The sequence below is a fragment of the Nicotiana sylvestris genome, chromosome 3 (assembly GCF_000393655.2).
Source record: "Nicotiana sylvestris chromosome 3, ASM39365v2, whole genome shotgun sequence".
NCBI classification, from domain to species: domain Eukaryota; kingdom Viridiplantae; phylum Streptophyta; class Magnoliopsida; order Solanales; family Solanaceae; genus Nicotiana; species Nicotiana sylvestris.
This window is the reverse complement of record NC_091059.1, coordinates 214,519,421-214,591,509: the sequence shown is the minus strand read 5'-3', so window position 1 is coordinate 214,591,509 and position 72,089 is coordinate 214,519,421. Positions and strand designations below refer to the sequence as shown.

Genomic DNA, 72,089 nt, shown 5'->3' with positions numbered 1-72,089 from the left:
CTCCAAAACCCATTCTGATCACGCTTCTAAGTCCCGAATCACCTCCCAAAGCTATCTGAACCATCGGAATTCACATCTGAGCCCTTTTTCACATAAGTCAACATCCAACTGACTTTTCCAACTTAAGCTTCCTCAAAAGAGACTAAGTGTCTCAAACCTTACCAAAACATCTCCAAACCCGAACGAACCAGCCCGATAACACATAATACAGCTGAACAAGGTAATAAGAAGCATAAATAGGGGAAACGGAGCGGTAACTCAAGAAACGACCGGCCGGGTCGTTACAACGCCCTTTTGAAGACTCAAATTGATGCACAACATTCTAAAACTAGCCAATAATGATGTAAACTCATTAATACATGTTCAATTACTCATAATAATCCAATTTATAGTAATCCCTAACCCCGATCGAAAAGTTGACAAAAATGTTGTTGGGGACACGTGCCCGGATTCAATTTACCCATGACCTCACAAACTCAAATATATAATTTATTCTCAATTCCATGCCCGAAATCGTGGTCAAAATCTAAAAATCTAAATTTCTAGGGTTTTCTTCAAAATCCCTAAATTTCCACAATTTTACATGTTTAAATCCATGTATAATACTTGCATTTAACCCATAACTGGAAGAAATCACTTACCTCTTTGATGATGATGGAACTCCTTCTCAAATGCTCTCAAAAATCGCCTAAGACCAAGTGGGAGATGGGCTACGTCTCAGAATAAAAAGCCATTGCACCAGACGCAGAAGTCGCATTTGCGACCTCTGGCTTGCAATTGCGATGGTCGCATTTGCGACAAAGGCATCGCAAATGCAAAACCCAGCTTTCCCTTGCCATGGTCGCATTTGCGACAAAAATCCTCGCAAATGCGAAGAGGACAACATCGCAAAAGCGCTGACTCCCTCTCAAATGCGATATCCTCCTCAGCAGCCCCAGGTTCGCAAATGCGAGCCTTGTGAGCACGTGATTTTTGTTTACACGACAATTACTCGAAAAGAAATCAAAATAATAACAAATGGCTTTGCCGTACAATTTTTGGAATTTACGTGACATTTTTTGTTAGCTATTTGTGGTTTTGTCCGTGTCTATTTAGTCTTATCCAACAAAAATACAAAATATAGGTCGCATGTGAGTTTAGGATGTCATTTTTACTATTAGGAGTTAATCAACTACAATTCGGTTTTAAAAGGAAAATCATAAAAATACACGTCTTTATTCTATTTGTTGTCATTAAATGATTTTATTTTAATTAAATGTTTAATGTGAGTGATATTTGTTGTTTGAATACTAATTAGTATTGGTGTGATTTCTATTTTTGATTTTACATTTTTTGTAGGAATTTCATTTAAATCAAAAATTAAAAGAAGAAAAATGGGTTTGAAATTGGATTTGGGCCGTTCCAATTGGACCAACTCGAGCCCAAGACATGTGCCTTGCCCGGTCCAGATCAGCTGACCTCAGGGGCGTCCAGACGACGTCGTTTTGATCTGACTTGATCTGGGCCGTTGATCTCAGAATGATCAACGGCCAAGATCACAAACCCTAACCCATCTCAGCCAACCCGACCCGTTCGACCCCGGACCAACCCAACCCCCTTTAATTGAAACGACCCCGTTTTATATAGTTAAGGTAATCCAAACCGTTGATCTCATCAGATCCAACGGCTTGGACTCACTTACCTACCCTGTATATAAGCCCGGCCCTTTTACCCCACTCCCCCAAGCCAGACCCCCCATCCCTTGAGTCGTCTCTTTCACCAGACCCAAACCCCCACGGAACCCTAGCGCCGCCCCCTTTCCCCTCACCATAAACCCGGCGGCAAGGATGCCGGTGACCACCACCTTAACACCCTAGGACCACCTTAACCCCCTGAACACAGATCCACTAACCGTGGGTCTCGAATCCTCCCCCACCATCTCGAATCTTCATTTGAAGATTCGAGCCGGACCTCGACCTACACCAAACCACCCCAGATTCACACTAGACACTCCCCTGACCTCCCTCATGACCAAACCAGGTTTGGTTTGGTCCGAATCCAACCAGGACAACCTGAATCCCAAATCTGCCCTTAGGAACCCTAGAAGTCCTGAGTCCGATCTGTGTCCGTTTGAACCAGAAGATTAGGGTCTAATAGACCTTAATCGAAGTGTTCTCAGTTGAGAACACTTCGATTAAAGTCCGTTCGACCCCAAGAAAGGTCGATTCAAATCCGAGCTAGGGTTTTCTGATTTTTCAAGACTTTAAGGTATTTTTGTTTTTCCTTTTTCTTTATCAGTTCATTTTGTTTGTTGTAGTTAAATGTCTGTTCACATGTCCAAATGTTTAGTTGATTTATTTTTGAATTCTTGTCGACTGTTCTGTCCACCTTGCCCGGACCCCTGTATTTGGTCAAGTCTTTCTTCATTTACTGATAACGTGTATGTGTGTAAACTATACAATCGACTGAAATTGAATTTGGTCGATTAATTAGTTTCCAAGGCAATTTTGTTTGGTCAGTACAATTTGAACTACATGTTAATACTGTTGGATTCTGATCATTGGCTTCAATTGTATGTGTTATAATTAGTATAGTCGAGTCGATATACGTCGTCAATTAGTTTCAGTTGGAATGATAGCAATTCGACTCAGGCTGTTTTGATTTACTGAAGCATTGGGGTTCAGTTTAGCTGTTTATTGTCACTGGGTATTAGTCTTGTTTAGCTAAATCAGAAAACATTTAAGGATTGATTCATAGCTGCAGTCTAGGATAGGTCTCAAATTTTAGTTTAATTGATGGTATTGTTTACTCATTTTCAACCTTGGGCAGCATGTGCATTGCAGTATAATGGACAGCATGTGCTGTCAAGACATAATCCTGCTGCCCATACCTGTTCAAAATAATAAGAGATAAGTCCTTATAATAAGGAGAAAGGGCCTGTCAGGGGAATATCATGGGAGGGGGCTTTTATTTTATCTGGGAGTGGAAAAACAGCAGAAAAAATGAGGGAGTTTGAATGGTTTTACAGGCTGTAGATGGTCTGAGGAAGGTTATAAATAGAGGGGGGTTCCATTAGTTAGGGGGGGATACACACATAGACTGAAAAGAGAGAGGAGGGAGATATACAAATACACACATACAGAGAGAAGCTAAAGATTAGACAGAAAACAGTTTTGAATTAGAAAGAGAGGGTTCAGAAATCAGAGAGCAGAGAGTTTAAAAAGGGAGAGAGTTCTGAAAATCAAAGAGAGTTCAGAAATCAGGGGAAGATAGAAAAGAAATTTCTGTTTGTTTGATTGAAACTGAAAACACTGTTTTCTTTCTCTTTTTCTGTTTGGACACTAGCTCTAATCTGCTACTGGTTCAGTCAGACTAAGGGTCTTTGTTTTGAAGTATTTGAAAATCAGCAACTGTGTTCTTTTATTGTATCGGATCCATCTGTTACCTGTTTGGAATGACATTGGAGTTTCCTGGGTCTCAACTGGGCTTTATTCTTTTACTTGGACATTGGGTATTGTATCATTGAGTTACTGTTTGGTTTATCCTGCCTGGGTTTGTCATTGCTGCTGTATTTGTTGTTTGCTGCTGCCATTCTTGTTGCTGCTGCTGCTGACTTGCCTGCATTCTGTTTCTTCTGTTGTATTCAACATTTAGGTACACATTTGAATCTCACATTGATGTAACGGTTAAAATCATGAAATGAAAGATGCACAGGAGTTTAGTCAGTCGCTGCTTTACTATAGCTTTGTAAATGTGGTTAAATCTGTGTAAATTTCAGTTTGTAGCTTAATAGAGAATACATTAGTGAGCTTGTACTTAATTGAAGCTTATGCTGGTCTAAAACTGCGACATATGATTCGTTTAGTGGTATACATGATGTAACTATATAATTCATGGAATGTGCAATCACTTAGTGTAATTGTTAATTCGAACTTTTCTCCAGTTGTTTTGAGCATGTAGGGTGGATGGCTTTTAAATCTTGCCAAATACAATACAGTTTTAAATTTTTGAGTTTCAACTTCATTAGGCAGTTTATAGGACCAGTTCCGAATACCATTAGTAGCATCCTCTAATAAGTAATTCTATTAATTCTGTTTAAATGGGTTAGTTTAAATTTAGCTTGAGGAGTGTTTGGAGTAAGTGTAGCGTTTCATCAATCTTGTATGTAATTCTTTTTTTATTAAAAATATGTTCCATGAGGTACAACATTCTTCACCTTGTAAACAATTAATCAGATGATTAACAAGAATCCGGAGTTGGCCAAAGCATGCAATTTAATTAGCATGTATCTTCTTTCTTCTATTTTTAGAAACAAACATAATAGAAATGTAGTCACTGTAGGTTTATCCTTTCAAACAATGAGACGAGCCTCGCCAAATAAAAATGCAAATTACGGGGCCCTCAATAATCGGTCATAATAAATACTTAGAATTTGGGATGGACTGTTTAGTAAATTTCACTGCCTTCCCCAAAGATAATAACGCGTTAGACTCTTTAGGCGCGACTTAATTAAATTACATTCTTAAATTCGGGTGCGCATTTATGTGACCCAAATTCAAATCTCAACGGAGTCGAAATGTGTTAACAACTACGGGTGCATTGATTGTGACGTGGTTCGAGATGCATTTTCACGACGTTGCAATTCTATAAAAAATAAATGATAATAATAAAAGCGGTTTAAACTTAATAAAAGCACATAAGTCACAACATGTATTTAAATCAGATATTTAGCCATTATAACAATTTAAGCGACCGTGCTAGAACCACGGGATTCGAGGGTGCCTAACACCTTCCCTCGGGTCAACAGAATTCCTTACTTAGAATTTCTGGTTCGCAGACTTCATTTGGAAAGTCGAAAATTTCCTCGATTTGGGATTCAAGATAAACTGGTGACTTGGGACACCAAAAGCCAAACCTTTCCCAAGTGGCGACTCTGAATTAAATAAATAATCTCATTTCGAATATTGTCACTTAAATTGGAAAAACTCCCTCACGCATTTAACCCTTCGGGGCGGGCGCGCAAAAAGGAGGTGTGACAAGCCTACCTTCGCAAATACGGTGATCGCATTTACAACCAATTCCTCACATATGCGATCATACCAGAACCAGAAATTCCAACTCCTTCACAAAACACTCCGAATCTACTCTGAAACTCACCCGAGCCCCCAGGGCTCCAAACCAAACACCGGCACAAGTCTAAAAACATAATACGGACTTGCTCGAAGCCTCAAATAACACCAAACAATGCTAAAATCATGAATTACACTCCAATTCAAGCCTAATGAACTTTAAAATTTTAAACTTCTACTTTCGATGTTTAAACCTATCAAATCACGTCCGATTGACCTCAAATTTTGCACACAAGTCATATTCGATATTACGGACCTACTCCAACTTCCGGAATAGAAATTTGACCCCGATATCAAAAAGTCTACTTCCGGTCAAACTTCTCAAAAACCTTCAAATTTCCAACTTTAGCCAAATGACTCCAAAATGACCCACGGACCTCTGAATTCACTTCCGATCGCGCTCCCAACACCAAAATTACCATACGGAGCTATTCCCAGACTCAAAATCTCAAACGGACATCGATAACACTGAAATGCACTTCAACCCAAACTTATGAAATTCTTCCAAAAATGCTAACTTCCACAATAGGTGCTGAAATATTCCCGGATCTTCCAAAACCCGATCCGGAGATACGCACAAGTTCAAAATCATCATACGAACCTGCCGGAACCTTCGAATCCCGATTTCGAGGTCGTTTACTGAAAAATCCAATCTTAGTCAATTCTTTCAACTTAAAGCTTCCGAAATGAGAATTCTCTCTCCAAATCAGCTCCGAACTTCCCGGAATTCAATTCCGACTATGCACACAAGTCATAATACCTGAAGTGAAGCTACTCAGAGCTTCAAACTGCAGAACAACGCACTAGAGCTCAAAACCACCGATCGGGTAATTACAAAAATAATTATTCCTTAAGGAAAACTGAATATGGCATACTATTGGCTTATTCATGCAACAAATAGTTATTCGTTCTTTGCATCAGAATTAATATGGATTAAATCATGGAATGGAAAGGCACGATAAAATTATAAAGTAGCTTCTTTTGTTCAATTGAATATAATTTAGATACATTATGTTTATTGACTACATAAAGCTCCAATCTACTTGTTATATTACAACTCAAAGATTAAAGAAGAATTATCTCTACAAAATAGTTAATCGGCCTCGATGTTCCATTGACAATGGTGACAATCATATTTGCAAACAATGTCTATATAATCTATAGATTTATAGACTATATTAAAAGCACAAAAACTCTTAGGGAAATGTGTTCTTTTTTTTTTGACTTCTTAAAAATAAAGTTCACATTGAGCACAATTATAATTTAGGTTATTTTCCTAAAAATGTGAATAGCTCAAATAAAAAAAGAAAATGACTACTGACTTTATTTCTATAGTTTTCTATGTATTCATTCTCTTTCAATTAATTCTTTTACATAACAAATTAATGGTTATATTATGGTTATATTTGGATAAAAACTTCTAAACGTCATGGATAAAAACTTTTTTCAATTGATTTCAAATTCCTAAATATTAGGAAAGTAATTTAAATTACAATTGTTTCCAATGTGAAATATATCTTTAAAGAGTAAAATTTCATTAAGGGTCGTCGTGCCTTTAATATATAAATAAATAGATATAGATATATAGAATATAAATATAGATTGATACTACAGTCAAACCTCTCTATAACAGCCTCGTTTGTTCTGAATATTTTCTGATGTTATAGCGAAGTGTTGTTGTAGAGTACATATATTATAATATAACATAAATATTGGTTCTGAAAAAATTTGGCTTTTGTAGTGAAGTGTTGTTATATAAGAATGCTGTTATAGAGACGTCTGACTGTATATGATGTATGTATATTAGGCCTATTAATAACGATTTATGTATTTTAGTCCTATTAATAATGATTTATGTAGGTGAAATCGTAATCGATCTTACATTTGTAAATGCTAAGTTGCTATATAATATAAATAAGTAAAGATTTAATAGTTAATTTTTATTAATATTTGAAAAGGAATTAAATGAGAATTTTATAGACCACGTGGGATTTGTTCAAACTCAAAATTCCACTTGTAATTTGACAACAATTTTAAAAGAATTTTCTAAATGTTATAAAATATAACCCAAAATAACAATATAGAACAAGCAAAACAAACTAAGAGATATAGATAGAAAGAGAGGAAGATAAATTCTTATTTCTTCTTCAATTGTGTGTATTTTCCTATCTATTACAAGGCCTTTATATAGGCATAAAAAGTGAAGAAAATATGTCATGGAATATGTCATTGAACATACAAAATATGTCATTGAATATGTCATTAAGCATTTGAGATGAAGATCATGGAAGAAGAGTAGACATCCACCATAATGTGATATTTATCATAACACTCCCCCTTGGATGTCCAAAGATAATGTGTCTCGTTAAAACCTTATTAGAAAAAAAAAACTCTATGAAAAAAAAAATCCTAGTGAAGGAAAAAGAGTACACATGTTTAGAAATACGCCTTTTGGTTGCCTCGTTAAAAACCTTGCAAGGAAAACCCAGTGGTACAAAACCTTGTAAGAGAAAAAGAGTACAACGCATATTAACTCCCCCTGATGAGAGCATCAACTCACATCCTTGAGTGTTCGCATCCCAATTTTGTACACTAGTTTCTTGAAGGTTGATGTTGGTAGAGATTTGGTGAACAAATCAGCCATATTATCACTTGAACGAATTTGTTGCACATTGATATCACCATTCTTTTGAAGATCATGTGTAAAAAATAACTTTGGGGAAATGTGCTTTGTCCTATCTCCTTTTATGAATCCTCCCTTCAATTGGGCTATGCATGCTGCATTGTCTTCATACAAAATTGTGGGTAGTTTTTCACACTTCAAACCACATTTGTCTAGGATAAGATGTATTATAGACCTCAACCAAATACATTCTCTATTTGCTTCATGAATAGCAATTATCTCAGCATGATTAGAAGAAGTAGCCACGATTGATTGCTTAGTCAATCTCCAAGATATGGCAGTGCTGCCACATGTAAACACCTAACCTGTTTGAGATCGAGCCTTATGCGGGTCAGATAAATACCCAGCATCGGCATAACCAACAAGATCGGGATTGTAATCATTGCCATAAAATAAGCCCATATCGGTAGTCCCTTTTAGATATCGCAATATGTGTTTGATCCCATTCCAGTGTCTCCTTGTAGGAGCAGAGCTATATCTTGCTAAGACATTAACCGAAAAAGTTATGTCAGGCCTTGTAGTGTTAGCAAGATACATTAGTGCACCAATTGCACTAAGATATGGTACTTCAGGACCAAGAAGCTCTTCATTCTTTTCTTGAGGTCGAAACGGGTCCTTATTCACATCAAGTGATCGAACAATCATCGGAGTACTTAATGGATGTGCTCCATCCATGTAAAACCGTTTCAATACCTTTTTAATGTAGGCAGATTGATGAACAAAAATCCCATTTGTCAAATGTTCAATTTGCAAACCGAGACATAATTTTGTCTTTCCGAGATCTTTCATCTCGAATTCCTTCTTTAAATAATCAGTTGCCTTTTGGAGTTCTGTAGGAGTTCCAATAAGGTTTATGTTATCAACATATACGGCAAGTACAACAAATTCCAATGTTGTTTTCTTTATAAAAACACATGGACAAATGACATCATTTATATAACCCTCCTTTAATAAATACTCACTAAGACGGTTATACCACATTCTTCCTGATTGCTTTAAATCATACAAAGATCTTTGCAATTTGATTGAAAATGTTTCCCGAATTTGAATTCTGTGCGTTAGGCATTTTAAATCCCTCGGGAATTTTCATGTATATCTCATTATCAAGTGAGTCGTAAAGGTAGGGTATAACTACATCCATTAAATGCATGTCAAGCTTTTCATGGACAGCAAAACTAATGAGATAACGGAATGTTATAGCATCCATAACAGGAGAATATGTCTCTTCATAATCGACCCCACACCTTTGTGAAAATCCTTGTGCAACAAGGCGTGCCTTATATCTTTGTACCTCATTTTTCTCATTCCTTTTGCGTACAAAGACCCATTTGTACCCAACAGGCTTAACACCATTAGGTGTTTGGACTACAGGCCCAAAAACTTCACGTTTTGCAAGTGAACTTAACTCTAATTGGATTGCTTCTTGCCATTTTGGCCAATCAAGTCTTTGTCGACATTCTCCAACAGATTGAGGTTCAAGATCCTCACTTTCTTGCATAATGCTAGATGCAACATTATATGCAAAGATGTAATCTGCCACTATATCCATTCGATTCAAATTTGTCTCAATATCGATTGGATTTATTGATAGTTCCTTATTTTCTTGAGTCTCAGGCTCATTGATTTCCTCATGAATCTCAGGATTGGTTAAATCGTGAATTTCTTTATGAGACTCTTTCGTAGTGTCATCTTGATCATTTGTTTTTCTTTTTCTAGGATTTCGATCCTTAGAACCTAATGGTCTGCCATGTTTTAGGCGTGCTTTTGACTCATTAGCTATGATACTAGAAGATTGTCCAATAGGGACATCAATACGAATTGGAACATTCTCTGCAGGGATATGTGATTTTGTTATCCTTTTCAAATTCGTAAATGCATCTGGCATTTGATTTGCTATTTTATGCAAATGGATAATTTTTTGCACCTCTGTGTCACAAATAGATGCACGTGGATCAAGATGAGACAATGATGTATTTTTCCACAAAATTTCACGTTTTGTTTCACTAATTTCTCCCCCTAATTTTGGGGAAAATGCCTCATCGAATCGACAATCTGCAAAACGAGCAGTGAACAAATCTCCCGTTAATGTTTCAAGGTAACGAATAATGGAGGGTGATTCAAACCCAACATATATTCCTAACCTTTTTTGGGGACCCATCTTGGTGCGATATGGGGGTGCTACAGGCACATATACAACGCATCCAAAAATTCTTAGATGAGATATATTAGGTTCATGACCCAAAACTAATTGCAACAGGGAATATTTGTGATAATTTGTCGGTCTGAGATGAATTAGCATTGCTGCATGTAAAATGGCGTGACCCCAAACAGAAGTGGGCAACTTCATTTTCATGAGTAACGGTCTTGCTATCAATTGCACATGTTTAATTAAAGACTCTGCAAGGCCATTTTGAGTGTGAACATGAGTTACAGGATGTTGCACTTTTATCCCAATTGATAAGCAATAATCATTAAATGCTTGGGATGAAAACTCAGCAACATTATCAAGTCTAATAAACTTAATTGGATTATCGGGAAATTGTGCCCGTAATCGGATTATTTGTGCCATTAATTTTGCAAACGCGAGGTTGCGAGATGACAATAGGCATACATGAGACCATCTAGAGGATGCATCTATTAAGACCATAAAATATCTAAACGACCCACTAGGTGGGTGAATAGGTCCACAAATGTCCCCTTGTATACGTTCTAAAAACGCAGGGGACTCAATCCCAACCTTTGTTGGTGATGGTCTTATAATTAACTTGCCTTGATAACAAGAAGTGCAAGAAAATTCATTATTTAAAAGAATTTTCAAATTCTTTAATGGATGCCCATTTGAGTTTTCTATGATTCGTCTCATCATAATTGATCCAGGATGGCCCAATCGATCATGCCAAAGTACAAAAGTATTGTAAGCAGTAACTTTTTGGTTTAAGGTAGAATGTGCCGTAATTGCACTAATTTTTGTCCAATACAGGCCACAAGATAAAGATGGGAACTTCTCAATAATTCTTTTCTGACCATAGACATTCTTGGTAACGATGAGTTATTCCATATTATTCTCATCTATTGTCTCAATATGAAATCCATTTTTGCGGATATCTTTAAAACTCAACAAGTTCCTCTTGGACTTGGAGGAGAACATTGCATTCTCAATGATAATTATTGTTCCCATAGGCAGAGTTATAGTAGCTCTTCCAGAGCCTTCAATTAGATTACTACTACCAGAAATTGTAGTAATATCTGCCTTACACATACTTAAATGAGAGAAATATTTCTTCTCTTTGAATATTGTATGTGTCGTACATGAATCAATTAAGCAAATATTTTTATAATTGAACTTTGATCCAAGTTTGCTTTGAAAGATATCCATATTTGCTTCCCATAGTTTGACATACAAAAGAAGTATATGAATAAATATTAGTATTTTTAGAGAAAAATGGAAAAGAAATAAAGTTAAACCAATAATTCAATAGTAGCCTTTAATGCATTTTCTGGCAAATTCTAATTATTATACAAATAATTACGCAAAAAATAATACAAGTACACATATGACTAATACAACTACAACAAATTTATGTACAAGTATAAATTATTTGCATTTTCCTACACATTGTATGAAACATAATTGATCCGTGTAAGAAAAGAACATACTCATAAAAAAATTTGAGGGTGAAGTAACAAAAGTTGTTTTAGGGTGCTTGTAAACCTTTTCTTAAAGAGAATTAAAGCAATGTATAGGAAAGTTAAAATCGTTAAAAGATCACTGAGACTAGAATACTAATTAATAGGATATTACTCATTGTTTGTGAAATTTATAAAATTTCGGAAATAAAAATATTCTTAAGAACTACATAAGAAGAATTATAGAGTGCAATAAAAATTACGAAATGTTTATTCATTACATACTACGAATAGAAAACATAAAAATTAAATTGCTCAATCATCTCTAACCACAGATCCATCACCGATCAAGTGGTTTATTTTTTCATCAGGGTGCTAAAAAAAATCTGTCACATCCAAGTGGGTGATGTCAAATTCATTATCATAGACAAGATTGGCTTCAGAGCCTTTATTCTTCAGAGATGCTTGATAAAGCTCAACCAAATGTTTGGTATGCGACAAATTTTTGCCAAATGCCCTTTTCCACCGCAATGATAGCATTTAGTTTCTAAACCCTCTGCATTTCGCTTCTCATCTTTACCTTTCCATTTTTGGAAGTTATTTTTCGGTGGAGGATGATTAACACCAGGAAAATTTCTTCCTTGGACATGGCCACGACCACGACCACGACCACGAATATGGCCACGACCTTTTCCACGATTAGCATAATGGGAATACACCTCATCCTCTTTAGGCAATGGTGTAGACCCAGTGGGTCGATTTTCATGATTTCTCATAAGCAATTCATTGTTTCGTTCAGCCACAAGTAGAAGAGAAATCAACTGAGAGTACTTTGTGAAGCCTTTCTCTCGGTACTGCTGTTGTAAGACCATATTGGAAGCATGAAATGTTGTAAATGTTTTTTCAAGCATATCATAGTCACTGATATTATCTCCACAGAGTTTCAATTTGGAAGTAATTCTAAACATAGCAGAATTATATTCAGAAATAGACTTAAAGTCTTGGAGCCTAAGATAAGCCCAATCATATCATGCTTGTGGAAGAGTGACCAACTTTAAGTTGTCATATCTTTCCTTTAAACCATTCCACAAAACAAATGGATCTTTCACTGTGAGATATTCAATTTTCAACCCTTCATCAAGGTGATGGCGTTAGAAAATCAAGGCCTTAGCACAGTCTTGTGTAGATGCTTTATCTTTATCTTTAATGGTGTCTCCAAGACCCATTACATCTAAATGGATTTCAGCATCCAATACCCATGTCATATAGTTCTTGCCCGAAATTTCAAGGGCAACGAACTTTCTTTTCATAATATCAGACATTTAAAAAAAATACAAATTTGAGAAAAATTATACCTTAATTTTCTCAAAGATATTCTTGAGATGGTAGAGCCTCGTGCTGATAACGTGTTATAAAATATAACCCAAAATAACAATATAGAACAAGCAAAACAAACTAAGAGATATAGATAGAAAGAGAGGAAGAGAGATTCTTATTTCTTCTTCAATTGTGTGTATTTTCCTATTTATTACAAGGCCTTTATATAGGCATAAAAAGTGAAGAAAATATGTCATGGAATATGTCATTGAACATACAAAATATGTCATTGAATATGTCATTAAGCATTTGAGATGAAGATCATGGAAGAAAAGTAGACATTCACCGTAATGTGATATTTATCATAACACTAAAAGTGAAGTTTGCTGCATTCTATTCTTTTTTGAATTGGGTTAGACTACTTAATAGGTGTATCGGGTAAAAGAAGGTTAGTTTCGTTCTGGTCAATCTCTTTATTTATGTTAGAATTAATATAATATAGATATTAGAAAATATTAACATAAAAAGTATTGTCTTATGTTATGTAGATCCAGTAAAAATTATACAACAACAACAACAACCCAGTATAATCCCACTTAGTGGGGTCTGGGGAGAGTAGTGTGTACGCAGACCTTACCCCTACCCTAGGGTAGAGAGACTGTTTCCAAATAGACCCCCGGCATCCTTCCCTCCAAGAACTTCCCACCTTGCTCTTGGGGAGACTCGAACGCACAACCTCTCGGTTGGAAGTGGGGGTTGCTTACCATCAGAGCAATGGTAAAAACTTAATAATCTTTGAAGTCCTAAATAATCGGACTTCCTGTTGGACTTTAAGCCATTGAGCTTTAAAGTAGAAGAAGTGTGAATTGGAAATGGAGGAAAATAAAATGGAGGGAAAATGAAAAATTTGAAGAAGTGAACTTTTGTCTTGCACTTTGTCCCTCATTGGTGTGGGACAACCATATTTGTGTGTTTATATATAGAATCACTTCTTAAAGCTCTTAAAAGGAGTGGAAGAGAATAAACCCTCGCGCCGTTGTCGTCGTCGCTCGGCTCGGCTTGATTCAGAGGGGTTCTCTGGCCGCGGTTCTACCGCGGCAGACAGCGTATTCTTCTGAAAAGTCACCTTTTCCAGACACCTCTTCTGATAATTGCCTATAAATTCTGAGGTAAGGCTCCATTTTCTACACATGAAAAACACTCCAGAACTTTTGAATATACTGCATCCTAATTCGCAGTCTCTCTCTCTCAAATTCGTAAGTGTGATTTTGCTCTGTTCTTTGAGTTCGTTGGTATCCTGCAGTTTGTATTGCCACTGTTGCAGGATTTATTCCGTTTTATCCTGGAAGGATTTAATTCATTACCTTGGCAACGTGTGAGGGGGTTAAAATTCCTTAAGGACGCACAAGAAAATTGTGGACTCGGAATATTTCTGATTCTTTATTGTTTTCTAGATTTCTTTATTTTTCTAACAGTTTATTTTTCTCTGATTCTTGTTTTAACTTCTACCATTCACAAGCTTAAGGAATTTTAACAATTACTAACGTTTCTGTGTTGATTATTAAATTGTTTTCTATATACTTTGTTGGAGACTAAAGCCTTGTTGCTTTCTACTCCAATAATTGTTTCTGTCCGGTTTAAAGTACATAAAAACTTTGCCGGAATAATAAATATACGGGTTTGAAGTATATAAAAACTTCACCATTGTTACGTGTTGTATGTTTGGTTTGGTATTCAGTTGAAGATATCAAAACTTCACTGATTTAACAAGTTCTATATTGTTTTCAACTTTACAGAAATATGACGAATGAAAACCAAACTAATGGAGGTGTTGCGGGAATGGGTGCTACTGTTACGAGTGTTGCTGCCTCGTCAAGCCGTTCTACTCCTGCTCATGCTATGGCACCGGCAGAAAAACCCGGAAAGTTTTCCGGTATTGACTTCAAACGCTGGTAAATGAAGATGCTCTTCTATCTTACTACGTTGAGTTTGCAACGTTTCATCAAGGAGGATCCTCCGGTCATGGCTGAAAATACTCCGGATGATGAACTACTTGTTGTAACTGAAGCATGGAAACATTCTGATTTCTTGTGCAAAAACTACATATTGAGTTGTTTGGAAGATGGCTTGTACAATGTCTATAGTGTCATGGAAACTTCAAAAGTGTTATGGAATGCGCTTGAAAAGAAGTACAAGACTGAGGATGTCGGACTTAAGAAGTTCGTGGCTGCAAGGTTTTTGGATTTCAAGATGATTGACACTAGGTCAGACATAACTCAAGTCCAAGAATTACAAGTTATTGTGCATGACCTCCTTGTTGAAGGTATGACCCGAATCAATAATTTTATTAATAAGATTTATCTTATTATTTATTCTGAATTTGTTATTGAATGTATGGTCATAAATGAGGCCTTTCAAGTTGCTGCTTTCATTGAGAAGTTACCTCCGTTGTGGAAGGATTTTAAGAACTATCTTAAACACAAGCGGAAGGATATGACACTAGAAGACTTGATTGTTCATTTGAGGATAGAAGAAGACAACAAAAATGCTGAAAAGAAATCACGTGGAAACTCGACAATAATGGGGGCAAACGTTGTTGAGGAGGCGCCACAAAATAAGAAGAGGAAGAAGGCTTCTGGACCAAAGAATTACCCAAGCAAGAAAAAGTTCAAGGGTAATTGCCACAACTGTGGAAAATCTGGGCATAAGGCCGTGGATTGTCGTGCGCCAAAGAATGATAAGAAGAAAAAGAATCAAGCTAACATGGTTGAAGATGAAATGGAGGACTTATGTGCCATGTTGTCTGAATGCAACTTGGTAGGAAATCCAAAAGAATGGTGGATAGATTCTGGAGCCACCCGCCATGTTTGTGCTAACAAGGAGTTATTTTCTTCTTATGCCCCCGCAGGACCCGACGAGACAATCTTTATGGGAAATTCATCTATGGCCAAAATTGAAGGAGTTGGCAAGATTGCGTTGAAGATGACGTCGGGAAATATAGTGACTCTAAACCAAGTCCTCCATGTTCCAGAAATTTGCAAGAATCTTGTGTCTACCTCACTTCTTGTCAAGAATGGATTCAAATGTATTTTTGTTTCTAATAGTGTTGTACTAAGTAAGAACGATGTATATGTAGGAAAAGGTTACCTAAATGAGGGCCTTTTTAAGCTAAATGTAATAGCAGTTCCTATCAATAAAGTGAATGTTTCTTCTTACTTACTTGAGTCAAACACTTTATGGCATTCGCGTTTAGGTCACGTAAACTTCAAAACATTGCGGAAGATGATAAATCTAGAAGTATTGCCAAAATTTGATTGCATTAATTCCAAATGTCAAATATGTGTGGAATCAAAGTATGCTAAGCATCCTTATAAGTCCGTTGAAAGGAATTCAAGTCCTTTAGACTTAATTCACATAGATATTTGCGACATGAAGTCAACACCATCTCGCGGTGGGAAAAAGTATTTTATTACTTTTATTGACGATAGCACGAGATACTGCTATGTTTATTTACTTAATAGTAAAGATGAGGCAATTGATGCTTTCAAGCAATACAAGAGTGAAGTTGAAACGCAACTAAACAAAAAGATCAAAATGATAAGAAGTGATAGGGGTGGCGAATATGAATCTCCTTTTGAAGAAATTTGTTTGGAAAATGGCATTATTCAGCAAACAATTGCCCCTTACTCTCCACAATCTAATGGAATTGCGGAGAGGAAGAATCGAATGTTGAAGGAGATGATGAATGCATTGCTAATAAGTTCTGGCTTACCACAGAACTTGTGGGGGGAAGCTATACTTACAGCTAACCGAATAATCAACCGTGTACCTCATAGTAAAACACAATCCATTCCTTATGAAAAGTGGAAAGGAAGGAAGCCTAGCTTGAAATACTTCTGAGTGTGGGGGTGTTTAGCTAAGGTACAAGTTCCTAAACCTAAAAGGGTTAAGATAGGTCCAAAAATGGTTGATTGTGTGTTTATTGGATATGTAACCGATAGCAAGGCATATCGTTTTCTGGTTCATATATCAGAAAATCATGAGATTCACATTAATACGATAATAGAATCAGATAATGTTGAATTCTTTGAAACTATTTATCCGTATAAAAAGGAAAGTGAAGTGACCTGCCAAAAGTTAAAACGACCTCAGGAGGAAATAACAGATGGTATGCCTAATAAAGAAAATCCAAGAAGAAGTAAACGTCAAAGGATATCTACTTCATTCGGTCCAGATTTTATGACTTTTCTGTTAGAAAATGAGCCTCGTACCTTCAAGGAAGCAATGTCTTCCTCAAAAGCATAATATTGGAAAGAAGCTGTCAATAGTGAAATAGAATCCATATTGAGCAACCATACCTGGGAATTGGTTGATCTTCCTCCAGGTAACAAAATGTTGGGTTCTAAATGGATTTTCAAGAATAAAATGAAGGACAATGGTACTATTGACAAATACAAGGCAAGACTTGTTGTCAAAAGATTTAGACAACGAGAAGGTCTTGACTATTTTGACACATACTCGTCGGTAACAAGAATTACATCCATTCGGATGCTAATAGCATTAGCCGCCTTGTATGGTCTTCAAATCCATCAAATGGATGTAAAAACAGCATTCTTAAATGGTGATCTTGAGGAAGAAATTTACATGAACCAACCTGAAGGGTTTGTGGTTCCGGAAAAAGAAAAGAAGGTGTATAGACTTGTCAAGTCCCTTTATGGACTAAAACAAGCACCCAAGCAATGGCATGCGAAATTTGACCAAACAATATTGTCAAATAGTTTTAAGATTAATGAATGTGATAAATGTGTTTACATTAAGAACGTTCCAAATTATATAGTCATTGTTTGCTTATATGTTGATGATATGCTAATAATGAGCAAAGACAATGCTGACATTCAAGCTACTAAACGTATGCTTGCTAGTAAGTTTGATATGAAAGACTTAGGAGTTACCGATGTAATTCTAGGAATTAAAATCCAGAGGACTCCTCAAGGTCTAGCTTTGTCTCAGTCACATTACGTGAAAATGGTACTGGAAAAATTCAAACACTTGGAATTTAGAAGTGCAAGAACTCCAATTGACTTAAACCATCATCTTATAAAGAATAAAGGTGAAAGTACGTCTCAATTGGAGTATGCTCGTGTGTTGGGAAGCTTAATGTACATCATGAACTGTACACGACCTGATATAGCTTGTGCAATAAGTAAACTTAGTCGATTCACAAGTAATCCCAACAAACATCACTGGGTGGCAATGAAACGAGTTCTAGGATACTTGGAGTATACCCAAGACTACGCTTTGCACAACAATAAATATCCTGCGGTTATCGAAGGATATAGTGATGCAAATTGGATAACCGGCTCAACAGAAACAAAGTCCACAAGTGGATATGTTTTTACTGTTGGTGGAGGAGCAATATCTTGGAAATCTTCCAAACAGACGTGTATCGCTCGTTCTACAATGGAATAAGAGTTTATAGCTTTGGATAAAGCCGGTGAAGAAGCTGAATGGCTTTAAAATTTCTTAGAAGACATTCCGTTCTGGCCAAATCCTTTGGCTCCTATTTGCATACATTGTGATAGTGAGGCTGCCATAGGACGGGCAGGGAGCGTTATGTACAACGGGAAGTCTCGTCATATACGACGAAGACATAACACCGTTAGACAACTACTTTCTAGTGGAATTATCACTATTGATTATGTAAGATCAAAGGATAATGTGGCAGATCCGCTTACAAAAGGCTTAACTAGAGAGGGAGTTGAGAAATCATCTAAGGGAATGGGACTATGGCTGAGGACAAGTCAACATAGCGGTAACTCTACCTAGAATTTTGGATGTTCCGAGATCTAGGTTCAAGGAGCTCAAACAAAGTTGTGATTGACCGGTTCAACATTGTCAAAATAAAATCTTTGGTCCATTCTCGTGATGAAGACAATGTTCAGTAACAAGGATAGAACTTTACACGTTCTTGATTACCAAAGTTTGATAAGGTATCTATCAAATAGTGTCAATCTAAAGGATTACACGTTTAGGAATCACCTACGTAAGTGTGACGTGTAAGCCGCTTCAAGGAGAATTCTGTAAGGCCAATTCTCTACGCACTTATGAGACCAGGCGGTGTTCATGGATAAAACGAACACAACAATGAGAACCAAAAGACGGTTAAGGGTTGGTTGTGTGACATATGGTTGTCTAGGTATACATTAAAGTTTGACGGTTCAAAGATATCAAATCTACCGATTGAACGAGTATATCCGGCATATGTTCACTACGGAAAGTTCAAAGAGAAACCTACTTATCCAGATGCAATTAATCCTTACTTGCAAAATCACATAGCTTTCATCTATGATCTTTCTTGATACAACCATTCTCATTCATGTGGGGGATTGTTGGACTTTAAGCCATTGGGCTTTAAAGTAGAAGAAGTGTGAATTGGAAATGGAGGGAAATAAAATGGAGGGAAAATGAAAAATTTGAAGAAGTGAACTTTTGTCTTGCACTTTGTCCCTCATTGGTGAGGGACAACCACATTTGTGTGCTTATATATAGAATCACTTCTTAAAGCTCTTAAAAGGAGTTGAAGAGAATGAACCCTCGCACCATCGTCGTCGTCGCTCGCTCGGCTCGGCTTTGGATTTGGATCGATCGATAAGATTATTTTTTTGGACAAAATTTATTTAATTATTTAATAATTAATTAAATGCCAAATCACTGCTGGAAATACGCCAGAATCCTGCTGAAGATTCAGAGGGGCTCTCTGGCCGCGGTTCTACCGTGACCACGGTGGAACCGCGACAGGCAGATTCAGAAAGCCTCTCTGACCGCGGTTCTTCCGCGGTCGCGGTAGAACCGCGGCAGGCAGCGTATTCTTCTGAAAAGTCACCTTTTCCAGACACCTCTTCTGATAATTGCCTATAAATTCTGAGGCAAGGCTCCATTTTCTACACATGAAAAACATTCTAGAACTTTCTTTCTGAATATACTGCATCCTAATTCACAGTCTCTCTCTCTCAAATTCGTAAGTATGATTTTGCTCCGTTCTTTGAGTTCGTTGGTATCCTGCAGTTTGTATTGCCACTGTTGCAGGAAGGTTTATTCCGTTTTATCCTGGGAGGATTTAATCCATTACCTTGGCAACGTGTGAGGGGGTTAAAATTCCTTAAGGACGCACAAGAAAATTGTGGACTCGGAATATTTCTGATTCTTTATTGTTTTCTAGATTTCTTTGTTTTTCTAACAGTTTATTTTTCTCTGATTCTTGTTTTAACTTCTACCATTCACACTTCCTTCACAAACCAAATAGGACAAAAAAAATCTAATAATCAAAATTTTAGCTAATTTTAAACTCCTAAATATTATAAAAGTAATGAAATGACTATTTTGTTCAGTGTGAACTCTATTTTAGAAGGGTAAAAAAGGCGAACGATATTTCGCTAAGGGTGTTCGTGCTTTTAATATAGCATACTAGTATTAGTGTACGCGCTTTCATGGGCGTATACAGAACTTTTCATAAGCGGTCGATATTTAAAAAGTGAATAAGTAAATAAATCTCTCTATAACGACATCATATTAACAAAACATATTATAATAATAAAATACAATTCAAGTATATTACTATAAGTCTATTGAGAGTATTCACTTTTTGAAATTTATTTATAATAACTTCATTAGAAATAATATTAATATAAGGCACCAAATAACCATTCAAAAAAGTCAACAACCATTTGATTCAGTAAATTAGTTCTATTACTCAACTTTATCGTCGAGAAAGAAAAAAGTATCAAGGTGACTTATAATAGAAACACAAGCAGCATGCCCAATTTTCAGAAATTGCAAATGTAGAGAATGAGTAGTTTTTTCAAAATAGGGTTTTAAGTTGGCTAAAATATATTTTAGCCGAACTTTTTGCCATGGTGCTCAAAATTTTATAACATTCAAGCTGCTAGAGATTCGAACTCACGACCTCTATAAAAAGTAAGCGGCACTTAATCAGGCAGGCTGAAGAGCAAATTGTTTCTAGTGTTATCCTTTTACGCATTTTGTATCATATCTTGTATTTATATAATAATTAAATACATATATTTATTAAAAAATATATTTATTAAATACACCAAGGAGCATCCGCCCCTGCGCGCTTTGCGCGTGTAATTTTGCATCTACTAATAATGTGTTTAGAATATTCATGTAATTATAAATAATATCTATCGGTCTTGTTAATAGAAAAGAACTATTAAGAATGGCGAGATTTTACCGAATAATATTATAGTTTAATATTTTTTTGCAAAAATATTGTACAAATATTTACAATAATTATTACAGGATATCTGTAGTGCACCACAATGAAACTACATAAAGCAAACACTAAAACTTGAACTTTCGGAAAGATAAAAATCAAACAAAAGAATATGGAATTTTCTCCGTGCGTTTAGGCACATGATCTCGATTAAAGCAATATATATCCTTTTGTAATTAACTTTTAGTAACTAATTGAAAGTCCTAAGTATTAACAAAATTATTAAATGACACTTTTGTCCGGTGTTAAATTAATATTTAAAAGATAATAAAGGCGAACGGCATTTTATTTAGGGTCTACATGCTTGTAATAGACTATAGATATAGATATTGATATAGACGCGTGTACCATTATCTAAATGAGTAAACAAATTATATAAATATTTTATTTAAAATTATGTTGAATTATAAAATAAATGCGTGAGCCCTGAAAATGAAGAATATTAATTTTATATAACTAACTCAACAAGGGAAAAAGTTATCACATAGATGAAAAATAAAGAATCATTAATAAATATACAAAAACTAAACTATATTAATTTACCATGATTAAATGATAATTAAAGTGAGAATATGTATTGATTAGTTATGATTTACTAATAATATTAAATATAAAGACATGTGCGTAATAATACAAATCATATTATTTTTATGTTTATTACCAAATGTATATAGATAGGTAAAAATATGAAGTTCTTGTGTATATACGCGAAACTGGTTGCCTATTATATTTATGTTATATATTTTATCTGTATTATAGAGTTATTTGTCTTGTGCCGAGGATGATTTAGTTATATTACATTAATGATAAAATCATGATTACAACTATACTGTTGTCTAAAAGAAAAAGAAAAAAGTTATTTTATCATAAAGGAACCTTGGGTATAGATCTTTTAGAGTTCATAGAATAATATGAAATAGTACTATTTTAAAATAAAGGGATCCTTTCTTTATCTTTATTTGATGTAAAATCTCAATTGAATTAAACTCCTAATTATTATGACCAAATTCAATAAGGAAAAATTTAATAGCCAAAGTTTAGTTGATTTTTAAATCCTAAATATTAGGAAAATAACTTAAATTACTATTTTATCTATTCCGAAATCTATTTTTAAATGGTAAAAAAAGCAAACGACATTTCGCTAAGGACTTTCGTGCTTTTAATATAGTATAGATATGAATAGATAGTCTATTAACATTCTTTTCCTATGTATTTCAACCAACTTATTCAAAGGCTACATTGTAAAGTCTGGTTACGTTGCCTCAGTGTAGTCCTTTTATTACACTATCATAGCATTGAGTTAAGGGAAAATTAAGATCCAAATTTGTCTGCACTATAGAAATTATTCAATTTTATCATGTATTATATTTGGGGTTGATTCATACCCTTGTCGTCAGAAAATTGTCTCATATTTGCCCTTATCACTAACGGACTCTCAGCATATATTAATTAGAAAAGCCTAAAATTCAGTTAATCACAAGCTACAGGTAAAAGTAAGAAGTGTAAACTTGGAAAGTGAAATTCCAACATTTCAGCAAGTACCCTGGCAATACTAAAAGGTCTCACAATTCTAGAAGCTATATTTTAGAAAATCAATTTATTGAACGTCGTTTGGAGGACTTTAATATTGTTTGGAATGTGCTCAGTCAATTATCACCATCCTTTGAAAATAAATCAAATCTAAAAGAGCTTTACTCTGATTTTTTTTGTTGGTATGTTTTAATATAGTTGAGGAACTTACCTATCAGCTATATATAAACTTCGTAAATAGTATAGCAAAAATAGTACTCCCACGTATCGTAATAGGAAAGGCTCAAGTCAAGTGTCCATATATATTGACTTGCTTCATTTGATTGTGTTTGGGAGTTGAATTAGCCGCGTTCTACTTTTCTATTTTGGGTCCTTATTTCTAGCTCATTCATTTTTTATTATGTCCCAATTGTCCAACAAGCATTAAATTCCTGCTTTGATTTCCCACCACTTTTTCTACGTTTGAAATTCAAGACCTAGCACCATGCACACGTTAAGAGTTTAGACCAATTCAAAATCCTTCTCTTATATATAGAAAGCCATATTGCTGTAGGCATCTCACCAAACACTTCCTCAGTTCTGATAGGATTTCTTCCAAAAATCTTCTTTAAAAAGAAAAGCAACCAAAAAACAGAGACATGGACATGATTATGCGCATGGTTCTGTTTGGTGCTTTAGCCTTGGCAAGTTTGGTTCAACTCACGACAGCCCAAACGGCGCATGTGGTCGGGGACAACGAAGGTTGGACCATACCAAGTAGTGGCGCATCAGCTTACACAAACTGGGCTGCTGGAAAAACCTTTATGGTTGGTGACACTTTAGGTATGCTTAATTCTGTGTTTCCATTTTACTTTGAGATATGCTATAACCTTTGGCTTAAGCTAAATTTAGTCTCCTATAATGTTACTTAGCTTTTCTTGTCAATTCTTTTTAACAGTTTTCAATTTTATGACCAACACACATGACGTATTACAAGTACCAAAAGCCTCGTTCGATGGGTGCAGTTCACAAAATGCCATAGGCAGTGCTATAGTGAGTGGACCAGCAAATGTAACTCTTGACTCTGCTGGAGAACGCTATTACATTTGCACTTTTGGCCGGCATTGCCAAAATGGCCAGAAATTGGCCATTACAGTATCCAGCAGTACTGGTACTCCAGGAGCCAACCCACCTACATCATTTGCTGCTGGACCTTCAGGTTCTGTTCCTGGTGGTATTGCTCCTCCTCCTCCTCCTTCATCCTCAACGACCGTGTTTGCCAGTTTCCTGCTCGGTTTATCCTCGATTGCCTTGGCCATTTTTCTTTAAATTAGCCGATCGAATTGAGGAGGTTGTTGAGTTTTCTCTTTAATACATTGGAGTTTATACTACGATTAAAATAACTTGCGATGGACCAATTTTTAATTTTGTATACCAGCTTGTATTGGATTCAGTTTTGTTTTAGCCACTGATTGTTTTAGTGATATTTTATGAAATAATTGTACTAGTATTTTTGCAATCATCTGTAGAGATTATTTTGATCGGCATGTCCTCTGTTTGTATGTCCCTGTCGTATCGGGTAAATAATCTAAAACAAATAATTATGGTGTATAATTCTGCAATAATTTCTACCAAGCATCTAAATTAAGTTGACAGTTTTACCATTTTCCAGAAATCCAATATCAATAAATTACCTTAAATTAAGCGCAATCTAAAGACTCTAAGGTGGTTTAATTTAGAAGCTAAATTCGTGGTGACATTGAGTGGTCGTCCTTTGTTTGCTATGAATTTACGACGATATTCTACTGCCAGTGATACCTAATAAATTACATTTTGTAGTGTTTAATGTCATGTTACTCTAAAATTGCACGTATAGCATATATAAAAGATGGTATTTTCCAACCATGACAACGACATTGTATGATTCCCATGTAAGTTCCGGCACCCATGTGCAGAGTGACATGATTGAATTCTTGAGTTCAACCCATATAAAGCCATTTAATTTGGTACCACAGTTATTGTTCTTAAATATCTTCTAAGGTTCAAGAACAGGGGCAGAGCTAGTAACTAAGAGGGAAGAGGATTCATTCTGTGTCGAAATTTATATTGTCCAAATATGATACAAAAGAATCACAAAGCGAATTATTGGAAGAAACAACGTCTTCCCTTTCATTTTCGTGCTCTCGGCGTAATTTAGTGTGATTGCTATCTTGCACTGTCGGCCATGGGAGGCAGAGGAAGACCTAAGAAAAGCAGTACAAAGGTTTAATTAGCGAAATTCATAGCATCAGCTAGTCGAAATGGAGAATAAGTGAAAGTAACGCCAACACACGAAACCCTGATTCGCGAGAAGGGGATGATTACTCCAAAATCAATTGGAGGATTGATGGTGAGTGCTTCAACTGCAAATCAAAATCGCAGCTCAGAGAGCGGGAACAAAGACAAGCAGATAGAAGGAATACACCCTGAAGTTGATGGATCAAACAGGCAGGGGAGTAAGACGATTGCAGGGGTAAGTGTTGGCCCTAATAATAACATGGATCAATTGCTGGATATTGGGGGAAATGCTGGCAACAAATCACACAGCGAAGGATTAAGCGCTCAAAGGAAATTACAATTGAGTGTAAATCCTAAAGGAACTATGCATGTCTTGGTGATAGACAAAGAGGGATGCAAAGGAACTGGAGACACTGGGTGTGAGAAAGCCAAAGCAGCTGGGACAAGGACTACTACTGAATCCAAACCATGGGCTAACCTAGTGGCAAGGAATACCTATGTGGCTAGAGGAATGTGGCTCACCTATGTACCTCCAATGATACACAATGGGGAAAAAATAATAGAATTGCAGCAAGCTGAAGTTGAGAAGGAAACAGAGAAATGGAGGAAGGCGGTAATCATGTACGTAATTGGAGATACACCTAGTATTGGAGTTGTTGAAAGATTTATCGCGTTCCAGTGGAATTTTGTAACAAAGCCAAAAGTATACTATCACAATGAAGGATTCTTTATTGTTAAATTTAGTAGTATAAAAGAAAGGAATGAAGTGTTATATTCAGGGCCAAGTACAATCAATACCAAGCCGGTGATCACTAAGGCATGGGCTCCTCACTTTGATTTCAAGGAGTGAAAAATGAGAGAATGAATTGAAGATTTCTGCTTTTGTATATTCAACGATTGAATTGTATTAAGTGTACAACCCCAACTTTATATACAGAATGAATGTTTTAGGGCAACATACTACATTGTCAAGTAGCAATGTCCTATTAGCTAGGATAAAGTTGTACATAAAAGAAATATAAGGATGGAGAAAATAATTAAAATACAAAGGTATGGGGAAAATAAGTAAAATATAAAACAACATGTGCTATACACTATGTTCTTACAATAGTTGGATAGGGCAGACCCATAAGTGGGCTAAGGGTGACCAGGCCCAATTGTTGGAGCATTGTTAGCACAACAATTAGGTAGCACAACAATTAGGCCCAAGGCCCAAAATACCACCTCAAACCCTCACGTCCAAAACCGAATGGCCTCTGTCATCTTCATCGACTCCAACACCCCCCCTCAAGTTGGAGGGGGGTAGAAAACACACCCAACTTGCCAACTGGGCAGAAGATCGAACAAAGGTTAACGAAATCAGCCCAGCAAGGTATTGGTCGCGTACAAAATGACAATCGATTTCAACGTGCTTCGTCCGTTCCTGAAAAACAGGAAATGACACAGGTGAAAAAGTGGCCAGTATGTATCTGATTGTGGTCATCTTCTCCACAGGTGAAAAAGTTTCATTGAAGTCTATTCCCTCTTTTTGTATGTCTCCTCTAATGACCAATCTTGCCTTTAGTCTTTCCACACTCCCATCTGAATGGTGTTTAACCTTATACACCTATTTGCATGGTAAAGCTTTCCTCCCGGGTGGTAATTCAACCACTTCCCAAGTCTTATTAAGTTCAAGTGCCTCAATCTCTTTATTCATTGCTTCTTGCCACCCTGGGTGATGTGTTGCCTGTAAATAGTCCGTAGGTTCTTGTATATTGGACAATGTGTTTAGCATATGTTGATTGGTAGAAGATAGTCCACTGAAAGATATACAAGTAGGTGTAACTAGTGTGAGTAAGCAAGAGTTGCTAACATCTGTGAGTTGGAGTGCATTACAGATAAAATCCTTGAGATAAGATGGAGTTGTGTGTGGTCTAGTAGACTTCCTAATAAGAACATCCATCATAGAATCAGAATCCAAAGAAGGAAAAACTGGTGCAGATGTATGTGGTTGACTAGATGTTACTGGAGAATCTGGAGAGAAACTAGAAGTAAAGATAGAGGGAATAAGTGTACTAGGATGATTTGAAGAAATGGGGGAAGAACAGAAGTCACTTGATGATTCAGTAGCCTCTTTGGAAGCTTTAGTGTGAGGTCTGATAGCAAAAGGTAAAGGTTCAGGAGTCTGATGACTTGCAGAAACTGGATCAGTGGGTAAAGAAATCTCAGAAGAAGAATTAGAATTAATAGAAGCAAATGGAAAGAATTCTTCATGAAATACAACATCTCCAGAAATGAAAGGCTTCAAATTCTCGAGGTTCAACACTTTGTAACCCTTCTTTCCATGAGGATAACCTAAGAACACACAAGGTATAGCCCTTGGTTCAAACTTAGTTCTTTGATTTGAGACAGTAGAAGCAAAACATAAACACCCAAAGCATCTAAGGTTAAAGTACTTTGGCTTGCTTGAAAAAAGAACTTCATAAGGAGTCTTAAACTTTAAGACACTTGAAGGAAATCTGTTGATCAAATAGGTCGTTATAAGAAGGCATTCACCCCAGTATGATATAGGCAGGTGTGATTGGTATAACAAGGCTCTGGATGTCTCTAAAAGATGCCTGTGTTTTCTCTCCACAACTCCATTTTGTTGTGGTCTGGACACACAAGTGGTTTGATGAATAATACCTAGTGACTCAAAAAATTCTGATTGAACTTTACCACTTCCCAATTCAAAAGCATTATCCGACCTTATAGTTTTCACCTTGCTGTTAAACTGTCTTTCTACCATAGCTATAAAACCTTTTAGAATAGTGAATGCATTGGATTTGTTGGTTAGTAGGTAGGTCCATGTGCCTCTACTGAAGTCATCAACAATTGTAAGAAAATGTTTAAAGCCATCATATGTAGCACTATTGTATGGTCCCCAGGTATCCACATGAATTAATTCAAGCACTTTCTTAGTAGAAATAGAACTAGAGGGAAAAGGACGTTTGCCATAGGACAAATAACACATGGAGTGGAGAATTTGGAACACTTGGATATAGAAACTGATGAAACATTTTTCATATTGTTAAAGGGCATATGGCCTAATCTGTAGTGCCACAGCTTCTCTTTTACAATTGAATCAGAAAAACTAAAACATGAACGCAAACTATGATTGGAAACAGAATTCCTTCTTGGAATAAAAACACTTCTAAACTTAGGTGAACTCTTAGACACTGGTGTTGTATGTCTGGATCTGAGAATGTAGAGGCCCCCTTCCTCTTTACCAATCTCCAGTGGGCTCTTCATTGAAGGGTCCTGTAGAAGAAAACATAAAAAAGGTGTGAATAAAACATATTGCTTGAGTTGTCTGCACAACTTGTGCACAGACAACAGATTATATTTGAAGGATGGAATGTAAAGAACATTTCGAAGAATCAGATTAGGCAAAAGAAAAATAGTTCCTGAATGAGTGACCTGAATTCTGTAAGAGTTTGGGAGTTTTACCATGAGAGGTTTAGCCAAGGTTTTTAAATCTGTAAAAAAATCTTTGTTGAAAGACATATGTTTTGTTGCTCCACTATCCAATATCCAAGACTCATCATTGATTTGAATTAAACAGGCTAAATCTTCAAATAAATTGGTCATACCAGCATAGCTCACATTTGCTGCAACATCAGAGGTTCCTGCACTGTTTTGTCCCACTTTCACTTGCTGAAGAAGATGCAGCAGCTCAGCCACATTTTCCTTGGTGAGATTCTGAACTCCTGATGCACTTTCTGCTCCCTGTTCATTTTCTTCATTTGAAAAGGAAGCTTTGTTTTCCTGGGCACCTTCTTGAAATCTTTTCTCCCTTGTGAACTTGAAATCAGCTGGAAACCCATGAATTCTATAGCACTTCTGTATGCTATGTCCAGGCTTTTTGCAATAGGAACAAATTCCTAAATATTTCTTAGATTCAAAACTTATTTTCTGCATCCTGTTCTCATTAATTTTTCTGAAATTTCCTAGTTGGTTTGCAGTAATGAATGAGGCAGATTCCCCTGAGTATGCAGGGGTAGCATGTATCTCCCTCTGTTTCTCATCTTGAATCACAAGAGAGTATGCCTGTCCAATGGAAGGTAAAGGTGATGACAATAATATGTTACTCCTTACCCCAATAAATATATTATTTAGTCCCATTAGGAACTGTAATAGTCTCTCATCTTTGTGTGCTTTCAAGCTTTTGACTTTTGCACCACACTCACACTCACAAACACAAGCAGAAAATGTATTGAGTGCATCTAGTTCATCCCATAGGCTTTTCATTTTGGTGAAGTAAGTTAATACACTTGAATTACCTTGCACCACTGAACTTAATTCCTTTTGTAATTGGAACAACTTTGCTCCATTTGCCTGTCCAAATCTGTCTTCTAGGTCACTCCATAAATCCTTTACACTTTGTGAATAGAGCACACTCTCAGCTATCTCTTTGGACAGGGAGTTGAGAAGCCATGAAAGTACCATATCATTACATCTACCCCAGGCCTGCTGGATTACAGAATCAGCCTTAGGGATAATAAGAGTACCATCGATAAATCCCAGATTGTTTTTTGCAGACAAGGCAATGATAACTGCCCTTCTCCAACCTCCATATCCTTTTCCATCAAAAGCTGAGGATACAAGGTTCATCCCTGGATAGTCAGAAGGATGAAGGTAGTAAGGGTGAGTAGAGTCAATCACTCCTGAAGTAATGGTAACTGTAGGTGCAAGAACATTAGTGGTGGCAGCAGAAGCAGAAGCTAGAGTATCAGCTGACTCCGGTGAAGTAACCATAGCAGATAAGCTTAAGAGAAGAAGAAAAACTGATTTATGACTGAGAAAGCATAAAAAGATAGCAGAATTAAACCTGCTCTGGTACCATGAAAAATGAGAGAATTAATTGAAGATTTCTTCTTTTGTATATTCAATGATTGAATTGTATTAAGTGTACAACCCCAACTTTATATACAGAATGAATGTTTTAGGGCAACATACTATATTGCCAAGTGGCAATGTCCTATTAGCTAGGATAAAGTTGTACATAAAAGAAATAAAAGGATGAAGAAAATAATTAAAATACAAAGGTATGGGGAAAATAAGTAAAATATAAAATAACATGTGCTATACACTATGTTCTTACAATAGTTGGACAGGGCAGACCCATAAGTGGGCTAAGGGTGACCAGGCCCAATTGTTGGAGCATTGTTAGCACAATAATTAGGTAGCACAACAATTAGGCTCAAGGCCCAAAATACCACCTCAAACCCTCACGTCCAAAACCGAATGGCCTCTGTCATCTTCATCGACTCCAACAAGGAGGAAGTATTGAAGAATCTCCCCTTATGGGTTAAGCTCCCAAACTTACTTTTGACCGACTAGGGAGTTGACTCTTTGAGTCGAATTGGAAGTGGGCTAGGGACACATATTTCTGGTGATGAATGTACCACTAAAGTGGAGAGGACCTCATATGCCAGAATTCTTGTGGAAATAAATATTACCAGGCCATTACCTACGAAGATAATAGTGAGAGATCCAAATGGAAGACAATTTGAGCAAGCAGTTAACTATGATTGGAAACTTGTGTATTGTAACACATGTTTATAATTGGGTTGCCAAAACAAGATAGTAATGTAGCAACAACAAGCCAAACAACCAAAGCAAAGACAGGAATGGAAACCTAAGGAGCAGAACAACTCAGTGACCGAAAGTGAAGGACCACAAGTAATTGTGGACAATAGGAAACTAGAAACTAGTCAAGCTATAAAAGAAGACATCCAAGCTCAAAAGAAAACAAATGGTAAAGAGGAGCAGTGGCAGGAAGTAAGGGAAAAAATCTGCTGCTAAAAATAACCATGTTGCTGCTGAAGAGAGATTGGTTATGAGAAATGGTTTTACTGCTCTTACTAGAGAAAATGCTCATCAGACAAGTATTGGCACTAGTAGAATGGAAGGAGTGCAGCGTAGTCGTGGGGTTTTGGAGGAGGTTGTACTACCAGACCAATTATTTTATGAAGCTGATCACCTGGAATATTAGAGGCTTGAATAAAGTCTATAAGCAAAAGGAGATGTAGAGGTTTATCAGGGAAAATAGTATTAGTATTATTGCTATAGTATAACATAGGGTGCAAGAAAAGTATTCAAGTAAGATTCTAAATAATATAGCCCCTAAGTGAAAATGGTGTACAAACTATGAACCTGGAGGCAGAGGAAGGATATGGATAGTGTGGGGACCTAATAATTTTTTTTTTACTATGATAGGTGAAAACCTTAGTATATTCATGGAGAGGTACTCTTATTTTCTAGCAGACAAGAATTCACTTTCACAACTGTATATGGATTACACGCAGTAGAGACAAGGAAAAGCTTATGGGTGGATTTGCTAAGTTGGAGCCTCTCTCAACAAAGTCCTTGGCTATGTAAAGAGGCAGATCCAGTATTTGAATGTAGCGGGGGCACCGCTATTGACATATATATGTCAGCTAGTAATGGCAAAATCTGATGTGCTAACTCCTTGAAAACTTAGTGACTTTGAGTCAATGATCGAAAGGATGTTCAAAAATATCAAAAACTTAGTCTAATAAGATCAATATTAAAGGTCTATTAAGCAGTTCAAGCAGAGTCTCAGTCACTGTCGTTCAAATATCTGCTACTTTGCCGAAGTGATCCTTGAAGGCTAAAGGATTTTTGGAGTTTTTTATTACTGTTTTGGAATTTTTTTTATTGAATTACTTATTTTTATACATGTCAAGAAAATGGTAATGCTTATAAAAATAATTATCAGGATAAAGAAGGTGATTGGTTTCTTGGTAATGGAATATCTTATTCCCCTTCTAATTTTTTTTTGATATATTTTTATGTCTCTTTCTTACCTTTTCGATGTCTAGAAAGATATTTCTCAAAAAGAGTTTCAAACTATTTTGTGTAGAAGTTGACTACTATGTATTAGTGCTAAAATAATTATTCATAAATTTAGAAAAAATAAAGAAAAAAGCTGAGTTAAGCACTAAATACATGATACTATTATATCTTGAAATCAAAGAGAAAAAAAATAATCAAATAAAGCGCTAGTATTGGGTTTCGAACCCAGGTCATATAGTTAGTAAGGCAATAAAAGTTGCATGCCCAACCAGCAAAGCAATCTATCTTTTGTTTGAAGGGGCACATCAAAATTATTTTTAAGGGGTCCTTGTCGTATATACAAATATATATACACGATTTTTGCCGAGGCTAGCGGGTTCCGTTTGACCCCTCTATGTCCCTTGTAGGTCCGCCTTTGACTATGTACGGGTGATTTTAATACAATCTTATCAGTAGATGACAGAAGCAATAGGAATCCAATAGAAGAATGGGAAATCTGAGATTTTAAAGAGTTTCTAATAAATGCAGGAATGTCTGAAATGAGAACAATAGGGAGAAGCTTCACGTGGACAAACTCTCACGTATTTAGCAAAATAGATAGGGCGATAGTTAACTCTGAATGGATAACCAATATGCCACAATTGGATGATGTAATTATGGATCCTTATTTCTCAAATCACTCTCCCCTATGTGTCAAATTTGGAGATGAACCACATAACTCTAGGCCTTTCAAGTACTTCAACCATTTGGCAGAACATAAAGAGTATTAACGGTAGTTGCAAGGGTCTGGGAAAGACAAAAAATAGCACAAATGCCTGGAGTATGGATGAAATTGAAAGAAGTAAGAAGAGAGTTAAAGAGGTTGAATGTTACTGAGTTTGCCGCAATTGATGCAAAAGTGAAACAGGCCAGACACCAACTAAAGGAGGTATAAGAGAAAATGAGAACTAACTACGTACATTCAAACTTGTTTGAAGAGGAGAAGGAACTGAAGAAGCAGCTGGAGAAATGGGTCAATATTGAAGAAAGTATTTTCAAACAAAAATCCAGAAACCAATGGTTAAAATTGGGAGACTCAAACTCTGCTTTTTTCTTTGACAGTATGAAGAATAGAGTTAGTCAAAACAAGATTAGGAGTCATCGAAATAGTACAAACAATGGATGCAACTGAAAGTGAAGTAGTAGAATTCTACAAAGAATTACTTGGCTCATCTGCAGAAGCCATGCCAGCTATTTAGCCGAGTACTACGAAAGAAGGTAAGGTGCTTAATAGATGTCAACGACTGAAACTCATAGATGTCACACCTCCTTTTTCTGCCCCCGCTAGGGTACAAGGGAGTTTTTCCAATTAAAGGACGATCGAAACGGGATTTATTTATTTATTTCAGAGTCGCCACTTGGGAGATTTAGGGTGTCCCAAGTCACCAATTTTAATCCCGAATCGAGGAAAAGAATGACTCTGTATTATAGTCCGCGAACCAGAAATCCGGATAAGGAATTCTGTTAACCCGGGAAGGTATTAGGCATTCCCGAATTCCGTGGTTTTAGCACGGTCGCTCAATTGTCGTATTTGGCTCATTTATCTGATTTTTAAACAATTAAGAACTTATATGCAAATTTAACTTTTAAAAACCGTTTTTATCATTATTTAATTTATACAAAATTGCAACGTCGTGAAAACGCATCTCGAACCACGCCACAACCAGTGCACATGTGATTTGTTGACGCATTTTTGACTTCGTCAAGATCGTGATTTGGGTTGCATAAATGTACACCCGTATTTAAGAAAAAAACCTTATTAAATATGCGCCAAAATATTACGCGTTATGATACTATTAGGTAGGACTGTGAATTTTACTAAATTGCCCATCTCGGAATCTAGGTATTTTCTTATATTTTAAAAAAAAAATAAGATTGGAGGACTGCAACTTTTGTATTATTTATATTTATTATTTTTTAGCGAGATCCTCCCTTATTTTATGAATACCCTTTAATGACTACATCTTTATTATTACTAAGTTTGTCTATAATTATGAAGTCAATCTCTACATACTTAAAAATAACATATTAATTACTAATTTAAAACAAATATTAATGGAAAGTAATATTACTAAAATTATAATTACAAACAACATGGAATTGTCAAAAAAAAACAAAAAAAAACTAATTATCCCATAGTTGGATTAAAATTCATATTATTAGTATGACTTAAGCTTATTGAAATTAATTATTTACAAATACTGAAAATTAAAAAAAAACTTGATTACTAAACCATATTTCTAAAATTAAAACAATTTAACCTTAACTAACCTTGTTTTAATTCATATCATGTCCTAATACTTGATTCGCAAACTAATTCATGTTTTAACTGAAATTAACTACATGATTCCGATTAACTTAACGTTGACAAAAAAACCTTATGAATAAAGAACTTAGTCAATTTTTGCCAAACTGATTCCATAACGCCATTTTTACGTTATTTCTTCTATTTTGATTATTAAACAGTTTTAATTAATAATCAGGCTTAAATATATTTCCTAATAATCCGGTTAAGGCGTTATTTAATATATCGCTATAATCATGCCTAATGACAGTGATTTACAGAATAATAATACATGAAATAATCTAAATACAATTAAAAAAATTAAAACTAAATTAGAAATTTAACATTCCGTTCTTCATTTCAGCTTACAAAATGCCAAAATTACAGTTGTGTACCTGGTATTGCCAATATAAGAAGAAGAAAGTCAGCCATGCAATACGTAACACAACAACAACAATAATAACCAGCAATCCAGTCAACAAAAATCCCAGTGACAGATTTGAAAATCAAAATAAAATCCAGAAACACTGTCAACCAAACAACGGACAGAAACCAAGGGAATTTTCATATTTGAAAAGCTAATTAATGTTTAACCCTTAATTTCTAAACCCGTATATCAGAATATTTATCAGGTGTGCACTACTCTCTCTTCTAATTTTCAGCTCTTTTCTTTGTATTTTTTTTCCTTTCTTGAAAGTTATAATATTTTTCGGATTTTTTCTTTCTCTCTTAAATATTCAGCTTTTTTTTCTCTATTCTCTCTCTTCTTCTTTTTTTCAAATCTGATTTCAAGACCTCTATATATATTCCATCCCAGAAATCTTTTAATCAATTAAAATCAACCCATTTTCTCCTACCAAACCCATTATCTTCTCACTCATCCCCATTACATTAAATAAGTATATCACATCACCCCATAATATTTTGTCCCTCATGCCTAACATAAACAAATACAAGATTCTCCCACACTAAAATTTGTCTTGTCCCCCTTTTATATTAAATAACTATATCACAATCCACCCCATTTCATTTTGTCCCCCATGCTTCACATAAAAAATTACAAAATGTACAATTCCTAAACTACCCCTCCGACCTTACTGAAATTACCATACTACCCCTGAACGTACTGCAAATTACCAAACTACCCCATCAGCTATAACAAATCAATTAATCACATTCAACCAAAATATAGCCAATATGACCAATTTCTACACAAATTTAAACAACAAATCACATGAACATGATTTCTGAACCATTTCAACAACAAATCACATGAACACAAATTAAACAACAAAGAACAACTAAAATTTGATTGAACAATATTTTTTTAGCAACAAACAATCCTATTTTCAGATTCAACAACAACAATAACAAACAAGTATATTCAGATTTCTAAATTCAATAATATTGAACTTAAAATCAACTCTAACAACATTACAACAAACAATTCCTATATTAAACTTAAACAAGATTATGAGACAAACTCAAGAAATAATCATAAATGATAAACAATAAACAAGAAAATCAAACTATACAAATTTCGGATTCAAGATCAACCAAACAAAGTATGAACATAAATGAAAAGATTCAACAATAATAACAAACAAACTTTATTCAAACTTCGAATTAAACTTAAACAAAACAAATAAACATATTCAAATCACTAATCTTCAAATAATCAATTAATCTTTCTTAAATTAAATCCAACAAAATTTATAACAAAGATACATGATCCAAAAATTAAAACCAAAACATAACTTCGCATTAAATTACTAAATTAAAAAACGAACTTCAAACAAGATGAACATGAACTAAATCTATATTAACAACAAACAACGGATTTAAACGATTTAAACTAAATCTAACAATATTAAACTTAAACTAACAATTCTTTTTTTTTACAAAAATAAAATTAACATGAAATAAACTGAAAAACAATTAATTAAATTTTCATTTGAATCTGAAAATTAAACCAACAAAACATATGAACAAACTAAAAAATTATTTCAACGATGAACAAACAAAACAAGAATTGAATCATTTATCGATTTTGGATCCGAAAAATATCAAACAAATTACGGACAAAAAATGAAACTTAAATCAACTAACTGGATCGAAACAATGACGAACTTGAACGGAAACAAATCTGCCCGGAAGCTTCGAAACTAAAATAACTCAAATCTGCCCCAAATTTTTGTATGTTTTCCGGTTGATTTTAAGCGATGAGGCAACAACGTTTGGTTGTAGCAGAAGCCACAACAATGGAGGACAAAGAAGCAGCAGCAGCCCGAAGGAGATGACGTGAAGCAGCAGCAGCCCGAAGCAGCGAGCAGCAGCACGGCGCGGACAACAATGGACGACGACATGGTCGACGTCGAAGCTCGTCCATGGCTGGACGTAGTAAAAGGCAGAAGAAGCTGGAACGCAGCAACGACAGTGGCAGCAGCTGGAAGAAAACGAAGCAGCAGAGGCGACGTGGGCAGCCATGGCGCAGGCAGTAGTGGCATGACGACGATAGTCGTTTGGAGCGAAGAACGAAGAAGAGGCAGCCGTTGCGTGTGTGATTTTTTTTTCCGTTGTGTATGTGTGTGTATGTGTTGACGTGTGTGTGTGGCATGAGGGTAAGGGGGAAAGGGCAGTCATAGAAGGGGGGGGGGAACCATGGGGGGGGAGCTTAAGGAAGAAGAAGAAAGAGAGAAAGAGAAAAGGGGGGGGGTAGTTTAGGTTAGTTTTTAGGGTTTTTCATTTTTTTTATTTTTTTTTTGAAATGTAAGATAATAGGGGTGTTGGGTTATGGGGTTATGGATCGGGTCGACCCGGTTTGAAATGGACCGGGTCATGGGGAAGATTGGACAATTATTTGGGCTTGGGGTTGAAATTTGAAGAAATGGTCCAATCCGATTTTTCTTTATATTTTTGCTCTTTTTCTTCTTTTATTTTTCTACAACTAAATTATAAAAATACTTAAATTATTATTAAGAACTAAATTAAGTTATAAAAGCGCAAATTAATTCCCAATAACAATTAACGCATAATTAAGTAGTAATTAAGCATAAAATTGTATATTTGGACACTAAATGCTAAAAATGCAAAAGATGCATATTTTTGTAATTTTTTTAATTTTTGTAAAACAAACTTAATTACTAACAATTGTAGGATTAAATCCTAAATGCAAATACGACATATTTTTGTATTTTTTATTAATTTAACAAATAAACATGCACAAGACAAATACAAATAATTACACAAAAATACCACAAAATTGAACACCAAGAAAATCATTTTATTTTTGAATTTTTTGGGAGTAATTCTCATATAGGGCAAAAATCACGTGCTTACAGCTGCCCCTCTTTGCCCGAAGACACGAAGGGTTTTCGTGCAAAGATATAGCGAGCGATTTTTGCCCATCCGAGTACTCCGTGTGAAGCATTTTTTTTTTGAAAAAGATTTGACCGAACCTTTGCTTCAAAGGTTTCCTACATATCCTGGGCTAAACAGGAATCAGGTCAATGTAGTTCGGGAAGTTTTGGTAGCTGGGACTACCGTGGGACTGCAATGTTACTGTTGTTGCATGCTATTACCACTGCTTACCGATCTCCTTGTTACACCGTGCTTAAAAGAAAACAAGAAGCTAGGCTAGACTGCAGTTTGTTCTTGTTGCCTTGCTTTCTTGTCTGCTTGCGTTTCTTCCGGTGTTTTTCTTCCTTTTGACACATGAACTTGAGTTTGTGCTGGGACCTCTTGTTGCAACCTTCTGCTTCCCAGTGCTGGGGAGTTTTATTGTTTCCTGCTGGGGATTCCTGGTGTAACCCTCTGTTTTATTGTCCTCTGACTTGATCTTGAAATGTATGCCTCTGTTGTATGGGCGGGCTCCCAACTTCAATACTTGAAAATTAATACTGAAATGTATTCCTCTGTTATATGGGCGGGCTCCCAACTTCAATGCTTGAAATGTAAAGACTGAAATGTATTCCTCTGTTATATGGGCGGGCTCCCAACTTCAACACTTGAAATGAAAAGACTGAAATGTATTCCTCTGTTATCTGGGCGGGCTCCCAACTTCAATGCTTGAAATGTAAAGACTGAAATGTATGCCTCTGTTATCTGGGCGGGCTCCCAACTTCAATGCTTGAAATGTAAAGACTGAAATGTATGCCTCTGTTATCTGGGCGGGCTCCCAACTTCAATGCTTGAAATGTAAAGACTGAAATGTATGCCTCTGTTATCTGGGCGGGCTCCCAACTTCAATGCTTGAAATGTAAAGACTGAAATGTATGCCTCTGTTATCTGGGCGGGCTCCCAACTTCAATGCTTGAAATGTAAAGACTGAAATGTATGCCTCTGTTATCTGGGCGGGCTCCCAACTTCAATGCTTGAAATGTAAAGACTGAAATGTATGCCTCTGTTATCTGGGCGGGCTCCCAACTTCAATGCTTGAAATGTAAAGACTGAAATGTATGCCTCTGTTATCTGGGCGGGCTCCCAACTTCAATGCTTGAAATGTAAAGACTGAAATGTATGCCTCTGTTATCTGGGCGGGCTCCCAACTTCAATGCTTGAAATGAAAAGACTGAAATGTATTCCTCTGTTATCTGGGCGGGCTCCCAACTTCAACTCTTGAAATGTAAAGACTGAATGTATGCCTCTGTTATCTGGGCGGGCTCCCAACTTCAATGCTTGAAAAGTATTCTGTTCTCCAGGCAGACTCCTGATTGCTAAATTTGAAATTTGAATGTCTCTATTCTCCAGGCGGACTCCTGAGTTCAACCAATAAATCGCCATTTTATTCTTCAAGGGGGCTCCTGACTTCAACCAATAAATCGCCATTCTGTTCTTCAGGGGGCTCCTGACTATTTAAAATTTGAATTGTATTCCCTTATTCTCCAGGTGGGCTCCTGATTGCTAAATTTGAAATTGAATGTCTCTATTCTCCAGGCGGACTCCTGACTTTTAAAATTTAAACTGTATGTCTCCGTTCTTCAGGCGGACTCCTGATTATTTAAAATTTGAATTGTATTCCCTTATTCTCCAGGTGGGCTCCTGATTGCTAAATTTGAAATTGAATGTCTCTATTCACCAGGCGGACTCCTGACTTTTAAAATTTAAACTGTATGTCTCTGTTCTTCAGGCGGACTCCTGACATCAAACTTGAAAAGTATGTCTCTGTTCTCCAGGCGGACTCCTGATTGCTAAATTTGAAATTGAATGTCTCTATTCTCCAGGCGGACTCCTGATAACTTGCATTTATCCTGATTAGTGCTTGTTTTTCCCTCCTGGAGAATTCCTCCTCAACAACTAACTTTTCTCCCCCTGATCAATCAAAGAAAATTTCGTCAGTTTAAAACGGTGGTTAGTTGATGGCATTCTTGCTGAAAAATCCTTCCACTGCCTTGCTTTGTGTTGACTAATTTCCACGCACTGACCCTGAACCGCTTGACTTTCTGACCAACTTTTAAATTTCCCAACCTCTGGCGACCTAAATGTTTTACACCCCTGCTGTTATTTCACTTTTCTGACCTTTTTGTTTGAGCTTTCGCCTTTCCCACGACATTTCCCAATCATTTCACCGATGAAACTTCCGTTAATTCCCTGTATTCCACTTGACATCAAGTTGTTTTTGACATGCTCTGACCACGTTGTGCTTTACAATTCTAGAAGCTGGTAGTGAACTTTGAAGTCCTTTCTGCTTGCATTGAACAAAACTGGCACTGAGAAATCCGGATAAGGAATTCTGTTAACCCGGGAGAAGGTGTTAGGAATTCCCGAGTTCCGTGGTTCTAGCACGGTCGCCCAACTGTCATATTCGACTTGATTGTCTGATTTTATACAATTATGAACTTATGTACAAATTTTAACCCTTAGCCGCTTTTATTATTATTTATTTATTGTTATTACTTTACGGAGAATTGCAACATTGTGAAAACGTATTTCAAACCACGTCGCAATCAATGCACCCATGGTTATCGACACATTTCGACTCCGTTGAGATTTGGATTTGGGTTACATAAATGCACACCCATATTTAAGAAAATGATTTGTTAAAGACGCGCCTAGAACGACTAGCGTATTGTTGTTTTGGGAAAGACCGTAAAATTTCTCTAGACGGCCAACTCCGATGTTCTAAGTATTTAATGCATACATTTGTGAGGGCCCCGCAATCTATACATTTTACTAGGCGAGACTCATCTCATTTATTTTAAGTGGACAAATCCTAAAGTGACTACATTTTTCTATTAAAATTAGTCTCTAAAATAAAGAAAGAAAATCTTAATTAATTGCGAGCTTAAAAATAATAACACATAACATACTAATTGCTAGATTAAGACAAATATTAATAAAAAGGAATTTTACTAAAAATAAATAAAAAATTCAAAATTGTAAAAAATTTACGAAGTTCGACAATTAAAAAATCAAAAGATCCTGATTATAGCTAACTTAAAGCTTACATTGTTATAAAAAAAACTATTGAAATTAGTTATTCAAAACCATTTAAAACTAGATTTAACCATAATTACTAAAGCTTATTAAAAAGTTTATTAAACTTAAACGTTGACTCATCTTGCTCAAACTCGCACCTAATGGATTAACGCTCTTAGCCTTGCCACGTTGAATCGCCTATTAAAACATCATTTCAGTTTTTTTTTTAAAATGAAAATATTTTGTAAATAAATATATTTTTTTATTTTTTACAAATTTCTTTTTCAAGTTTTTTTTTTCAAAAAAAAAAAAGAAAACTGAATAAATGATGAAAAAAATAAAATAATAATAATAAAAAAAGGGAAAATATTTTGTAAGCCTGCAGATTCTACAGAATTATTGGCATATTATGTTTGCCTAATATTTGCGGGCCTTTGTTATTAACAAAATTTAAAGATAGAAAAAAAACTCAAATTGCTTCTATTTCAAAATTTGCAAATTCAAATCTAGAGTTTACTAACCTTCCCTCAAATTAAGTCGGTTTCCCGTATTGAATATTTACTAACGATTTGAATGCGATTTTAAGCTAAAAAATTAACAAAGCCGAAACTAATACTTATGGTGTTCATACTGACACCCATCCACTAGTCCCACAGTTTAATATTTCACATAATAAATACTTCTACCATTTACATAACATGAGACACGTAATGAATATTTAACTAAAAATGCGAATATTCTATAATTAAAAAAAACTTAAATCTTCCGGCCATTTCATTTCATCTTCAATACATATGTTGAAATGATTCAGAGTAGTGTACCTGGTATTTGAATACAAAGAAAGGAAGAATAGGATCAGCAGCAGTAGCAACAGCGCGACAACAACAAACAATCAACAGTCAGAAAACCCAGTAGTAGACTTGAAAACCGAACAGAAATTCCAGCAACCACCCAATAAAGCAATAACAAAGGACCAACAGTTAATTCAAGAAACCAATTGAAAATCCCGGAAGCAAACAATAGGCAGAAATCACACTCAGGAATATACGGAAAATAGTATTCAGATATTTTAGAAATCCTCTTCTTCAAGATTAAAAGTATGTTATTATCTACTCTTTAGTTCTGAAATTTTTTATCTCTCCCAAAAAATTCTCCTCTTTTAAGTGTCAAATGAGTCTCTTATATACCCAAAGCAAGACCCAATATTCTTCTACTATGTGCACTCTTTAACTTTTATTATTACCCACACTTTTATTTTAGTAAAAGTAGTCAACGTGGGCCCCCCGTGTTCTCTCTTTTTGAAAAGTAGTCAAAGTGGACCCCCGTGTTCCCTTTTTTTGAAAAGAAGACATTATTACCCACCTTTTCCTTTTTGCTTTTATCATTATGTCTGGTCCCCACCATAATTAAATAATTCGTAATTGGTTAATTTCCGTTTTACCCCTAAATCTACTGTTACGCCTCGATTCAAAATCTGTTTAACTTCAAAATTATCTAAGAACCTAAAATTAAATTACCATCTATAACCAATCCTTAATCCAGTTCAACCAACGAATTCCAACTTAAACTATGAACAACGAATCAACAATCGGAATTATTTTGACTGAACGATATTTTTTAATAACACATATAGTTGCATATTCAACAATATTAACAAACAAATATATTCAAATTAAACAAAATAAATGAACAGATTCAAATCACTAAAACTCAACTAATCAATTAATCTTCAAATTAAATCCAACAATATTATAACAAAGATTCATGATTCAAACAAAATCAAAAATTACAAACCAAAACATAAACTCACATTAATTCACTAGATTAAAACGAACTTCAAACAATCAATAAACACGAATTAAATCTAAATTAAACAACAAAGAACAGATTCAAGCGATTAAACTAATATATTTCTATATTACAACTTAATTCTTTTAAACGAATAAAATAAACTGAAGAAGAAATAATTGATTGAATTTCAACTTGCATCTAACCATATTAAAATTAAACTAACAATTTCTTTTACAAAAATAAATAAAAACACATGAAACAAACCAAAATAAGTAATTAATTTCAATTTATTATAACAACATTAAAAATTAAACTAATAATTTCTTTTACAAAAACAAATAAAACACATGAAATAAACTGAAAAACAATTAATTAAATTTCAATTCGAATCTATCAACATTAAAATCAAACTAACAATTTCTTTTATAAATTAGACTAAAATTGAGCTAACAATTTCTTTTACATACTAACAATTTCAATTTGAATCTAACAACATTAAAATTAAACTAACAATTTTCTTTTTGAATCCAACAACATTAAAATTAAACTAACAATTTCTTTTACAAATTAAAATAAAATTAAGCTAACAAATTCTTTTACATACTAACAATTTCAACTTGAATTTAACAACATTAGAATTAAACTAACAATTTTCTTTTTGAATCTAACAATATTAAAATTAAACTAACAATTTCTTTTACAAAAATAAATAAAAGCACATGAAATAAACTGAAAAACTAATTAATCAAAGTTCCATTTAAATCTGAAAATTAAATCAACAAAAAATATGATCAAACTAGAAAATTAATTCAACGATAGACACGAACAAAACAAGAATCGAACATTTATCGATTTTAGATACGAGAATATCAAAACAAAAATACGGGCAACATGAAACTCAAATCTACTAACCGGATCGAAGCGACAACGAACTCGAACGGAAAGTAGTTTGGTTGTTTGGAAGAGGACGAAGAAGGAAGCATGACAGCAATGCGAGACAATGGAGAAATGCAACAGCAGCGTCGGAGAAGAAGAAGCAACAAATAGGTGACGATCTGAAGAAGAAGACAGTAGCAACGACGAGCGGAGAAGGCCAGCGACGATGTGAAACATGGAGGAGAAACAGTAGCACTGGGCAGAAGCCATGGCTGGAACAACTCGACGGATGAAGAAGGAGAAGCAGCAGTAGCGACGAGCGAAGAAGAAGAAACAACGGGCAACAATACGACGGGATCTTGTGCTCGTTTGAAGAGCTTGGAGACGCAGCCATGGCGGACAGCAGTGATGGGATCTTTTGATCATTTTGAAGAGCTGTAGACGCAGCCATGGCGGGCAGCATGTGTCGAGGAAGAAGAAACAACGAGCGACATGAACTTGAAGAAGAAGAAACCATCGCGATCTTGAAGAAGAAGAAGAAACACGGGCAGCGGGTGTGTGTGTGTTACGTCGCCGTGGTTGTGTGTATGTATGTGTTGTCGACGTGGTTGTGTGTGTGGCGTGGGGATGAAGGGAACGGGAGAGGGGAATCCATGGGAGGGGCTTTGAGCTCTTTGGAGAAGAAGAGAGAAAGAGAGGAAGAAGAAGAGGGGGGGGGGGTGCGGGTAGTCTTAGGTTTTTTTGGTTTATTTTTTTTGTTTTGTTTTGTTTTGTTTTATATGAAAAATGAAAGAAAAGGGGGTTTGGGGTCTTTTGGGTTATGGACTGGGTCGACCCAGTTCGAAATGGACTGGGTCGTGGGGAAGGTTGGACAATTTTTTGGGCTTGTGGTTTGAAATTGAAGAAGAGGCCCAATTCCGATTTTCTTTATATTTTCGCTCTCTTTTCTTCTTTTATTTTTCTAAAACTAAATTATAAAAATACTTAAATTATTATTAAGAACTAAATTAAGTTATAAAAGCGCAAATTAACTCCCAAAAACAATTAACGTACAATTAAGTAATAATTAAGCATAAAATTGTATAATTGGACATTAAATGCTAAAAATGCAAAAGATGCCTTTTTTTGTAATTTTTAATTTTTGTAAAACAAAATTAATTACTAACAATTGTAGGATTAAATTCTAAATGCAAATACGACATATTTTTGTATTTGTTTATTTATTTAACAAATAAACATGCACAGACAAATATAAATAATTATCCAAAAATGTCACAAAAATCTCAAAATTGTACACCAAGGAAAATCATTTTATTTTGAATTTTTGGGAGTAATTCTCATATAGGGCAAAAATCACGTGCTTACAGCTGCCCCTCTTTGCCCGCAGACACGAAGGGTTTTCGTGCAAAGATAAAGTGAGCGATTTTTGCCCATCCGAGTACTCCGTGTGAAGCATTTTTTGAAAAAGATTTAACCGAACCTTTGCTTCAAAGGTTTCCTACATATCCTGGGCTAAACAGGAATCAGGTCAATGTAGTTCGGGAAGTTTTGGTAGCTGGGACTACCGTGGGACTGCAAAGTTACTGCTGTTGCATGCTATTACCACTGCTTATCGATCCCCTTGTTACACCGTGATTAAAAGAAAACAAGAGGCTAGGCTAGACTACTGATCATAAAATCTCATCTATCTTTAACTCGTTCTTGTTGTCCTGCTTTCTTGTCGGCTTGTGCTTCTTCTGGTGCCTTTCTTCCGAGAACTTGGGGATGAAACTGGCCTCTTGCTTTTCTGAATACCAGTTTTCATCATTTTGTTCGGTCCGCTGGGGATATGGCCTCCTTCATTAAGCTTTTCAGTGGTTCCTCTGGGGATACGGCTTTCTTCATCAGATTTGTTATGCTGGGCATAATTTGATGTTCATAGGCCGCTTCTTTCAAGACGCGTCATTCTTCCTTTTGACTCATGCGCTTGAATTTGTGCTGTGACCTCTTGTTGCAACCTTCTGCTTTCCGGTGCTAGGGATTTTTTATTGTTTTCTGCTGGGGATTCCTGTTGTAACCTTCTGCATTCCGGTGGGTTACTGATTTATAGATATGCAGTATAAGACTGAAAGTATTCCTCTCGTTATACAGGTGGGTGCCTGAGTGAAAAATATGAAATGTATGCCCGCATTATACTGGTGAGCGCCTAGGACATGAAATGAAAAACTGAAAGGCATGCTCGCATTACACTGGTGGGCGACCGAGGACATGAAATGAAAAAGATAGAAATATATTCCCGCATTATACTGGTGGGTGCCTAGGACATGGAAATGAAAGACTGAAATGTATGTCGGCATTATACTGGTGGGCGACCGATAAAATGAAAACAAAATGTATGCCCGCATTATACTGGTGGGCGACCGAGGACATGAAATGAAAAGACAGAAATGTATTTCCGCATTATACTGGTGGGCGCCTAGAACAGGAAATGAAAAACTGAAAGGTATGCCCGCATTATACTGGTGGGCGACCGCGGACATGAAATGAAAAGACAGAAATGTATTCCCGCATTATACTGGTGGGCGCCTAGAACAGGAAATGAAAACTGAAAAGTATGCCCGCATTATACTGGTGGGCGACCGAGGACATGAAATGAAAAGACAGAAATATATTCCCGCATTGTACTGGTGGGCGCCTAGAACAGGAAATGAAAAACTAAAAGGTATGCCCGCATTATACTGGTGGGCGACCGAGGACATGAAATGAAAAGACAGAAATGTATTCCCGCATTATACTGGTGGGCGCCTAGAACAAGAAATGAAAAACTGAAAGGTATGCCCGCATTATACTGGTGGGCGACCGAGAACATGAAATGAAAAGACAGAAATATATTCCCGCATTATACTGGTGGGCGCCTAGAACAAGAAATGAAAAACTGAAAGGTATGCCCGCATATACTGGTGGGCGACCGAGGACATGAAATGAAAAGACAAAAATGTATTCCCGAATTATACTGGTGGGCGCCTAGAACAGGAAATGAAAAAACAAAAAGGTATGCCCGCATTATACTGGCGGGCGACCGAGGACATGAAATGAAAAGACAGAAATGTATTCCCGCATTATACTGGTGGGCGCCTAGAACAGGAAATGAAAAACTGAAAGGTATGCCCGCATTATACTGGTGGGCGACCGAGGACATGAAATGAAAAGACAGAAATGTATTCCCGCATTATACTGGTGGGCGCCTAGAACAGGAAATGAAAAACTGGAAGGTATGCCCGCATTATACTGGTGGGCGACCGAGGACAAGAAATGAAACGACAGAAATGTATTCCCGCATTATACTGGTGGGCGCCTAGAACAGGAAATGAAAAACTGAAAGGTATGCCAGCATTATACTGGTGGGCGACCGAGAACATGAAATGAAAAGACAGAAATGTATTCCCGTATTATACTGGTGGGCGCCTAGAACAGGAAATGAAAAACTGAAAGGTATGCCCGCATTATACTGGTGGGTGACCGAGGACATAAAATGAAAAGACAGAAATGTATTCCCGCATTATACTGGTGGGCACCTAGAATAGGAAATGAAAAAACAAAAAGGTATGCCCGCATTATACTGGCGGGCGACCGAGGACATGAAATGAAAAGACAGAAATGTATTCCCGCATTATACTGGTGGGCGCCTAGAACAGGAAATGAAAAACTGAAAGGTATGCCCGCATTATACTGGTGGGCGACCGAGGACATAAAATGAAAAGACAGAAATGTATTCCCGCATTATACTGGTGGGCGCCTAGAACAGGAAATGAAAAACTGAAAGGTATGCCCGCATTATACTGGTGGGCGACCGAGGACATGAAATGAAAAGACAGAAATGTATTCCCGCATTATACTGGTGGGCGCCTAGAACAGGAAATGAAAAACTGAAAGGTATGCCCGCATTATACTGGTGGGCGACCGAGGACATGAAATGAAAAGACAGAAATGTATTCCCGCATTATACTGGTGGGCGCCTAGAACAGGAAATGAAAAACTGAAAAAGGTATGCCCGCATTATACTGGCGGGTGACCGAGGACATAAAATGAAAAGACAGAAATGTATTCCCGCATTATACTGGTGGGCGCCTAGAACAGGAAATGAAAAACTAAAAGGTATGCCCGCATTATACTGGTGGGCGCCTAGAACAGGAAATGAAAAACTGAAAGGTATGCCCGCATTATACTGGTGGGCGACCGAGGACATGAAATAAAAAGATAGAAATGTATTCCCGCATTATACTGGTGGGCGACCGAGGACATGAAATGAAAAGATAGAAATGTATTCCCGCATTATACTGGTGGGCGCCTAGAACAGGAAATGAAAAACTGAAAGGTATGCCCGCATTATACTGGTGGGCGACCGAGAACATGAAATGAAAATACAGAAATATATTCCCGCATTATACTGGTGGGCGCCTAGAACAGGAAATGAAAAACTGAAAGGTATGCCCGCATTATACTGGTGGGCGACCGAGAACATGAAATGAAAAGACAGAAATGTATTCCCGCATTATACTGGTGGGCGCCAAAAATAGGAAATGAAAAACTGAAAGGTATGCCCGCATTATACTGGTGGGCGACCGAGAACATGAAATGAAAAGACAGAAATGTATTCCCGCATTATACTGGTGGGCACCTAGAACAGGAAATGTAAAAACAAAAAGGTATGCCCGCATTATACTGGCGGGCGACCGAGGACATGAAATGAAAAGACAGAAATGTATTCCCGCATTATACTGGTGGGCGCCTAGAACAGGAAATGAAAAACTGAAAGGTATGCCCGCATTATACTGGTGGGCGACCGAGGACATGAAATGAAAAGACAGAAATGTATTCCCGCAGTATACTGGTGGGCGCCTAGAACAGGAAATGAAAAACTGAAAGGTATGCCCGCATTATACTGGTGGGCGACCGAGAACATGAAATGAAAAGACAGAAATGTATTCCCGCATTATACTGGTGGGCGCCTAGAACAGAAATGAAAAACTGAAAGGTATGCCCGCATTATACTGGTGGGCGACCGAGAACATGAAGTGAAAAGACAGAAATATATTCCCGCATTATACTGGTGGGCGCCTAGAACAGGAAATGAAAAACTGAAAGGTATGCCCGCATTATACTGGTGGGCGACCGAGAACATGAAATGAAAAGACAGAAATGTATTCCCGCATTATACTGGTGGGCGCCTAAAACAGGAAATGAAAAACTGAAAGGTATGCCTGCATTATATTGGTGGGCGACCGAGAACATGAAATGAATAGACAGAAATGTATTCCCGCATTATACTGGTGGGCACCTAGAACAGGAAATGAAAAAACAAAAAGGTATGCCCGCATTATACTGGCGGGCGACCGAGGACATGAAATGAAAAGACAGAAATGTATTCCCGCATTATACTGGTGGGCGCCTAGAACAGGAAATGAAAAACTGAAAGGTATGCCCGCATTATACTGGTGGGCGACCGAGGACATAAAATGAAAAAACATAAATATATTCCCGCATTTGGGCACCTAGAACAGGAAATGAAAAAACAAAAAGGTATGCCCGCATTATACTGGCGGGCGACCGAGGACATGAAATGAAAAGACAGAAATGTATTCCCGCATTATACTGGTGGGCGCCTAGAACAGAAATAAAAAACTGAAAGGTATGCCCGCATTATACTGGTGGGCGACCGAGAACATGAAATGAAAAGACACAAATGTATTCCCGCATTATACTGGTGGGCGCCTAGAACAGGAAATGAAAAACTGAAAGGTATGCCCGCATTATACTGGTGGGCGACCGAGAACATGAAATGAAAAGACAGAAATGTATTCCCGCATTATACTGGTGGGCGCCTAGAACAGGAAATGAAAAACTGAAAGGTATGCCCGCATTATACTGGTGGGCGACCGAGGACATGAAATGAAAAGACAGAAATGTATTCCCGCATTATACTGGTGGGCGCCTAGAACAGGAAATGAAAAACTGAAAGGTATGCCCGCATTATACTGGTGGGCGACCGAGGACATGAAATGAAAAGACAGAAATGTATTCCCGCATTATACTGGTGGGCGCCTAGAACAGGAAATGAAAAACTGAAAGGTATGCCCGCATTATACTGGTGGGCGACCGAGGACATAAAATGAAAAAACATAAATGTATTCCCGCATTATACTGGTGGGCGCCTAGAACATAAATGAAAAACTGAAAGGTATGCCCGCATTATACTGGTGGGCGACCGAGGACATGAAATGAAAAGAGAGAAATGTATTCCCGCATTATACTGGTGGGCGCCTAGAACAGAATTGAAAAACTGAATGGTATGCCCGCATTATACTGGTGGGCGACCGAGAACATGAAATGAAAAGATAGAAATGTATTCCCGCATTATACTGGTGGGCGCATAGAACAGGAAATGAAAAACTGAAAGGTATGCCCGCATTATACTGGTGGGAGACCGAGAACATGAAATGAAAAGACAGAAATGTATTCCCGCATTATACTGGTGGGCTCCTAGAACAGGAAATGAAAAACTGAAAGGTATGTCCGCATTATACTGGTGGGTGACCGAGAACATGAACTGAAAAGACAGAAATGTATTCCCGCATTATACTGGTGGGCACCTAGAACAGGAAATGAAAAAACAAAAAGGTATGCTCGCATTATACTGGCGGGCGACCGAGGACATGAAATGAAAAGACAGAAATGTATTCCCGCATTATACTGGTGGGCGCCTAGAACAGGAAATGAAAAAATGAAAGGTATGCCCGCATTATACTGGTGGGCGACCGAGGACATAAAATGAAAAAACATAAATATATTCCCGCATTATACTGATGGGCGCCTAGAACAGGAAATGAAAAACTGAAAGGTATGCCCGCATTATACTGGTGGGCGCCTAGAACAGAAATGAAAAACTAAAAGGTATGCCCGCATTATACCTGTGGGCGACCGAGAACATGAAATGAAAAGACACAAATGTATTCCCGCATTATACTGGTGGGCGCCTAGAACAGGAAATGAAAAACTGAAAGGTATGCCCGCATTATACTGGTGGGCGATCGAGAACATGAAATGGAAAGACAGAAATGTATTCCCGCATTATACTGGTGGGCACCTAGAACAGGAAATGAAAAACTGAAAGGTATGCCCCCATTATACTGGTGGGCGACCGAGAACATGAAATGAAATGACAGAAATGTATTCCCGTATTATACTGGTGGGCGCCTAGAACAGGAAATGAAAAACTGAAATGTGTTCCCTTGTTATACAGGTGGGCGCCTAATGGTAAGTAATAACTTGAATTTGTTTCCTCGTGTCTGCGAGAAAATTTTCAACGGTGGCAGAAAATTTTCTGCCCCAGTTCTGGTGCTTTTCCTTGTGTCATGTTTTTCGCCATTAATAATACTTCCTTTTCCTGCTTCAAATCAAATAAAATTTGTTAGTTTTAAAACACTGTGAGTGGTCGTGCCACTCCTGCTGGGGATGGTTCCTTCCTTATTCCTGTTTGGCATTCCCAAAACTTGTTAGGATGATGTTATTCGCTGGGGATATCATTCTGCTGGGGATGGTTTTTCCATTTATCACTTCTCCGTTCTGTTTCTCGAAACTTGCTGGGGGTTATTTTGCTGAAAATGCATTTTCCTTTCCTCCCTTACCGCTCTGCGTTGTTCAACTACCTCGGAACTTTGGTCGATAATCGGTCGGAGTTTTCCTAGGAATTCTCTTGGATCTTAGCCCACAATTTCTTCAACTTGTTGTTTTTCCGGTTCTTTCCCGTGCTTTCCTTGCCATTTTAGACCAATATTATTCGGCCTTGCAACCAACATCTTTTGTCTTATTGCCTTGTCTCTGGCCTGTCCTCTTTTTATTTTGCATTGTACCATTTTGGCAACTGGTAGTAAGCTTTGAAAGAACTTTCTAAAAAATAAATTTCTGGAGAAAGTCTTTTAAACAAAGAAATGAAAGGATAGAAAAAGAGAAAATCTTTCTGAACAAATGCTGGAGAAAAGAAAAGAAATGAACTTATCTGGGTGGTATAACCGATTCCAACGATTATGTCGTGCATTCCGGATTAATCAACCCAATCTATTTGTGTCGATCAATCTTTCTGATGTCCTCACTTGCTAGGGATAAATAGGTGTCCCAATTCTTCGCAAAATGCGGATTCCTTCCGCCAATCTATCTTGTCGTCTCATAGTGCCCTTCGAGGGGTTTTCACTGATAAGACTCTCTCAGTTCTCACAGCTCCCGTCGCCTTATGGTGCCTGTGAAGGTTTTCACCGATAAGACTCTCTCATTTTGCTTCTCTCAGCCGGGGATTGGAGTATTGCCGGTAAGATTCTCTCTGTTGGGAATTCTTATGGCTATCAATTCTTTCAGCTCATGATTCTTATTCGGTCGGGGACCAACGTGTTATCCTGGACTTTCACTTGACTGTCTTGGCACCTCTCGAATATTGATCGGGAGGTCTTTTTTGGGATATCAGTATGGGTTTTATGTGGGACTTAAAAGAAAGGATATAAAAATTCAAAATAACTTTGATGGGTGAAATATTACAACTCTTGGAATCAAAACCTTCTCTTTTTTTTTAAATTTTAAACATAACTTCTGCCCCAGTTTTTATCGGGGAATTTTTGACTTTTGTTACATTACGACCGAGCCGTGAGGCGCCTACGTATCCTCTTTGAGGAATCAGGCCGAACGTAGTTCATTCGGTTCCATTATTTTCTTTTGCGAACTTCCTCTTTTCTTTTTTTTTTTGTTATTATTTTCCTTCTTTTTTTTCATTATATTTCATTTTTTGTTAATGATTTCAAGAGAGGGGTATGAAAGAATAAGTAAGGCTTAAAGGGGTAAAGCAAGGGTAACAGTGTTTGGATAGAAGAAAGAATTGCCTCTGTCATTTCATTATCCGATAAACACCAAGTACAGACAGACAAATAAACAACAAAAGAGAATTACACGTAATATCTCTTGACTGCATCAGAATTGATAGCCATGTCGATGCATCTTCCTTCGACATCTGTCAGACATAAAGCGCCACTGTATAATACTCTGGTCACGACATACGGCCCTTGCCAATTCGGGGCGAACTTGCCTTTTGCCTCAATCTGATGTGGGAGGATCCGTTTCAATACCTGCTGCCCCACTTCAAATTTCCTGGGGCGCACCTTCTTATTGTATACTCTTGCCATTCTCTTCTGATATAATTGGCCATGGCATACTACTGCCAATCTTTTTTCATCAATTAAGCTCAACTGCTCTAGTCGGGCTTTGACCCATTCATCATCATCAATCCCGGCCTCAGCGACAATTCGAAGGGATGGAATTTCAACTTCTGCTGGTATTACTGCTTCAGTTCCGTATACCAACAAATAAGGAGTCGCACCTATTGAAGTACGAACAGTAGTGCGGTATCCCAACAATGCAAATGGTAGCTTTTCATGCCATTGTCTAGATCCTTCAACCATTTTCCTCAATATCTTCTTTATGTTTTTGTTGGCTGCCTCAACCGCTCCATTCTCCTTGGGCCTATACGGGGTGGAATTACGGTGTGTAATCTTATACTGTTCACATACTTCTCTCATCAAGTTGCTGTTAAGATTAGCACCATTGTCCGTGATTATCACTTTCGGGATCCCAAATCTACAGATGATATGGGAATGGACAAAATCCACCACTGCCTTCTTGGTTACTGACTTGAAAGTTTTGGCTTCAACCTACTTAGTGAAATAATCGATGGTTACCAGAATGAACCTGTGACCGTTCGAAGCTGCCGGCTCAATAGGCCCAATGACATCCATGCCCCATGCCACAAATGGCCATGGTGTTGACATTATGTGCAATTCCGTTGGTGGAGAATGAATCAGATCTCCGTGGATTTGACACTGATGGCACTTTCGCACGAAACTGATACAATCATGCTCCATAGTGAGCCAATAATATCTTGCTCGCAGAATCTTCTTTGCCAATACATATCCGCTCATATGGGGCCCACAGACTCCAGCATGTACATCTGTCATCACTATCGTGGCTTGACCCGCATCAATACATCTCAGCAATCCCAGATCTGGGGTTCTTTTGTACAACATTCCTCCGCTGAGGAAAAATCCATTTGCCAGTCGTCGAATGACTCTCTTTTGATCTCCGGTTGCCTGCTCCGGATATATCCCCATCCTGAGATATTCCTTGACATCATAAAACCATGGTTCTCCATCTATTTCTTCTTCTATCACGTTGCAGTAGGCATGCTGATCACGAACCTGAATATGCAACGGGTCAACATGGATTTTGTCTGGATGGTGCAACATCGATGCCAAAGTGGCTAAAGCATCGGCCACCTCATTATTAACTCTCGGGATGTGTCTGAACTCAACTAATCGAAATTGCTTGCTCAGATCGTGCAAACATTGTCGATAAGGTATAAGCTTTAAATCACGTGTTTCCCATTCACCCTGAATCTGATGTACTAGGAGGTCCGAGTCTCCCAAGACCAAGATGTCCTGAACATCCATGTCTGCAGCCAATCGTAGGCCCAAAATGCATGCCTCATATTCAGCCATGTTGTTGGTACAATAGAAACGTAGCCGAGCTGTAACAGGATAGTGATGTCTTGTTTCAAAAATAAGTACTGCTCCTATTCCAACTCCTTTCGCATTCGCAGCCCCATCAAAGTAAAGCTTCCATCCTGGTTCCTCAGTCAGTTCTAACTCCTCTATATGCATCACTTCTTCATCTGGAAAATACGTCCTTAAAGGCTCGTATTCTTCATCAATAGGATTCTCAGCCAAGTGATCAGCCAATGCTTGCGCTTTCATGGCCGTCCTCGTCACATAGTCAATGTCGAACTCTGTGAGTAATATCTGCCATTTTGCCAATCTCCCTGTGGGCATAGGCTTCTGGAAAATATACTTCAATGGATCCAGGCGTGAAATAAGGTAAGTGGTGTATGATGACAGATAATGCTTGAACTTCTGTGCTACCCAAGTTAGGGCACAACATGTCTTCTCAAGCTGAGTGTACTTGACCTCATAGACTGTAAACTTCTTGCTGAGATAATAGATGGTTTGCTCTTTCCTTCCTGTGATGTCATGTTGCCTCAGTACGCACCCAAATGAATTCTCCATTATCGTTAGATAGAGAATCAACGGTCTTCCTGGTTCAGGTGGAACCAACACGGGTGGGTTTGACAGATACCCCTTGATTTGGTCGGAGGCTTCCTGACATTCTGTCGTCCACTCTATTGCAGCATCTTTCCTCAGTAGCCGAAAAATGGGTTCACAAGTCGCTGTGAGCTGAGCGATGAACCTTTTGATATAGTTCAACCTTCCCAATAGACTCATTACTTCTGTTTTATTCCTCGGGGGCGGCAATTCCTGGATGGATTTGATCTTTGACGGGTCCAACTCAATGCCTCGCCGACTGACGATGAATCCCAACAGCTTTCCAGATGGAACACCAAATGCACATTTGGTTGGGTTGAGCTTAATGTCATACCTTCGAAGTCTTTCAAAAAACTTCCTAAGGTCTGTTACGTGGTCTTCCTGACACTTGGATTTGATGATCACATTATCTACGTACACCTCAATCTCTTTGTGCATCATATCATGGAACACAATAGTCATTGCTCTCATGTACGTTGCCCCAGCGTTCTTTAAACCGAATGGCATTACCCGATAGCAATAAGTCCCCCATGGCGTAATGAAACCTGTCTTCTCTGCATCTTCTTCATCCATCAGAATCTGATGATACCCGACATAGCAATCCACAAAAGATCCGATTTCTCGTCCGGCGCAATTGTCGATCAAGATATGGATATTAGGTAAGGGAAAGTTATCTTTTGGGCTGGCCCTGTTCAGATTACGGTAGTCGACGCATACCCTGATCTTCCCAACTTTCTTTGGTACTGGCACCACATTAGCTAACTAATCAGGATATCGAGTGACCCGAATAACCTTTGCTTGCAGCTGCTTGGTTACTTCTTCTTTAATCTTCACACTCATATCTGTCTTGAACTTCCTCAATTTCTACTTGACGGGAGGGCATGCCGGGTCAGTGGGTAATTTGTTAACCACTAACTTTGTGCTTAAACCCGGCATGTCATCATATGATCACGCAAAAACATCTTTAAACTCAATGAGTGCTTTGATTAGTTCTTCCCTGATGCTAGGCTCAATGTGGATGCTGATTTTGGTTTCCCTGACATTGTCGACATCCCCCAAATTGACTGCTTCAGTGTCACCCAAATTGGGCTTAGGTTTCTCTTCGAACTGGCTCAACTCTCTGTTTATCTCTTCGAAGGCATCATCCTCCTCGTATTCTGATTCATCATCGTAATCAATCTCTTGTGCGATTAATTCAGAATCAGATTGATTATTTAGACTGGGTTGAAGATCCGTTGTGCATGCCACATCGTTAGTACCAGTGCAAAGGGAACTGTTCAGAAATAAAAGAAGAAGAAAAAAAATTAAAACAAAACAAGAAAAGGAAACTTTCAATCTTTATTAAAATGCAGGATAACAGAGTTTCACACTTTTACTGAATAAAAATCAAAACTGGATTACAACTCTGGAATAATCCAGGAAACAAGAAAGAAAATGCAAAGCCTACTACCAAGACTCCCTCCGGGTAGGAAGAGGAGTAGCTGTCCAATTGTTGATCTTGGCCCTAGGCCCCACAAATTGTATATCCACCCTACTGGAACCTTCTCCAGCTTCTACCATGTTGACACCGACGAACAACCTTTCAAAGCCCTCATCTAAATCTCCATCTGGCCCAATCATTGGTCCGAGAACTTTCGGGACCGACAACGTTCTGGTACCTACTCTGACAAAGGATCTGGACAGGCACGGGACTGGCTTGGGAAGAACCCAAACTTTCTTCTTCATCTTACGGGCATGTCTGACATCTGCTGATGTGGGCTTGAATCCCAGCCCAAAGGTCTCTACATTCTTGGGTAAAGAGACAGGTTGGACAATACCTTGAAGTTCAGCCCCCAAACCTTTTCCTGGCACGAACCCGTTACTCAGCATCTCTGAAACTATCATGACGGTGGCAGAAGCTATTCTGGGGTGTGGAATGCTTGTACCCTCGGGGATCTTGTTTGCTGACACTGCATCAAAAATCTGGTAAACCCAAGGGCCTTTGTCATCGTTGGTTTCTATGAATGGCACAATGGCACCTCCTATAGTGCATGCAACGTCTTCCCCATGCAGCACCACATCTTGTCTGTCCCATTCAAACTTGACCATTTGATGCAATGTGGATGGCACTGCTTTGGCCGCGTGGATCCACGGTCGTCCCAACAAAAGGTTATAAGATACCGCGACATCCAATACCTGGAACTCCATAGTAAACTCGACTGGACCAATGGTCAACTCAAGTACAATATCCCCCACGGTGGCTGTTCCATTTCCGTCAAATCCTCGGACGCAAATGCTATTCTTGTGGATTCTTCCGTGGTCGATCTTCAACTGGTTCAGGGTGGATAATGGACAAATATTGGCGCTTGAGCCATTATCCACCAATGCCCGAGTAACTGCCGAATCTTCACATTTGACAGTTAGGTAGAGAGCTTTATTATGCTCTGTGCCCTCCACTGGCAGATCATCATCTGAAAATGTTACCCTGTTCACCTCGAAAATTTTGTTGGCAATCGTTTCCAGGTGATTTACAGAAATCTCATTGGGCACATGAGCTTCATTCAGTATCTTCATCAGGGCCCGACGATGTTCATCCGAATGGATTAATAATGATAGCAGTGAGATCTGGGCCGGTGTTTTCTTCAACTGTTCGACCACGGAGTAATCCTGCACTTTCATCTTCTTTAAGAAATCCTCAGCTTCTTCTTCTGACACAGGTTTCTTTGTTGCAGCTGGATTGGGTCTTCTCAATTCCGCCGGAGCAAAACACCGTCCTGATCGAGTCAGTCCCTGCACCTCACAACTATTCTCCTCCACTTGTTTATCCCTTGTACATCACCACTGCCTTCTCGTACTTCCAAGGCACGAGCCTTGCTATCAATCACTGGTGTTTGGACTACTGGTTTTATGATGACCGGTTCCCTGCAGACCCCCTTCACAACAACCACGGGTGCAGATGATGCTCCCGTTATTACCAACTTGGCTGGTTCTGGTTTCCTTGTAGCGGCAGATGGATTCTTCCCCAATATCACCACTGGCTTGACATCTTCCCCCTTCAACTGTACCCCTGCTTCCTCATCGATCGATTTTTCTTTCGGAGTGGCACGGATCATCATCACTGTCTGTGAGGGTTTCTTCGGCTCCCCTCCTTCGTGCACAAGCTCGATTATGTAGGCTTTGGGGTGCTTTGGCAATGGGTTCTGGTTAATGTTGGGTGCCTCCGGGGCCTGTACCTCGATCTTGTTGGTATCAATAAGATCTTGTATCACATGTTTCAGCCTCCAACATTTCTCGGTATCATGTCCGGGAGCTACTGAACAATATTCACATCTTACCGAGTGATCCATATTTTGGGGTAAGGGATTTGGAAATCTAGGCTCCACAGGATTTAATAAACCCAACTGCCTCAATTTGTGGAACAAGGCAATATAAGTTTCCCCCAACTCAGTAAAAGTTCTTTTCCTCTGCAATCTTTCATTTCTGGAGGCCGGATTTCCCCTGAAACCCATCCCTTGAGGGTTCCTGTAGGCTCTTGGTGGTGGATAGGGGTTTTGTGGTGGGGGTAGGTGTTATGTGGAGGTGGGTATGTATTGTGGGGAGCCGGCGCGCGCCATTGTGGGCGAACCGGAGGTTGGGTGTATGTCTGGGCTTGATGGACGGAGAAGTGTTGTTCTTGTGGTGGGTAGTAGGGTTGTGGTGGGTAATTTGGAATGTGTGGGTAGTTTAGATGATGGGGTCTGGGTTGGTAATGAAGGGAAGGACCTCTAGATCTGGACCAATTGCCGACTTCTGTTGTCGTGACCTCTTCTCTCCTTTTCTTTCCGAGCGCACCTCCCGTGCCGCTCTGAATGGCCTGAGTCGTTGCCTTAATTACTGAGTAACTTAGGATCTTATTGGACTTAAGTCCCTCTTCTATCATGCTTCCCATTTTCACCACTTCATTGAAGGATTTGCCAACTGACGTCACCAAGTGACCGAAGTAAGTTGGCTCTAGAGTTTGTAGAAAGTAATCTACCATTTCCCCCTCTCTCATCGGAGGATCAACTCTGGCTGCTTGTTCCCTCCATCGGAAACCAAATTCCCGGAAGCTCTCCCCAGATTTCTTTTCGAGCTTTAGCAATGTGAGACGGTCTGGGACTATCTCAAGGTTGTACTGGAAATGTCCTGCGAAAGCCTGTACCAAGTCATCCCAGGTGTACCACCTGCTCGGATCTTGTCTCGTGTACCACTCCAATGCCCACCCACTCAAACTCTGGCCAAAGTAAGCTATCAGTAGCTCATCTTTTCCCCCTGCTCCCCTCATTTTGCTGCAAAAACCCCGCAGATGTGCCATAGGATCGCCATGCCCTTCGTACAAATTGAACTTGGGCATCTTGAACCCTGCTGGTAATTGGACGTCAGGGAAAGGGCATAGATCCTTGTAGGCCACGCTGACCTGGTTTCCTAACCCGTGTATGTTCCTGAAGGACTGCTCCAGGCTTTTAAATTTCCGCATTACCTCATCTTGCTCTGGGCTCTTTGCCGGCTTTTCAATCTCCGCCGGGACCTCAAAGTGGGGATTATAGGTATGTGGCTCGGGTGCTTTGAATGTGAGTTCAGGAGGGTAATATTGTGTGTCGTGAGCCTGAAACATCGGCTCGCTAGATGATCTGTGCAATGGGGCTAGGGGAGGTGCTATAAAGACGGGAACATTTGGAGGATGAGGGTTTTGACTGGGTGGTGGGGCTTGGTGATCATAGGCCTCTCTTCCCTGATAGTAGTGATGGCTTGGGAAACTCGTTGAAGGGCCGGTGGAAAGGTATTCCGGCGTGTTTATTAGTTGGAGGGTAGGAATAACGGGTAGTTCCTGCCCCTTCTGGGCTCTAGCTAAGGCTATCCGCATTTCATTCATTTCTAGCCTCATTTTTTCCATTTTCTCCAAGGCATCCTTCAGCATCTGATTGGCCGTCTTTTCTGACTCAACGTTGTTGTCTGACCCAGTCATGCTTTCTGGTATAGGACCTTTAGATCTTGTTTGATAATGGTACTGTGCCAGCACGCCCTAACAAACTAACTGGTATTGGATTGAAAAACAACAAACTTGTCAGTGTTAGCATCTTAACAAATATTGTAATTGCACATTGGGATGCAATGTTCCTAAGCAGTTAACCATTTCTAACATGCTTTTGCTCTGACCGCACGCATCATCCCGGCTTATTTTATTTACCTCTTTCGAGTGTTCCAGAATCTCCTTTTTCTTCTTCTCCCTCTCTCTCTCCCCTTTTTTTTATTTAACAATTACGGTGGAATCCTATAGAGATTGCCTACGCATCGTGACCCCGCACGAATCAGACCAAGCGTAGTTCATGCAGAAAGATTTTCAATTTTTCACTACTTAAAACAAAGATTACAAACTAAAATCCTTTTTGCAGAAAGAAAATGACAAACACAAACTAAGGTCAGATACAAGTTCCAATACTACGGAAACACTTTGATGTGAAAAGACAATGGACAGACAAACCATAGGCAAAAAAAATATATAAAGAAATACAGACACGAACTACGCATACTCTAAAGCTTCAAATATGGGTGCCCGCGGGGCATCGTTCGGCCTCACCGCGGGCTTAGGTTCCAAGTCCCTTTTGAGTTTCTCTAATTCATTCATGGTCCGTTTCACATAGATCAGCACTGCTGAGACAAAAGTAGCATGGGTCATGTCTTCACAAGCGCGACATCTTCTAAAAATGGCGCGGGCAATGGCTCTAATCCTGTCCCTTGCTTGCTTATTTTCTAGAACTAGGCGTTTTATTTGATTACTGCATGTTTTCAATGCCTGAGAATCCTGCATATGCTAATTTTTCAGTTGCCACACTTCTACCTCCATTTGGGCCAACAAGTCGTAACAGTGTCCGCTTTCAATTTGGAAATCCTCAGCCTGCTTAACTGCTTTACCCTCAAGTGTAGCCACCTTTCTCTTCATGTTGGCAAGAGCTTTCTCGTGGTCGCGTTTCAATTGATTCAAGTATCGGCGATGCTTATCTGCTCTTGTACCCCACTGTGCTTTGAGTTTTGCCATGATGTTCTCAGATTTTTCTAAACCATCCCGCCATTCCCTGACTTCATTTTTCAGCCCTTTTATCAACTGCTCATCTGATCGACTCCTTGGTTGTTTATCAAGAGCCATTCTCAATTTCTGGATTTGGGCCCTAAGTTCTTCATTTTCTTGGGCCAATCTATTCCTTTCACCTCGATCCGCAGCAACTTGCACAATGTTATTGAATTTCAGACTTTCAACTTGTTGCTTCAACTCACCAATCTCCGCCCGATAACCCTTTTCCTTTGCTAACCAGTTCCATTGCTCCTGGGATGACTCAGCAAAATCTATGAGATGAGGTCTTTTAGCTGGTCTCCCGCAGGACGTGTCACCTCTGAACCAAGCGTGATACCCCGGGGAAACTTCTCCTTTAGCCGTATCCAACACGCAAGTATTTGCCGTTAAATGTTGACACTCACTCCAGATCTGGCGAACTTCTTTTTCGGGGAACCGACCGTCAGGACTGATTTCAACCACCTGGGTACTCAAGTCTTCATCTTTCGGAACTACTTGATACCTCCCAAGTTGCCTCAAAACCCGATACGGTGCATAGGGTTGGATGCGTTTGAGTCCCATTAACAGAAAGTGGGGCCTGGTTGCCGGCATGTATAGGATTTCCTCAACAGGAAACCATCCTAGCGTCCATTGGATTTGGTTGGCAGTGAGAGTTCGGAAGAATGACGTCCAAGCTGTGACTCCCTCGGGTAGACTAACCCCTTTGATTCTTGTGTAAAATTCTCCAATGCAAGTCTTCTCGGGCGAACCGTAACCCAAGAGCTGGGAGCGGTGGCATAAATGATCGGTCATCCACATTTTCAACAATAGGTTACATCCCTCGAAAAAGTTGCCCCCGGCTCGGCAAGCAGTGAGAGCCCGGAAGATGTCAGCCATAATCATAGGCGCCAGAGTGCTTTTATCTTGGGTGAGCAAGGTACTGACGACCCCAGCTACTTTCAAATCAATGTTTCCGTCTTTCCTTGGGAATACTATAAGACCCAAAAAAGCTATCATAAAAGCTACCAGCCTGTGTTCATCCCACTTCTGTCGGTTATCTCTACTGCATAGTTTAAAGTCTGGCTTATTGAACCCGCCCACGTGGCCGTATCTAGCATATATGAGGCGGAGACTGCAGAAACCTTTTGCAAAATATGGATGGTGAAATGTTCGGGGTATTTTTAGGGAATTCAGAAACCGGTGTACAGTGATGGCCCTGGGTTCAATCAAGTACTTGAACCTTAACAGAGCTTCATCATTTCCGATGTATCCCGCTATTTCTTCCAATGTCGGGGTGAGCTCAAAGTCCGAGAAGTGGAATACATTATGTGCTGAATCCCAGCAAGTGACCAATGATCTGATAATATCACCCCGATGTTGGATGTTTAGCAAATCCGGGAGATCTTTCAGATACTTCTTCACTTTGTCTTGCCCTTCATTGCCTAGGTCATTCCACCATAATCGCAACTCAAAAGGGATCTTGGTCATTATTGAAAAGGGTTCGTTTTGTATTGTGCTCATCCTGTACATTTATTAAGGTGATTATGCCAACGAAAAACTTTTATTTGACTCAAAATAAAACTATCTATTTTCTTTTCCAAGATTTTTTTTTCAAAACGATGGGCTCGGTTTTCAAATGCGGCCTTTTAGCACTTCGAGAACGAAGCATTTAAGGTTGCGAGAGTCAACTGGTCAAAAATCAAAAATGATGACCAAAGATGGCCGTTATGCAATGTCAGCCTTCCGGCGTCCTGTTTAGGAACATTCGGCTATTTTTGCAAAAAACGGCATCATCCGACTTATTTATAACGAAAATTAAAATAGACTTTTTGGATATTTTTTACGAAAAGGGAGGTTGGACCCGATGAGGGTTGCCTACGTATCTCACACCCAGTGAGAATCAAACCAGCGTAGTTCGGGCCAATAAACCAATTAATTTTGAAAACAAATATATTTTCTATTTTTTAGCAAAAGACACTATTTTTCCTTTCCGTTTTTCTTCCTGTTTTTTTTTTTGAAAACAAAGCAAACTAAAATAAAGGATTCTTTCCTACACTTAATGCTTTTTATTTCTCTATATTTTTTATTATGGGTAAATAAAAAAAAATTAAAAAGTAAAATATTTTTAAAAACAAATTCGGCAGAGTTCTGATAGTACTTGGACACTCGGTTTTCTAAAAGCATCAATTAACTCCCTATTTATTATTTCTCTCTTTTTCTCGTTTTTTCAATTTTCCAACGTTCCTGAGATTAAAGCCGGTCAACATGCGGGTTTGGAACAAATAAATGCACAGCATAAATAGGATGCATCAGGATGGTCTTTTCATTTCAGGTTGCTAGTCCTAGACGGACTCAACCCCTGTGTTGAGTCCCCTGAGTCAAATGCAACATGATGCAAATAATCGTTCCTACTAGGGATCCGGCATGAAGTTTTGTTATATTAAGTTTCAAACCTGGGTTTTTTTGTTCTAGACCTGGCTTACCCGAGCGGACAACTCGAGTCGAGGAGGGGGCAACTTTCCGGGAACCAAAAGGCCATCCGGCTTAGTAACTTGTCCGAGCCTCTTTTTTATTTCAGGGTATGACACTAACAGAATAGGGAGTCTCAACCAGTAAGCACATCCCCAGAGGTGAGGAGAGAAGGGTTTGGCACAGTTTATATATACAGTCAGATAATATCAAAGCGGTAACAAGACATCATTTTGCACATTAAGCATGTACCATATGAAAATATCAGATAATAAAGCAACATTATAACAGTTTATCAAAGGCTCGAATTTCTAACCCTGAACTAGTGGTTCTGGGTATAATCCCCAGCGGAGTCGCCAGAGCTGTCACACCTCCTTTTTCCGGCACCCGCAGGGGCGCAGAGGAGTTTTTCCAATTAAAGGACAATCGAAACGGGATTTGTTTATTTATTTCAGAGTCGCCACTTGGGAGATTTAGGGTGTCCCAAGTTACCAATTTAATCCCGAATCGAGGAAAAGAATGACTCTATTTAACAGTCTGCGCACCAGAAATCCGGATAAGGAATTCTGTTAACCCGGGAGAAGGTGTTAGGCATTCCCGAGTTCCGTGGTTCTAGCACGGTCGCTCAACTGTCATATTCGGCTTGATTATCTGATTTTATACAAATATGAACTTATGTGCAAATTTTAACTTTTTACCGCTTTTATTATTATTTATTTATTGTTATTACTTTACGGAGAATTGCAACATTGTGAAAACGTATTTCAAACCACGTCGCAATCAATGCACCCATGGTTATCGACACATTTCGACTCCGTTGAGATTTGGATTTGGGTTACATAAATGCACACCCATATTTAAGAAAATGATTTGTTAAAGACGCGCCTAGAACGACTAGCGTATTGTTGTTTTGGGAAAGGCCGTAAAATTTCTCTAGACGGCCAACTCCGATGTTCTAAATATTTAATGCATACATTTGTGAGGGCCCCGCAATCTATACATTTTACTAGGCGAGACTCATCTCATTTATTTTAAGTGGACAAATCCTAAAGTGACTACATTTTTCTATTAAAATTAGTCTCTAAAATAAAGAAAGAAAATCCTAATTAATTACGACCTTAAAAATAATAACACATAACATACTAATTGCTAGATTAAGACAAATATTAATAGAAAGGAATTTTACTAAAAATAAATAAAAAATTCAAAATTGTAAAAAATTTACGAAGTTCGACAATTAAAAAATCAAAAGATCCTGATTATAGCTAACTTAAAGCTTACATTGTTATAAAAAAAACTATTGAAATTAGTTATTCAAAACCATTTAAAACTAGATTTAACCATAATTACTAAAGCTTATTAAAAAGTTTATTAAACTTAAACGTTGACTCATCTTGCTCAAACTCGCACCTAATGGATTAATGCTCTTAGCCTTGCCACGTTGAATCACCCATTAAAACATCATTTCAGTTTTTTTTTTTTTTGAAAAATGAAAATATTTTGTAAAAAAATATTTTTATTTTATTTTTTACAAATTTCTTTTTCAAGTTTCTTTTTTCAAAAAAAAAAAACTGAATAAAATTACAAAAAAATAAAATAATAATAATAAAAAAAAGGAAAATATTTTGTAAGCCTGCAGATTCTACAGAATTATTGGCCTATTATGTTTGCCTAATATTTGCGGGCCTTTGTTATTAACAAAATTTAAAGATAGAAAAAAAACTCAAATTGCTTCTATTTCAAAATTTGCAAATTCAAATCTAGAGTTTACTAACCTTCCCTCAAATTAAGTTGGTTTCCCCTATTGAATATTTACTAACGATTTGAATGCGATTTTAAGCTAAAAAATTAACAAAGCCGAAACTAATATTTATGGTGTTCATACTGACACCCATCCACTAGTCCCGCAGTTTAATATTTCACATAATAAATACTTCTACCATTTACATAACATGAGACACGTAATGAATATTTAACTAAAAATGCGAATATTCTATAATTAAAAAAAACTTAAATCTTCCGGCCATTTCATTTCATCTTCAATACATATGTTGAAATGATTCAGAGTAGTGTACCTGGTATTTGAATACAAAGAAAGGATGAATAGGATCAGCAGCAGTAGCAACAGCGCGACAACAACAAACAATCAACAGTCAGAAAACCCAGTAGTAGACTTGAAAACCGAACAGAAATTCCAGCAACCACCCAATAAAGCAATAACAAAGAACTAACAGTTAATTCAAGAAACCAATTGAAAATTCCGGAAGCAAACAGTAGGCAGAAATCACACTCAGGAATATACGGAAAATAGTATTCAGATATTTTAGAAATCCTCTTCTTCAAGATTAAAAGCATGTTCTTATCTACTCTTTAGTTCTGAAATTTTTTATCTCTTCCAAAAAATTCTCCTCTTTTAAGTGTCAAATGAGTCTCTTATATACCCAAAGCAAGACCCAATATTCTTCTACTATGTGCACTCTTTAACTTTTATTATTACCCACACTTTTACTTTAGTAAAAGTAGTCAACGTGGGCCCCCCGTGTTCCCTCTTTTTGAAAAGTAGTCAAAGTGGACCCCCGTGTACCCTCTTTTTGAAAAGAATACATTATTACCCACCTTTTCCTTTTTGCTTTTATCATTATGTCTGGTCCCCATCATAATTAAATAATCCGTAATTGGTTAATTCCCGTTTTACCCCTAAAACTACTGTTACGCCCCGATTCAAAATCTGTTTAACTTCAAAATTATCTAAGAACCTAAAATTAAATTACCAGCTATAACCAATCCTTAATCCAGTTCAATCAACGAATTCCAACTTAAACTATGAACAACGAATCAACAATCGGAATTATTTTGACAGAACGATATTTTTTAACAACACATATATTTGCATATTCAACAATATTAACAAACAAATATATTCAAATTAAACAAAATAAATGAACAGATTCAAATCACTAAAACTCAACTAATCAATTAATCTTCAAATTAAATCCAACAATATTATAACAAAGATTCATGATTCAAACAAAATCAAAAATTACAAACCAAAACATAAACTCACATTAATTCACTAGATTAAAACGAACTTCAAACAATCAATAAACACGAATTAAATCTAAATTAAACAACAAAGAACGGATTCAAGCGATTAAACTAACATATTTCTATATTACAACTTAATTCTTTTAAACAAATAAAATAAACTGAAGAAGAAATAATTGATTGAATTTCAACTTGCATCTAACCATATTAAAATTAAACTAACAATTTCTTTTACAAAAATAAATAAAAACACATGAAACAAACCAAAATAAGTAATTAAATTTCAATTGATTATAACAACATTAAAAATTAAACTAACAATTTCTTTTACAAAAACAAATAAAACACATGAAATAAACTGAAAAACAATTAATTAAATTTCAATTCGAATCTAACAACATTAAAATCAAACTAACAATTTCTTTTATAAATTAGACTAAAATTGAGCTAACAATTTCTTTTACATACTAATAATTTCAATTTTAAGCTAACAATTTCTTTTACATACTAACAATTTCAATTTGAATCTAACAACATTAAAATTAAACTAACAATTTCTTTTACAAATTAAACTAAAATTAAGCTAACAAATTCTTTTACATACTAACAATTTCAACTTGAATTTAACAACATTAGAATTAAACTAACAATTTTCTTCTTGAATCTAACAACATTAAAATTAAACTAACAATTTCTTTTACAAAAATAAATAAAAGCACATGAAATAAACTGAAAAACTAATTAATCAAAGTTCCATTTAAATCTGAAAATTAAATCAACAAAAAATATGATCAAACTAGAAAATTAATTCAATGATAGACACGAACAAAACAAGAATCGAACATTTATCGATTTTAGATCCGAGAATATCAAAACAAAAATACGGGCAACATGAAACTCAAATCTACTAACCGGATCGAAGCGACAACGAACTCGAACGGAAAGTAGTTTGGTTGTTTGGGAGAGGACGAAGAAGGAAGCATGACAACAACGCGAGACAATGGAGAAATGCAGCAGCAGCGTCGGAGAAGAAGAAGCAACAAACAGGTGACGATCTGAAGAAGAAGACAGTAGCAACGACGAGCGGAGAAGGCCAGCGACGACGTGAAACATGGAGGAGAAACAGTAGCACTGGGCAGAAGCCATGGCTGGAACAACTCGACGGATGAAGAAGGAGAAGCAGCAGTAGCGACGAGCGAAGAAGAAGAAACAACGGGCAACAATACGACGGTATCTTTTGCTCGTTTGAAGAGCTTGGAGACGCAGCCATGGCGGACAACAGTGATGGGATCTTTTGATCTTTTTGAAGAGCTGTAGACGCAGCCATGGCGGGCAGCATGTGTCGAGGAAGAAGAAACAACAAGCGACATGAACTTGAAGAAGAAGAAACCATCGCGATCTTGAAGAAGAAGAAGAAACACGGGCAGCGGGTGTGTGTGTGTTACGTCGCCGTGGTTGTGTGTATGTATGTGTTGTCGACGTGGTTGTGTGTGTGGCGTGGGGATGAAGGGAACGGGAGAGGGGCAGCCATGGGAGGGGCTTTGAGCTCTTTGGAGAAGAAGAGAGAAAGAGAGGAAGAAGAAGAGGGGGGTGCGGGTAGTCTTAGGTTTTTTTGGTTTATTTTTTTTGTTTTGTTTTGTTTTGTTTTATATGAAAAATGAAAGAAAAGGGGGTTTGGGGTCTTTTGGGTTATGGACTGGGTCGACCCAGTTCGAAATGGACTGGGTCGTGGGGAAGGTTGGACAATATTTTGGGCTTGTGGTTTGAAATTGAAGAAGAGGCCCAATTCCGATTTTCTTTATATTTTCGCTCTCTTTTCTTCTTTAATTTTTCTAAAACTAAATTATAAAAATATTTAAATTATTATTAATAACTAAATTAAGTTATAAAAGCGCAAATTAACTCCCAATAACAATTAATGCACAATTAAGTAATAATTAAGCATAAAATTGTATAATTGGACATTAAATGCTAAAAATGCAAAAGATGCCTTTTTTGTTGTTATTTTTAATTTTTGTAAAAGAAATTTAATTACTAACAATTGTAGGATTAAATTCTAAATGCAAATGCGATATATTTTTGTATTTTTTTATTTATTTAACAAATAAACATGCACAGACAAATATAAATAATTATCCAAAAATGTCACAAAAATCTCAAAATTGTACACCAAGGAAAATCATTTTATTTTGAATTTTTGGGAGTAATTCTCATATAGGGCAAAAATCACGTGCTTACAATTCCCCAATCATTTCACCGATGAAACTTCCGTTAATTCCCTGTATTCCTCTTGACATCAAGTTGTTTTTGACATGCTCTGACCATGTTGTGCTTTACAATTCTAGAAGCTGGTAGTGAGCTTTGAAGTCCTTTCTGCTTGCATTGAACAAAACTGGCATTGAAACATCTCAGCTAGATAAAACCCTCAAAAGAAAATGAAATGCAATGATTCTTGAGTTAAGGATAAGAAGAATCCAAAACCAGATGACTGTTTGAAAAGAGAAGGAAAAGAAACTTATCTGAGCGAGACAACTAGTACCAATGGTCATGACATGCATTTTGGATTAATCAGCCCAATCTGTCCAACCAAACAACTCTCAATTGTCGTACCTCATTGCCCAGAACTTCCATCACTTGTTTGATTTATCCAGACCTTAACCTTGTTTCCCTGCGGTACCGCGAAACGGTTTCTATCAACAGACCTTTCTCAGTTTTCCATTTCTTATCTCACCTTCGCCTTGAGGTGCCCGTAAAGGTTTTCACCTATAAGACTCTCTCATTTATTTTTGTTCTTCTTGCTCGAACCAGAGTGTTGCCCCTATCGTGGGTTATTCCTACTTGTTCATCTTGGCATTTCTTAAAACTGATCATAAGGTCTTTCTTTGGACCGTAATGTAGGCTTTTGGATTGAGTTAGAAAGAAAGGTATAAAAGGCTCAAAACAATTCAAATGGGTTCAAATTACAACTTTCGGAATCCAACTTTCATAACAATCACCACTTCTGCCCCAGTTTCTTGCTTGAGAATTTTTGGATTTCTATTTGGTATGACTGAACCTTGGAGTAAGGCTGCCTACGTACCCTTTCGGAATCAAGTCAAACGTAGTTCACTGTATTTAACTTTGTTGCTGTGATTTTCTTCCTTTCCTTTTCTTTCACTTTTCTTTCTTTTCCTTTTCTTCTTTTCTTTTTCTTTTCCTTTTTTTTTCTTTCCTTCTTTTCTTTATGTTCGGCACCTGTGTTCTCTGATAGTGCCGCTGATTCCGAAAGAGGTGTATGAAAAATAAGTAAGGCTCGAAGGGGATAATATGGGATAGGAGTGTTTGGATAGCAGAACAAAATGCCTTCATCATTTCAATCTTTAAGATATGCCAAATACGAACAGATACATTCAGAAAATAAAGAAATTATACATAATATCTCTTGACCGCATCGGAATTGATGGCCACTTCTACACATTTTCCTTCCACATCTGTCAAATACAATGCTCCGTTAGACAACACTCTAGTTATTACAAATGGTCCCTGCCAGTTTGGGGCAAATTTTCCTTTTGCCTCAGCCCAATGAGGCAAGATCCACCTCAGTACTAATTGCCCGACTTCAAATTTCCTTGGACGTACTTTTTTGTTGTATGCTCTTGCCATTCAAAGATCCGCCTCAGTACTTTTTCTCATCGATCAATCTCAACTACTCAAGACGGCTTTTCACCCATTTATTATCATCGATCTCAGCCTCTGCAATGATTCGTAAAGATGTGATTTCCACTTCTGCGGGTATTACTGCCTCGGTACCGTATACCAATGAGTAAGGAGTCGCCCCTACCGAGGTACGCACGGTGGTGCGATATCCTAACAATGCAAAAGGCAATTTCTCGTGCCATTGTCTAGATCCTTCAACCATCTTCCGGAGTATTTTCTTTATGTTCTTATTGGCCGCTTCAACCGCACCATTTGCCTTGGGACGGTACGGAGTAGAGTGCCTGTGAGCAATCTTAAACTGCTCACATGTCTCCTTCATCAAATGACTATTAAGATTAGCCCCATTATCTGTGATGATTACCTTTGGGATCCCAAACCGACAGATGATATTTGCATGCACGAAGTCAACTACAGCCTTCTTGGTCACAGACTTGAATGTCTTCGCTTCCACCCATTTGGTAAAATAATCTATAGCTACCAAGATAAACCTGTGCCCATTTGATGCTGCTGGATCAATTGGCCCAATAACATCCATGCCCCATGCAACAAAAGGCCATGGCGCGGACATCGTATGTAATTCTGATGGTGGAGCATGAATCAAATCTCCATGTATTTGGCATTGATGACACTTACGCACAAAACTGATACAATCTCGCTCCATCGTGAGCCAATAATAACCTGCTCGGAGAATCTTCTTTGCTAGAACATACCCACTCATATGCGGTCCGCAAACTCCGGAATGCACCTCAGTCATGATAGTTGTGGCCTGCCGTGCATCTATACATCTCAACAAACCGAGCTCTGGCGTTCTTTTGTACAGTACTCCTCCACTAAGGAAAAACCCACTTGCCAACCGTCGAATTGTTCTTTTCTGATCACCGGTGGCCTGCGTTGGATACACTCCCGCTTTGATGTACTCTTTGATATCATGGAACCATGGCTCTCCATCGATTTCCTCTTCTATCACATTGCAGTAAGCATGCTGATCACGGACTTGAATCTGCAATGGATCAACATAGGCCTTATCTGGATGGTGCAACATTGACGCCAAAGTAGCCAAAGCGTCAGCAACCTCATTATGAATCCTTGGAATGTGTCTGAATTCTATGGCCTGAAAACGCTGGCAAAGCTCATGCAGACACTGCCGATACGGTATAAGCTTCAAGTCCCGTGTTTCCCATTCCCCTTGAATCTGGTGTACCAGTAAGTCCGAGTCACCCATGACCAAGACTTCCCGTACACCCATATCCACAGCTAATCTCAATCCCAATATACACGCCTCATATTCTGCCATGTTGTTTGTACAGTAGAAACGAAGCCGAGCTGTAACAGGGTAATGCTGACCTGTTTCCGAAATAAGTACTGCTCCTATTCCCACACCCTTCATATTTGCAGCCCCATCAAAGAAAAGTTTCCATCCCGACTTCTCAGCTTGTTCTAATTCTTCAATGTGCATTATCTCTTCATCAGGGAAATAAGTTTTCAAAGGCTCATAATCTTCATCAACGGGGTTCTCAGCCAAGTGATCGGCTAATGCCTGTGCTTTCATGGCAGTCCGTGTCACATAGACAATGTCGAACTCTGTAAGTAAGATCTGCCACTTTGCAAGCCTTCCTGTGGGCATGGGTTTCTGGAAAATATACTTCAACGGGTCCAAGCGAGATATAAGGTAAGTGGTGTAAGATGACAAGTAATGTTTCAATTTCTGTGCCACCCAAGTTAGGGCACAACATGTCCTTTCCAGATGAGTATACTTGACCTCGTAAGATGTGAACTTCTTACTGAGATAGTAGATAGCCTGCTCCTTTCTGCCCGTAACATCATGCTGCCCCAGTACACAGCCGAATGAACTGTCCACAACTGTCAGATATAGAATCAAAGGTCTCCCTGGTTCTGGTGGGACCAGCACGGGTGGGTTTGACAAATACCTCTTTATCTTATCAAAAGCCTCCTGGCATTCATCAGTCCATTTGACCGCGGCATCTTTCTTTAACAATTTGAAAATTGGTTCACACGTTGCCGTGAGCTGAGCAATGAACCTGCTGATATAGTTCAGTCTTCCCAACAAACTCATCACCTCGGTTTTGTTTCTTGGAGGTGGCAACTCCTGAATAGCTTTGATCTTTGACGGGTCTAATTCAATACCCCTCCGGCTAACTATAAATCCCAACAACTTCCCAGATGGCACCCCGAAAGCACATTTCGCAGGATTGAGCTTAAGATTGTACCTGCGAAGCCTTTGAAAGAATTTTCTCAAATCTCTGACATGGTCGGATTGCTGTCTAGACTTCACGATCACATCATCCACGTATACCTCGATTTCTTTATGTATCATATCATGGAAGATAGTTGTCATGGCCCTCATATAAGTTGCCCCAGCATTTTTCAAACCAAACGGCATGACCCGATAACAATACGTTCCCCACGGCGTGATGAATGCCGTCTTTTCTGCATCTTCCTTATCCATTAGAATCTGATGATAACCCGCATAACAATCCACAAAAGAGCCAATATCATGTTTGGCACAATTGTCGATCAGTATATGGATGTTGGGCAGTGGGAAATTATCTTTTGGGCTTGCCTTGTTAAGGTCTCGATAAT

General features: G+C 37.7%; 3 protein-coding genes across 3 annotated transcripts; 1 reads left to right on the top strand and 2 right to left on the bottom strand.

Annotated features, from left to right (window-relative positions):
- Positions 1 to 11,873: 11,873 nt before the first annotated feature.
- On the bottom strand, positions 11,874 to 12,740 carry LOC138888666 (uncharacterized). The gene is made up of 3 exons (XM_070170570.1): positions 12,593 to 12,740; positions 12,472 to 12,550; positions 11,874 to 12,378 (listed from the first exon to the last, which is right to left on the bottom strand). The coding sequence occupies exons 1-3, from the start codon at positions 12,738 to 12,740 to the stop codon at positions 11,874 to 11,876; spliced, it is 732 nt and encodes a 243-aa protein (XP_070026671.1).
- Positions 12,741 to 23,118: 10,378 nt separating this feature from the next.
- On the top strand, positions 23,119 to 24,084 carry LOC104231389 (cucumber peeling cupredoxin-like). The gene is made up of 2 exons (XM_009784379.2): positions 23,119 to 23,380; positions 23,496 to 24,084. The coding sequence occupies exons 1-2, from the start codon at positions 23,197 to 23,199 to the stop codon at positions 23,864 to 23,866; spliced, it is 555 nt and encodes a 184-aa protein (XP_009782681.1). The 5' UTR covers positions 23,119 to 23,196; the 3' UTR covers positions 23,867 to 24,084.
- Positions 24,085 to 27,733: 3,649 nt separating this feature from the next.
- On the bottom strand, positions 27,734 to 54,412 carry LOC104219490 (uncharacterized). Its single transcript, XM_070170569.1, has 3 exons — positions 54,093 to 54,412; positions 28,283 to 29,630; positions 27,734 to 28,093 (listed from the first exon to the last, which is right to left on the bottom strand). Exons 1-3 carry the CDS (start codon positions 54,410 to 54,412, stop codon positions 27,734 to 27,736), a joined length of 2,028 nt encoding a protein of 675 aa, XP_070026670.1.
- Between the last annotated feature and the right edge of the window lie 17,677 nt (positions 54,413 to 72,089).

Excerpts from the sequence above, each read along its gene's own strand:
- LOC138888666 (XM_070170570.1), bottom strand. The coding sequence starts at position 12,740 with ATGTCTGATATTATGAAAAGAAAGTTCGTTGCCCTTGAAATTTCGGGC. Across the intron at positions 12,551-12,592 it reads TAAAGCATCTACACAAGACT|GGTTGAAAATTGAATATCTC; the intron begins GTGCTAAGGCCT and ends ACCTTGATGAAG. Across the intron at positions 12,379-12,471 it reads GAAAGATATGACAACTTAAA|AATTACTTCCAAATTGAAAC; the intron begins GTTGGTCACTCT and ends TGCTATGTTTAG.
- LOC104231389 (XM_009784379.2), top strand. The coding sequence starts at position 23,197 with ATGGACATGATTATGCGCATGGTTCTGTTTGGTGCTTTAGCCTTGGCA. Across the intron at positions 23,381-23,495 it reads TATGGTTGGTGACACTTTAG|TTTTCAATTTTATGACCAAC; the intron begins GTATGCTTAATT and ends TCTTTTTAACAG.
- LOC104219490 (XM_070170569.1), bottom strand. The coding sequence starts at position 54,412 with ATGAGTCTATTGGGAAGGTTGAACTATATCAAAAGGTTCATCGCTCAG. Across the intron at positions 29,631-54,092 it reads TTTACAGTCTATGAGGTCAA|TCATAAATCAGTTTTTCTTC; the intron begins GTACACTCAGCT and ends ATGCTTTCTCAG. Across the intron at positions 28,094-28,282 it reads CCTTGGCTAAACCTCTCATG|GACCCTTCAATGAAGAGCCC; the intron begins GTAAAACTCCCA and ends TTTCTTCTACAG.